The sequence below is a fragment of the Lactuca sativa genome, chromosome 4 (assembly GCF_002870075.4).
Source record: "Lactuca sativa cultivar Salinas chromosome 4, Lsat_Salinas_v11, whole genome shotgun sequence".
NCBI classification, from domain to species: domain Eukaryota; kingdom Viridiplantae; phylum Streptophyta; class Magnoliopsida; order Asterales; family Asteraceae; genus Lactuca; species Lactuca sativa.
In genome coordinates, this window is record NC_056626.2 from 149644806 (window position 1) to 149716894 (window position 72089).

The 72089-nt window shown below is 34.3% G+C and overlaps 3 protein-coding genes and 1 long non-coding RNA gene across 6 annotated transcripts; 1 reads left to right on the top strand and 3 right to left on the bottom strand.

Moving 5' to 3' along the window:
• Positions 1-26925: 26925 nt before the first annotated feature.
• LOC111892301 (ATPase 9, plasma membrane-type) lies at positions 26926-31729 on the top strand. Its single transcript, XM_052770469.1, has 13 exons — positions 26926-27193; positions 27290-27409; positions 27782-27880; positions 27965-28417; positions 28722-29168; positions 29256-29378; positions 29468-29572; positions 29667-29976; positions 30177-30691; positions 30786-30959; positions 31046-31228; positions 31318-31501; positions 31582-31729. The coding sequence occupies exons 1-12, from the start codon at positions 27140-27142 to the stop codon at positions 31465-31467; spliced, it is 2733 nt and encodes a 910-aa protein (XP_052626429.1). The 5' UTR covers positions 26926-27139; the 3' UTR covers positions 31468-31501; positions 31582-31729.
• Positions 27726-29300, bottom strand: LOC111892299 (uncharacterized). The gene is made up of 2 exons (XR_006190703.1): positions 29227-29300; positions 27726-29160 (listed from the first exon to the last, which is right to left on the bottom strand). It is a non-coding gene; the product is annotated as an uncharacterized LOC111892299 (long non-coding RNA).
• Positions 31730-31969: 240 nt separating the features above from the next.
• Positions 31970-32932, bottom strand: LOC111892300 (ribonuclease 3-like protein 1). Its single transcript, XM_023888374.3, has 3 exons — positions 32745-32932; positions 32417-32528; positions 31970-32248 (listed from the first exon to the last, which is right to left on the bottom strand). Exons 1-3 carry the CDS (start codon positions 32866-32868, stop codon positions 32083-32085), a joined length of 402 nt encoding a protein of 133 aa, XP_023744142.1. The 5' UTR covers positions 32869-32932; the 3' UTR covers positions 31970-32082.
• A 4210-nt stretch (positions 32933-37142) lies between these two features.
• On the bottom strand, positions 37143-40512 carry LOC111892273 (probable receptor-like protein kinase At1g80640). 3 transcript variants are annotated; one of them, XR_006190704.2, is made up of 12 exons: positions 40172-40510; positions 39721-39894; positions 39382-39635; positions 39165-39297; positions 38787-38850; positions 38612-38708; positions 38431-38530; positions 38227-38345; positions 38022-38111; positions 37820-37949; positions 37420-37508; positions 37143-37224 (listed from the first exon to the last, which is right to left on the bottom strand). XR_006190704.2 is itself a non-coding variant. In XM_023888348.3 (11 exons), exons 1-10 carry the CDS (start codon positions 40356-40358, stop codon positions 37827-37829), a joined length of 1329 nt encoding a protein of 442 aa, XP_023744116.1. In that variant the 5' UTR covers positions 40359-40512; the 3' UTR covers positions 37271-37508; positions 37820-37826. The 3 variants fall into 3 exon arrangements, 2 of the variants coding, with proteins under 2 accessions (XP_023744116.1, XP_023744115.1); XM_023888348.3 differs by lacking the exon at positions 37143-37224 and having other exon boundaries at positions 37271-37508; positions 39382-39623; positions 40172-40512; XM_023888347.3 differs by lacking the exon at positions 37143-37224 and having other exon boundaries at positions 37271-37508.
• Between the last annotated feature and the right edge of the window lie 31577 nt (positions 40513-72089).

The following is a 72089-nucleotide window of genomic DNA, read 5'->3' on the forward strand; positions in this document are numbered from 1 at the left end:
GTATGTTGTTATTTGTCGGTATATGTTCTTTGTTCGTGTGGTGGTATTTTGGGGGAACTCACTAAGCTCGTGCTTACAGTTTTGGTTTATGGTTTTAGGTACTTCAATGGAGCGTGGCAAGGCGAAAGCTTTACCGTACACATCCTTGGTTTACAACTTACTGGATCCTGGAAGACTCTAATTTTAATTAATGATTTGGAAATAATAGTTTATAAACACTTTTATTAATAAATGGGTTATTTTTGAAAGGTTTAAATTTGTTGAAATTTTTGGGATGTTACAAGTTGGTATCACAGCCTTGGTTTGAGTGAATTGGAGGAACGCCCATGTGAATCCAGTCTTAAACAAAGGAAAAAGGATTTTTAAAATGATTTCAAATTGTTTTCAAAATTAACAAGGAGGATACGATGTGTACAATCAGCCAGAGCCGGTAAGTAGACCCCAAATTACCATACTATTATTTGATATTGTGATATGTTAGAATAACATGCTAGTGATTAGGTAGGGATCTTCAGGAATTGCATAATAGAATTGCCTGATTATATGATGACTGATAGCCTATGATTCTTCCTTATATGAAATTGACATCATTACTGCAGTTGCTTAGTGTGTATATCATAGTTATACATAATTAAGATTCTATAGTCTGAGAATGTTTGGTTTGGCCTAATTTCCTGTTCTTGTTTGATGAAAGGCTTAAGGTAGAATCAGATATTCGACTGTCTATAGGATCCATCGTTATGTATGATTAGCATACACGAGTGGCTGTAGGGTTGGTGAAAGTTTCATGAGTGGGTGCAATATGCATCGGGTCAGCGCGATGAATGATTATCCACTCTTGAGAGAGTGAGTGCAGGTCGAAGGTGTAACAACCCGAAATTTCATGTCACTTCTTGTACCACAACTTGTAATCCAATCCGATCAATCAGACGTCATTTTCAATTTCGTTTCCAATTTCGCCATTTTATTAAGTCATTAATTTATATTGACCTAAAATGACTTAATGGGTGTCTTAATACATTTAGAAATCATTTTAACACCCCACTTTAGTGATCGGAATAATTATAGAATCGGCCATATCGAGTCACAACAATTTTGTCGGGTATGACCAAAAGCCTCACTTAACGTCAGTATCGGGTAGAATTCCGTCGTGTCCAATTCCCGAACACTATAAAAAGTGTTTTAAGACTTCATTTGAAGCCTTTGGCCAATTTCTCACTAAACTCTCACAACCTCTCTCCTCAAGCTAGAATTAAGGTCCAAATCTCAAGTTTAAGGCTTCAAATCTTTAAGGTAACCTCCCTAGCATGTTATTCAACATCTTTAGCCTTCAAATTGATGAGTTAATTGAGTTTTGGGACCAAGAACATGAGTTTATGGCCAAGGAGCAAGCTTGGGCCGTAAACTCCATTAAAAGGGGTTTTTAAGCCAAATTACCCTTCCAAATCAAAGTTGGGACTTAGATATGACTATAAGGCTTGCAAATCTAGACTTAAAACAATTAAAACATGAATTATGAGGGACAAAGGAGAGTTTACGGCCAAGGTATGTTCTTGGGCCGTAAACTCCTCTTAAATGGGGATTTAGTGCCTTTAAACATGTCCAAATGCTTTGAAACTCAACCAATGGCCTTGTGGTAAAATCTAGATGCATCTAAAAATAGTTTAAAGGTTTGAAACATATTAAAAATGTCATTTATAGGAGTTTACGGCCTAGGAACTCACCCTTGGCCGTAAACTCATAAAACCATGTTAATGATGCATCAAATACACTCAAATGGCTTGTATAAATTTCTAGAATCACATGTGATTGTTTTAAGCATCAAAAACTATCTTTTTCATGGGTAAAGGAGAGTTTATGGCCTTAGAACATACCTCTAGGCCGTAAACTCCAATAAGTGTGTTAAATGGTAACCTAAATTCATAACAATGCTTAGAAAATTAGTTAGAATCACATGTGATTGTCCTATATAGTTCAAATTAACCATTCTTGGCCATGGGTGCGTTTATGGCCGTAAACTCTAAGGGTATGGCCGTAAACTCCCTTTTAAATGTTGTAAATTCATTTCCAAGTGTTCCAAGGCATTTTAGATAATCCATTCTAGCAATCCCCATGTCCATTAAAGCCCTTAGACCATCAAAATCACACCAACATGAGTTTACGGCCGTAAACTCATGTGTGGGTGTGTTTTGTAGTTGTAAACTCATTTAAATGTTTACTTATTGAGAGTAAACTCAAGTCCCAAGTCCCTAGTGCCTTTACACGTCCGAAGATGTAACCCGTGTCACTCCAAACGCTCGTTTTGAGGTGTTTAACCTCGTTGGAGTGTAATGTTCCATATGATTAGTGAATGTATCCCTAATAGTATATATATGGACATTATTTCATTTTACATAGGGTCATCGCAAGTAAACAATCCCCGAATCAACGTCTAGTATCCAAAACCGACACATTCTCGAGTCCGGTGAGTTCATACCCCTACCCCTTTTTCACTGTTTTTCACTGTTTTCAGGGGGAACACAAGCAAAGTACAAGGGTTTTCTTGTACTCAAAACTTATTTTCATGTGTGTACTTCACATTTTATATGCTTTTAATATTGATTACACAACTGATAACAAGTTGAATACGCAGATTACTTAAACATTTATTGTGAAATGAGTTTATAAACTGTTATGTTTTATATATTTCACAAATGATTTCCACATTTTATCAGTTAAAAGCATGACTTATAACACATGATTAATATATTTCGTACACTGTCTTGTCCTCGGTAACATTCCATAGAGATATGTGAATGGAGGATTATCCTATTATTACTAGTAAATTTGTTATTCCGTATGATTGGAGACACGTCCTCGGCAAACACTCCTCAGAGATACGCGAGTGGAGGACTACACCCGTAACCAGAATCTCTGGAATTTAGAGAGCATGAATTGAGTGTATAGATCTATACGGGGCTGACTACCCCACACCTGGATGCTAGCTACAGTCGAACCAAAATGGTTCAAGGGTGACGAAAGTCATAAGGATTATGGACTACTTATTGCCACAAGGCTATGGACTACTTATTGCCACAGGTTCAGTCTTTAGTATGGTTATGGAACTCGCAACTAGGATAACAGAGATTTACTTATAGTAATAATGAACCACATACTACATTTTACAGATAACCAGGTCTAACAAAATACATCTTTTACATTGAAAACCAACATACAGGAAAGCATGGGGCATTCCTGGGTAACATTCACATAATCAGAAAAGAGTAACCAACTGAATAACATTACATCTTTTACGATAACCACCCTTCAGGAAAGTATGGGACTTTCCTGGGAATACACTGATACATTAAAGACATAAAACAATGAATTGGATAACTAAACCATACCTTACTTTTATGAAACAACAACCAACTTTAAGAAAATATGGGATTTTCTTGGCGTGTGTTACATTTTCAGAAACAGAAAGGAAACATAAACATTTTCACAAAACTACTTATGAACTCACCAGCGTTATGCTGATTTTCAAACTGCTTGTGTGCTCAGGTCATCGATAGTACAGGTACCCGAAGACTTACTTGGTTCAGGATCGTGTGCGTGCAAGGCTCGTTCATTTTGTTTATATCTATATTATGTATCACAACTGTATAAACTGTGTCTTTTGAAACAAATTGTAAAACTTTTAATATGTAATGTAATGTTTGTTTCACTTTACTTACTATGTACATTGGATTTGATACTCAACGTTGGCGTCAACCCCGAAAATGTTTCCGCCTCCGGTTTTCGGGGTGTGACAGAAGGTCTACCCGAGGTGCTGGGTTTTGGAGATCAGGAATTTCGAATGAGAATCTGTTTGATTTTATTGTGTCTTAGTTCCAGTCAACTCCACTACTCGAATGTTGCTTGCTTTGTTCTTTATAGTACTCACATTGATGTGGGTTGAAAATCAAATGAATACACTAAGTTACATACTATGAAGGTTAAATCACCTTAGAGTGAAGGATTCGGCCCTATTGCGTAGCTCTCGTTTGCATCTAACAGTTGTAGGGTTGGGTCCTTTAGTCGAAATATTATTTAATTTTTATTGCATATAATTGTATTCATGAAGTGGTTGGCTGAAATTGATTGGAGTTCTTTAGCAATTGATGGCAGGGGGCGGGGAAATCATAGGAGAGCCTAGGAAGTATTTTTGTGCGATTGTTTCGCTATTGAGCGGGTATTGGGAGTATTATTATGAGTAGGTCTTAGAGGACCCGAGGTGATCCTTGAGGAAAGTATGGATATGTGTGGAAGGTAGTATTGGGCCCGTACTACTGGAAGCACAGAATCCATACTCGAATCGAGGAAAGTTTCGGGGATTCTAAGGACTGGTCGGGAAAAGATAGCATGGTTGGATACCATGATCCGTGACAGTAGCTTTGTATTTGTTGATCTTGATCGTGGTTGCTCGGGCATGAGGTTGGGTCTAGTAATGGTTCGGCCCCAGCATCGATATTGGTTTGGATTGATTAGTGCAGCCATAGATGAGCTTGTTGGTTTTGAGGTCTCGAGGGTTCTGCTCATGACCATGCATTTGAGTCGTGAGACTCAAGGATGGATCGACCGTTATGATCGGTTTGGGGATTGCAGCTGGAAGTCGAGTGGTTGATTGATGGGTGGTATGTCGCTATCTTTGGTGGGGATTTTGCCCTTTCAGTTTCCGAGTTCATGGAAGCAGTGACTAGGCTTGTGACGTTCAAGGTTGGGATGTAAGCCCAGCTTGGGGTCTGCTGGTCGCAGTGTTTAGAGATAGGATGTCAAGGAGGTAGTGTGTAGATGGGTTGATGTATTATGGATGCTTGTGATGTGATTAAGGGACCGTGTTCTTGGGTTATAACAGGACGGGCACCAGTATGGAGGTTGGAATTGCAGGCAAGGAGTGTATGTTTTGGGATCATAAATTGGTATTGGTTTATGCTCTTGTAAGGGATCCTTAGTGATAAATGGTCATGGTTGGGAAATTTGGGAGATCTTCATCTATAATTCAGGATTCTCTTTGGATTTGTGTGATCCTTATCTGGAAGATCATCCTATGTGTATTATTCATTCTCAGGGTTTGGGGATGATTGTACCCGGTTGAGCCGGGTGTTATTGGTTGGTTTCACCACCAGTAGGTGGTAGTTCAAACCCTAAGTGGGGGAGAATTAGGTATTCTGCTTGGAGGATCTCCGATCTATTCGGTTTCGTGGTATTGAGGAATGGTTTGTAGGGATCCGCGGTGCGAGTATGTGGAATCTCGGTTCAGGAAGTGATCAAGGAGCTCGTTGCAGATATTGATTCCTATTGGGGGTGCCAATGAATAGATAAGAACTATTGGGATTACTCAGCGAGTATCAGTGGAGGAGGGAAAATTGTGAGTTGGGTGTAAGGATTTATAATTATAGTTAAGTTTGGGGTAGGGATCGATCAAGGAATTAGTTTCAGAATTTGGTGCGTTCGGCCCCGCAATGGTTTTGGTTCATTCTATTTAATTTCATGTATTCGCAATTATTGGCCCCGTCGTTTGTCATTCAGCAAAGGGTCTTTGAAGGTCTTGAGTGTGGAAGTTAAATGTCATACCCCGAAACCATGGCGGAAACGTTCCGGGACGGAGGACGTCATGAAGTATCACAACCAATATACATAGTAAGCGTAGTAAACACAACCATACATTACATAGAAGTATTTACATTTGTTTGAAAACAAAGTTATACATGTTTATATATACATCCAAAATGAACAAAAGTAAAGACGATACTGTTAAAATGTTCCGTCTTCTCCAAAAGATCGCGGGGTACCTGTCTAATGTGGACCTGAGAATACAAGCAGTTTTGAAAAATATCAGCATAAAGCTGGTGAGTTCATAAATGGTTTGTTTTCTGAAAATGAACAAGTTTTATTTGGTTTTCTGTAAAAGTTGTTATCCAAGAAAATCCCATATTTTCTTATAAGAAAAGTTTAGTTATCCATTTGTTACACAATCTGGTTAAGAACAGTTTGTTATCCAAGGAAAAACCCTTATTTTCCTTAAAAGTTTGTGGTTGGTTATCGATTCGAAATGCGGTGTACAAGTATCTACCATACTTGTAGCGTTTGTGTGAAGTTTCCTGAAATCCTGGTTATCCTTGAAAAGTATGCTAGTTTTAACACGTATATAAAACTATTAATTAAATAGTAAACTAATTCCTAAGGTTATTAATTTACTAAATTCATTATTACTAACAAGTAAATCTCCGTTATTTAAATTGCGAGTTCCATAACCATACGATAGACTAGATATGGCAATAAGAAGTCCAGTATCATTTTATGACTGTTGTCACCCTTGGACCTTTCGGTCCGACTGTAGCTAGCAGCTACGTGCGGGGTAGTCAATCCCGTATAGATCTATACACTCAAGTCACGCTCTCCGTCCAGGAGATTCTGGTTACAGGGGCGATCCTCCACTCGCGTATCTCTGTGGAGTGTTTCAGAGGACGTGTCTCTAATTTTTTTATGATTAACGAATTTACAAGTAATAATGCGGAAATTCCTGTTTTAGATTCTGGTTATAAAGGCGGTCCTCCACTCGCGTATCTCTGTGGAGTATTTCAGAGGACGTGTCTAAAGTTCTAAGTTAATGCTTTTAACAGAAATGATGTGGAAAAATCATTTGTGAAATATAAAAATATAACATTTTATAACAAGTTTCACAAACAGTTTGAAATCTAACTCTGCAAGTTAAACGGTTGGTTAATACAGTTTTCAATGTTGAAAGCATACGGAATATGAAACATTTCAAATGAAATAATAAGTTTGAGTACAAGATTTCCTTGTACTTTTGCTTGTATTCCCCCCCCCCCCCCTGAAAACATTGAAAAACACAGAAAAAGGTGTAGGGGTATGAACTCACCAGACGAGAAAGGTGCCGGATAGGATGCTAAGTGTCAGTTCGGGGCTTGAATACACGCGAGGTTCCTATGTAATATGAAGATATACATAAATTGTATCTAATTAGACTTTGAACTATTAATTAATTAGGAATATACACTCTGAGGCGCGATAACACTTCATATCAAGTGTTAGGAGTGATCCGGGTAGTATCTAAGGATGTGTAGGGCCTAGATAAGGAGTTTACTCTTCAAGAGTAAGCCCTTAGGGATGTTTACGGTCCAAAGACCATATCCCCATGAGTTTACGGCCGTAAACTCATGGGTGGTGTGTTCTTGGATGCTAATTGGTCTTACAATGCACAAGGGAAGGTTCTAGGGTTGAATAAGGGCTTAGGAAGTGATCGGGACTTGAATTGACCTTGGAAAGGAGTTTACGGTTTATGAAGGTGTTCTTGGTGAGTTTACTGCCGTAAACACATGAGTTTATGGCCATAAACTCATGTTTTTCCATGATTCATGTGCTTTGGTGGTTGTAGGTTAAGCATACAAAGTTCTAGACCCAAATCTAAGCCATACAAGGTGTTAGGGGCACTTTTACACCCTTAAATGGTGTTTATGGTCCATGAATGAGGGTTTACTGTCCAAGAATATTCTTGGGTCGTAAACTCATGTTTACTCTTCAAATGGTAAGATTTTGGTGCTCTAAGTCCATTCATGCAAACCCCTAAGTCATATCTAAGCACTAGAAGTGATTTGGAAGGGTTTTGGGGCTCCAAAACCCCATTTATAGGTGTTCACGGTTTGGGGATGTTCTTGGACCGTAAACACAAGTTTTTTATGTATTTGGATGGTTTAAACACGAATTTGAATGATAAACAAGTTTAGTAACAAGCTAGGATAGATTACTTACCAATTTGAAGCTTGAAAGGGGTGTTTTTGGATCAAACTCGAGTTTTAGAGAGAGAGTAGAGAGAGAAAATTATGAGGTGGTGGTAAAAAGCTAAATTGAAGTTCACTCATCCTTTATATAAGGCTTGAGCTTGTGGCCCGATGGAAATCTACCCGATACTGACGTTAAACGAGGCTTATGGTTGTACCCGATTTAATTGTCGTAATTACGACTTAGTCGTAATTAAAAATTTTCCAAATAAATAACGAGGGTATTTTTACGCGTTTCTAATGGGTTCGAACACTCAGGAGATCATAATAAAGGTCTTAATTTAATTAACTTAACCCAAAAGTTAACGGAAAATTTTGAAATACAAATGGTTTTATTCAACGGGAACGGTTTACAATGACAGAATAAATTACGGGCTGTCACATTAAAGTTCTCTGGATGCGTCATCTTATCATCAGATTTAGTATGTTTTAGGTTCCTTTGGTCTCTGGGTATGCTTACCCTCTCTGGTGGTGAGGAATTTTGGTTCATGGCAATCTTGGGTTGGGTGGCAATTAGAGTCGTTTCAGAAGCCTTCTCAAGTTGGTTGCATGTTGGTGGGACCTGATCAGTCTCAATCAAGTATGGAATCTTGTTTTGATCGATCATGAGGACGTCTTCTGTTAAGATTGAAGTTTGTTGTTTAATAGAACTTTGGTATTTCGGCCCTTTTTGGATGAGGTTATGGGTTCCTTAAGGATTATGGATTGTGGTAACTCATTGTGTGTATGGGGGCTGTACAAGATAGCATTGGGGCTTGGATCAAATTATTCGCTTGGTGGTGATAGCCTTGAAATTGGATCAAGGGTGCACCCGGTTATCCTATTCTTGGATCGGGTGTGACCATGATTTCGTCGAGTTTTGCATGGGTAGCAGCTTGTTATGTGAAGGAATTGGGTGTAGTATATTTATGGCATTGTTATGCTCGGTTAGCGTTGAGAGGGACTTTGCTTAGGTCCCTGCAAGGCAGTGGAAAGAGGTTGAGAGTCTTTTGGCCCGTGATGTGGGTCGCGAGTGCCAGGCAAAATATGTAATGTCGTCAGGATCAGCGTGAGAACAGGAACATTCCAGTCATAGGCTACGGGCCCAGTGATCATGATTGTTGATTTCATCTAAGTATGGTACTTTCGGTATTGATGCATTAATGGAAGTCAGGAGACACAATCAACTGGTTTGGATAAAGGGAACAATTAAAGGTTGTTGGGAGTATCAACCACATATCAAAAAGTCTCTCGGAATGTTTGCATTATATACCCGTTTGCTCGCAAGTTGTTATGAGGGGTTGATTATCAAGGTTAGGAATTGGTTTTGAAGTCTCAAATCAAAGTTCTTTGTTAATGTATCGGGTGCTTTGCTTGATGGTGGTACATCTAAATTGTTATGGATTGGAGGTAAATATGGGATTCCTAGAATTCTCATATTTGCTCGAATAAGCAGTAGTTGGAGTGGCGTGTCAGGGAGTCACGGGTGAATTAAAGGATTTTGGTGCATCGTATGGATTTAAGATTAGTGGAAAATTTGTGATTTGTGTATTTGGGTTCTTTTCAGATAAGGTATTGAATTCTTGGTTTTGAGCTGGGTAGTGATGGTTATCTTTTATCAGGGATCTTGTAGGTGGTCGTGGATTTATGTTCTCAGGTCTCTGTAATTCGTTCAGGCTAGATAGGTTGTTCGATTCGGGTTGTGAAGTTGAGTCCTTATGGGGACAGTTCTTTTGGTGCTGTCAGTCATGGAGTCCGATATTGCTAAGGGTTTTCAGTTTCAGGTATAGCGGCTAGGTATCTTCTATTTTGGTGTCGACATCAGTAAGGTTAGGCGGTCATCATAGCGGGGTGACTTCCCTAGTCATTTTTGGGGTTCAGGGAGTTCAGTCAGGATCGGCAGTTCGGTAGGGGAGATTGTAAGGAATGATTTCGAGGACGAAATCTAATTTAAGTGTGGGAGAGTTGTAACACCCAGAATCTTGAGCAATAATTGTGGAAATAAATCCCCTTTCTAGGGTTAGACACGGTGTGTTGGAGGAACCAAAACGGCGCGTCTAGATTGAAGAAATGCGGCTTTCTTTAAGGTCAACACGACGTGTTTATGGAGCTACACGGCATGTTGGCGGCTACTGGAGAAAACCCTAATTTTAGTGTGTTGTACCATATATATGTTGGGTTTTGAGCATTCCAACACTCCTAAGTGTACATGCAACCCTAAATACCTTGGATCTATGTTTTCTCTATTATACATGCAAATATGAATATTCCAAGGTATTATGATATCTAGCATACAATCCTTGATACTTGGGTAATATAACAAGTTAGAATACATACCTTTTAATGAAGCTTGAATTCTTGAACTTTAAGAGCTTAGCCCTAATAGTGTGGAAGCCTCAAATGGAATCACAAATCACCAAGACACCTTGGAAAACCTTTAGAGAATATGGATACTTGGCTCACACTTATGAAATTGGTTATTGCCCTCTTTAGTGTATCCACACTAGCCACTAGCACAATTTCATGAACCATAGGACCCTTTATATAGTGTGGAGGATTAAGGTTAAACCCTAATACCCATGACCTCTCATTTCCTAGGATCCATGGGTTAAAGCTCCATGGACTATCCATGATATCTTAGCCCAACCTAAATGAACTTGGCCCACTACATATATATATCTAAGAGTCCATATTTAATTAGTTCATTTTGATCACTTAATTAATTATAAATTAATTCTTGATCAATACTCATTAAATAATATGATTCCATATTAATATATTAGAACTTATAATATATTAATATAAATCATAAATATACTATTCTCAAAAGACTAACCATATAAATTGTGTCGGTGAAGTGCAACCCAAATGGACCATGTCGAGTCGATTCAAGTACATACCAAATATAGTTATGGACTTAGACATTAATCCAACCGTCTCCCACTTGGATAAGTCTAAAACTATTATTGAGTATGACTTCAAAACATAACTAGAAATTGTAGCTCTTAAAGCCGCTGTCGAACTCTGACCTTGTCAACAAACTCTGACCTTTGTCAACGACTTGTCCATTAGATAAGGGATCATGTATTCCTCCATTCTAGATATCATATGGACTGAGACATGGATTATAAATCATTCTCTTTGTCCATTTGTTGTTTCCCGATTTCCGATTCATGATGACCGACTAATTGAACAAATCAAATCAGTTCTGGCTAGGCCAAGCACTCACATGTGTCATCATTAAATCATCGAGGGGCCCATATATATCGCTTTTATCCCGAAGGTAAAAGGAATGGATAAACTTCGACTCATATGGCTTGTTCTACTACTTGTTGAATCATACACAAAGGCACGTTTTATAACATCGAGTTACCAATGCGTTTTCGTGCGATCAATGTATAACCAACTCATAGTAACAACTCATATCTCTAGGTTTGAAGAATATAAGATATTATCGTCTCATGGTCACTCGTGATAAAATCCATGAAGTGATTCCAATGAGCGCGGGTTGAATCCAATACTTAGAACTTATGAGCACTCATGAGTGTTGTAGCACAACTTTTTCCACCAACTTGGACCTCCACAAGCCAACCCATGACAGTCTTGATTCATTTCTACTTCCAACATATGACCGACTGTGTATGGTTTGAATAACTTAGTCATTCCGGAAGAATAACCTAGTTATTATGGAAGTCAAAACATGCAAAGTGAAACACAAGAAAAAATGAATCTAATATGGTATCAAAACCTATGAATATAAATAAAACACTTTCTATTTATCACCATACTGATTACTCATTATTCATTGTTTCGGTTTTATCAACTTAAAACACTACGTGTGCCATGCTCCAAGCATGTACACTATGTTTTTCTAAAGAATAGCTTTTCCATACACCAAGTATAAACTCTATGTTTGTCTATGATCCTTTTCTTTGTGAACTTAGATCAATTGAACATAATTTCAATGATTCTCATTTCACACTCCCAATTCCTTACTGCAAATGCAAGAATTCCAAACTCATGCCATTTACTGAAATCTGTTAGATTCTAAACTTATATGCATTGATCCTCTTGTAATGATTACGCACAAAGTCACAAAGACTTGACAACAAACATTACAGAGCATTCCAAAGGAGATCAACTCCTTGGAAACATCCATCTTGCATTAAGTTTCCTAATCTTACACAGATTTATTAAACAACTCCCACCTTCCCATATTCCCATTTTGACTATCACTTATGAACAAGAGTTGCCTCTTTTTAGAATATGTCAATATGGTCCTTCCAAAAATTAACATTATACTTCCAACTGTCCTTGAGCAACCAATCTTCGGTAAACCTTAGATTTTCCTCCAAAATTGCTTAATCATTTTAGTCATATCCAATTCTAGACCTTTTCTCTTCTTAATTCCCCAGGCATTTGGAAAATTTTAGAAAGGATGAATATTATAACACATGCAATCGATCCTATATCTGAAGCATATGGGACACGATTCATGATGTCTCACATAAAAACATGATACTAGACCAGTCCTTTTGCTACAATATTTCTATTTGCCAAGTTCTCATAATTCAGATTATGAAAAGGGATGCCGTAATCATAATCGAATTTTAGAACGCAAATAATAGACCCATATATAGAATTTCCTTATGTTGATCCATTCCAACACAAAATTCATATATATCCTTGACTAAAGATGATTAAAACCTCAATCTAAGCTTATAGATTTGAGACGAAGTATAATTTCCTCTCCCTTAATTATAGCAAAACAACTTTTCAACCCCTGCAACTCCATGAATTGAAACTTTTATTTTCTATAATTAAAATTTCTAACTTGCAACCTTTATCATAATTATCATGCTCCCACTAACATGATGATTATTAGCAATAACACTTATGCTCCCACTAGCTTTGACATGTACTCAGAAATCAGTTGGACTTCTAGAAATCAATACTTTATTGACTTTCTTACCAAAGTTCATATTTATGAGACGAGATTGCCTTGATAAGACTTTATCAAAATCATACACCTTATCTTAGATAGCTCACAGGTGTGTCTAAACAATTTCAGAACTATGAAAACGGATGTCGTAATCATAGTCTCAATTGTTTAGACCTTTGCCATTTCTCATAAGTCCATGTTAGTGTGCCGGTTAACCACGCACGCTCCACTAATGACTTTGAAAACTGCAAATATCACAATTGCTATCTACTTAAAGTCTACATAGTGAAAGAATTTCCTCACCATCATTTCCATGAATCGGAGAGAAACCTTATGACCCTTAGATTTTATGGTATATGTGTTCTTATCCATGTGAATTGTCAAAACCATAGTCACAAGATAAGGATAATGAAAAATCCAAACTCATATGGACTGAACTCGATCTTATTTTCTTGCCACCTGGTAGCTCAAGGGTCTGCCATTGCTTCCAAGTTGTTATGCAACCAATTGAGAACTCTAAGAACTCATATGCAAAGCCAGCTTTAACTGGAATGGGCATAGAAATAGAAATATGTCAACATGATAGGTTATAAACCTTATGTCGTGTTCTAATGTTAAACTACAGGTTTTTATTCTTGATTAGATCTTGAAATTCTTCCAGGATCTTTAAGACTCCCACTATCCTCTTGACACATAAGACTCACTTACCAAATATTCAAGAGATAGTTTGGATTCTTTATCAAGACAAACACTTCACACAATTGGTCTTAGTTGGTCTTTGTTTTATCCAAAATATCACAACTTACCAATTTCAAATGTATAAGAGTAGGATACTTTTACTCTTACATTTGACAAGTGTTATAAACCTTCTTTAAGATGTGTCACTCAAGTTACATTTGTGGTGGGCTTGATCAGTGCACAAGAATGTGTACTTGATCCCTTAGTCCTTTACTTGACTCACACATCCATGTGAACAAGTAATTAGTCTTAATTCTCCAATGCTTGAAAGTTCTCATTCATCATACTATACAACTTGCATGATTCCAAGTTTCGGTCCAACTGAAACTTGGGTGATGAGAAACTTTCTTTATTTGGTAAATTTAGACACTACCACAAATGAAAGAATCAAAACCATTTTCCTATATTACTAGCATTGGAATCATATAAACAATAATTTTTTTCACAAATGCCATTGTAAGGATACTTAAAATAAATAAAATACAAAAATTTCCTTTTATTTTAAAAACTTTGCGGAAAAATGTATCCTTACAATCCATATGAAAACCTTGTTGTTATATATTCCTAAGCAATGTGTCATAACTCCTAAGTAACAGCTTCAAAATTCTGATGCGATCGAAGTCTATCTTTGCGGTCAGAAACAACATATACTTCCTTTAAGATTTCTCTCTTTTCTTTGATTCTTATAGCATCACCATGTGACTCAGTCACATTATGTAATAAGAATCTCCAAATAGGAGCTTAACAGAGTTAGACAATGGACTTTACCTGAAGTAGAGTCAAACTTATTGACTTTAACATCCTTAGGTAAATTTGACAGCTTCGCAAACAATGCCCTTTCCTTTGGCAATTTTAACAAATGGACCCTTTGGTAATGGTACATGGGACTATCACAGAATTAGCTTTTCTCTTTACCATTTGGTCAACCGAGTTGACTATAGCCGATCCCTTTCCATTGGGAAGAGAATTCTTTTTCTGGATTTCCAGTGTCATCATTGTCAATGTTCATAAAGCTTTGGGAAGTCGATCTTCTAATCAAATTTGCTTTACTAGCCTTCCAAATCATTGCTGATTCAGTAGTACCAAGCAAATAGATAAGATCATTAAGGGTCTTGTCATAGTCTGTTTCATAGGAGTCCCAAAGGAACTCACTATGTGACTTAGAAAGTGATTGAACCTCCAACTTTCTCAAGACTTTGACACCCAACTCTCCCGACTTGTCAATATGTGACTTATCTCCAAGATGTGAGCACACATAGACATTGCTTGCCAATAGGGCTTGAGTGACCTTGAACTTGTGGGTTAGGGAGAATAATTGGAGGAGATGGGGGAAGTGAAGTTCCAAGAGATTTGGGAAGATCATTGTTGTCTAAACCAAACATCAACAATGGGAGAAATTCAAGTAAAGTTGATTTAAGTCCTTAATATAACACCCAATATGAAATATTATGGCTAGGACCCAACAAACTATTTTATAACTTGGAAGAGGGATGCCGTAATCCAAGCTATAAAATATTTGAAGGTAGGTGAATGACGATTCACCAATTTCCACCAAGATAAACGAAATGTATTATTAGGTTTTAATTGGTTTTGAAACTCCAAGATTCTTTTGAGATTCATTGAACTTTTCAATGGCATGTTTCAATCTCGAGTGTGCCCTTCAGGTTTTGTGACTGGGATGCCGAGGATCACAAAACAAGGTGTGAAGTAACCATGCAAATATACTTGGTACCCTTAATATTTACCCCTCAATCGATGTGCCAGTTAACCACACACACTCCACCGATCATATGATAAACATTAAGTTACCCTTGCCTACCTTGTTAAGTCCATGTTAGTGTGTCGGTTAACCACACACGCTCCACTAACGGCTTAAACAAAGTGGAAAGTGTAATTTCATGGATTAGCACCTTATTCACATTTTCCTAAGTAACTAAGATTGGGAATTTATAAGTGTTTAGTTACTTAGTATTTATCATTATACTTATAATGAAGGGAGAATTATAGTCCTTTTCCTACCCGTTCGGCTAACGACCCTCCACCAGTCAAGGAAGCGGTGGGTGAGAGTGGACACCCATTAAACTACCATTTTATAGGCAGTAACCTTATTCCCCCCTTATAGACCGTCTTCGTGAATGAGGCCTACTAATGGTAAGACGACTTGCTCTTATACATACATACATATATATATATATATATATATATATATATATATATATATATATATATATATATATATATATACATATATATAATTAACTTATAATATTATAAAGTATAATGGTTGAATTTTAACTTTTAAATTTCTAAGGGCTTAACTTGGAATTAAAGTATTCATTGGAAAACTTTACAAATTCCAAAACTTGAGGGCAAGTTTTGAAACTATTCAAAACTTTTCATTTCATAACTTATGAGTTTAATGGTTCGTTAAAATGAACACTCTTCATTTTTTATGTAACCTCTTATTCTTTAATAACACTTTTAAAAAAGTGATTCTTAAACATCCATAACTTGAGGACAAGTTATGGAATCATAATACTATTTAATGAAAAAAAAACTCTTCATTTTTATGTAACCTATGGCACTTTTATGAGTTTTAAGATTGTGACCTTTTATGAACACATTTTATGAACTACCTCTAGATTAATTAGGATTGAAAACAACTAAAACACAATTTTTTTTTCATTAATCTAAACTAACTCATAATTCAAGGAAACATAAAACTCTTGGTAATCCATAACTTATGGAGTTAAATGCTTGTTTTATGATGAAACTTTTCATGTTCCATAACTTAAGAATAAGTTATGAAATTCTTTAAAACATTAACACCAAATTTTGTAACTCCATAAAAAACTTTGAATCAATTTTTTTTAAAACCTTTTCATATCCATAACTTATGGAGGTTTAAAAAAAACACTCTTTAAATCAAACTTTTAAAACTAATAAAATAATCATATCATTTTATCTTTTACTAAATTTGACCTAATTCAACTCAAATAGCAAATGATTCAAATTTTACAAATAATTAGTTTTTCACAAAAACAATTAATTATCTTAAAATTTGACAAACATCATGTTTTTTTTTCCTTTTTTTCAACTTTGAAAATAAGACATTTGCATCAATATAACAGAAAACAACCCATAGCTCTGATACCACTGTTGGGTTTTGAGCATTCTAACACTCCTAAGTGTACATGCAATCCTAAATACCTTGGATCTATGTTTTCTCTATTATACATGCAAATATGAATATTCCAAGGTATTACGCTATCTAGCATACAATCCTTGATACTTGGGTAATATAACAAGTTAGAATATATACCTTTTAATGAAGCTTGAAGTCTTGAACTTTAAGAGCTTAGCCCTAATAGTGTGGAAGCCTCAAGTGGAATCACAAATCACCAAGACACCTTGGAAAACCTTTAGAGAATATGGATACTTGGCTCACACTTATGAAATTGGTTATTGCCCTCTTTAGTGTATCCACACTAGCCACTAGCACAATTTCATGAACCATAGGACCCTTTATATAGTGTGGAGGATTAAGGTTAAACCCTAATACCCATGACCTCTCATTTCCTAGGATCCATGGGTTAAAGCTCCATGGACTATCCATGATATCTTAGCCCAACCTAAATGAACTTGGCCCACTACATATATATCTAAGAGTCCATATTTAATTAGTTCATTTTGATCACTTAATTAATTATAAATTAATTCTTGATCAATACTAATTAAATAATATGATTCCATATTAATATATTAGAACTTATAATATATTAATATAAATCATAAATATACTATTCTCAAAAGACTAACCATATAAATTGTGTCGGTGAAGTGCAACCCAAATGGACCATGCCGAGTCGGGTCAAGTACATACCAAATATAGTTATGGACTTAGACATTAATCCAACAATATAAAGGCCTTAAATCCTTATGGCTGGCCTCTTTACCAGCTTCCATTGTCGCTAAAACCCTAAAATCGATATTTAAGTCTCTTGATGGTGTTCTTGAGCTAGTAAGAAGTTCTTGGTGCTCAATTTTGGTCTTTGTGAAAGAATAGGAGATCTTGGAGCTGCTTTGCTTGGGGAAAAGGTTTTGGATCCAAAATTATCATCATGCGGAGAAGGTTTCTGAGGTATCAAGTCTACGTCCTTTCTTGTAAATGTTTAGATCTCTTCATAGTTAGTTTGTTGTTCTTTTGGTCCCTTTTGGGTTAATGGATGAGTTACGTCATTTAAGGGCTTGTTCTTTCAGATCTGAGTTTGTTTTGGTATCCTTAAGCATAAAGGTGCAAGATTTATGAGAGTTTTGGTGTTATGCATGCATTAAGTCAATTATTAAGTCCTTTTAAGCTTAAGAGCTTCATGTAGGCATGCATGAACGTAAAGTTGGCAACTTTACATGCTTTTCTAGCTCAAGGAAGTCAGATCTATGTTTTGGGGTTATGTCTTTATGGATTAAGTGCTTATTGGTCAAACCCTTGCACTATTAAGCTTATGGATTGTGTCTTGAACCTTTTTGGGTAGTCCTAATGGATAAAGTTGGAAACTTTATCCTTCTGGACTACATGAGAGGCAAGATCTGAGCTTTGGAGCTCTTAGTATCGGAGAAAACAACTTATTGTATTAAGTTGTTGAATCTCAGGAAAACATAGCGTGTTGGCAAGCTAATACGGTGTGTTGACTAGGTTTTTCCCGATTATCTGGATGACTGAAGAACACAATGTGTCCAAGGGACAACACGGCGTGTTTGGTCAACATGGGTTGTTGACTTTGACTTTGACCAGAAGTTTGATCAGGGTTGATCTTAGGATGTTTTGGGCCATGTTTGGGCCTATTGGATTGTTGATTTAGGCCTTGGCTTTGGGGCTAAGTTATGAAGAGGGTAAAATGGTCTTTTACCCTAGTTTGGACACTTAGTGTGGGACAGATCCGATTATTGATGGATGTTTATCTTGTGATTGATAGCGTGGGGATTCTTGCGAGCGAGCAGCCAATGATTCTTTTTGTGAGATTCGGCAGTGCGAGGTGAGTCTCCCTCACTGTACTTACGGGTCGAAGGCACCAAGGTCGGCCCTTCGGATTGTTATCCTGGTTTATCGTATGTAGGTGTGCTGTAGTGATCTGTTAGATCGGTATCCTGGTATATAGGATCATGTTATGCTTAGTGATCTGTAGATTTGTTTGATTGGATGTAGACTGCTATATGATTATTCATTATATGTGCGCATGTTTGGTCAGTGGTTGAGGCTTCACTGCTTTATGCGTAAGCCAACAGGTCGGGGCATTCCAACCCAATGGTTGAGGGCCGAAGGTATTTCATCCCGAGGATGATTGGACCCATAGTATGTTAGCATTCCAACCCGATGGTTGAGGGCCGAGGGTATTCCATCCTGAGGATGATTGGACCCATAATGTGTTGGCATTCTAACCTGATGGTTGAGGGCCTGGGGTATTCCATCCCGAAGGTTGATTGGGCCCATAGTATGTTGGCATTTTAACCCGATGGTTGAGGGGCCTGGGGTATTCCAACCCAATGGTTGATTGGACCCATAGTATGTTGTTATCTGTTGGTATATGTTATTTGTTCGTGTGGTGATATTTTGGGGGAACTCACTAAGCTTCATGCTTACAGTTTTGGTTTATGGTTCAGGTACTTCAGTGGACCGTGGTAAGGCGAAGGCGTGACCGTACACATCCTTGGTTTACAACTGATTGGATCCTGGAACACTCTGATTTTAATTAATGATTTAGAAATAATAGTTTGTAAACACTTTTATTAATAAATGGGTCGTTTTTGAAAGGTTTAAATTGGTCAAAATTTTTGGATGTTACATGAAACCTCCAAGAACCACTCAGATTGCACTGTTTGCGCACTTGAGGTTGACTAAGAACTTAAGGTTGGCCGGTAGAAGTAATGAGACGTTAGATCTACCGTTTACACTTAAGTGATCATTTACACTCAAGGACGACGATGTCTGAGATGAAGTTCCCAACAAAGGTCCACCGAAGAACGAGGAGATCGAACAGACGATCACACTACACAATAGTCGGAGACGACGAAGCAACACTAGATCGAGATCTACGAACGACAATGAGAGCAACAACAGGAAAGGAACACAATCAACTGACAAACACAATCATATCGCAAAACAACCACGATCTAACCAGAAAGCCCTAACTCGAGCAAAGAAACCCTTACTCTAACTCGAACCAGACAGAACGATGACAGAAACAACACAGGTAGATGGTGGAACTTGGATATCCCAAATTCTAACTCGGTTGTTGATTGGTTGACGTTGACGAACAACTCTAAATGAAATGTGGTGGAATGGAAATGTTTCGACCCAATGATTGTTACTAGTTTTTTGGGTAGGTGCAGGGGTGGTTTTACTATGGTGCCTGTAGTGGTACCGACAGCGCCTAATTTTCGATTTTTTTTTTCTACTATCATGACACTACTAAAATTTCTTGTGATACCCGTACTATGAAATCTTACGTCCGCCCCTAGACAAGTAAAAATTCCATAACAACTTTGTCTTTGTAACAACTATAGCTAGAAAAACATATATTTTTAACGACATTGTTTCGCTTTTCTTCTAGATCTATAACGAACGTAAAAAGTGTAAGATGGACCGGGACACTTGACTTCATAACCAATCTCTAGCTATTATGTCCTCGTAATATGGTTTTTATTAGCTCGTTGTTGTGTTCCAACAAAAATCACAAAATAGGTCCATATGTTTAATATATTTTTCTTTTTGGGTTTAGGCCAAAAGCAAATACTTTTACCATTTTGGTACTTATTAGAGGTTTTAAAATGATTTTGGTCCATGTTGTAATATGATGAATACTTGGCAAACACAAAAATCATAAAGTAGAACACAAGGAATTTAAGTGAAAACCGAAAATCTAAACAGGAAACAACAAAGGCAATAGTACTAAAATTCGATTATAATGAGAGGCTTAAAATTTTCTTTCTTGAACGTAATGTCGACAGGGACAAAAGGATGTGAAAGGAATGATAAAAACTATCACCCGATGACTTAAGGCGTCTTGGCCCAGGCCTTATCCTATTTATTTGGCATTCAACTTCAAAGCTAAGTGGTAAAGGCACGGAATCCGATATCCGATAAACTAGGCCACTTCTCTTACGATCACTGATGACTCAACCGCGAAGAATGAAAGAGTTGGGCACTCGACCGCGCTGTGTCTCTCTCTTGTTGCGGATGACTATACTTCCACTGCCAGACAAAACTAGTAATAAAGATATGGAATCCGCTTTTCCCATAACTGCTTGACTCCCGGGCATCACTTGAAGTTTAAGCATAAGGACTTGGGCCTTACCTTACTTCAGTAAAAAAAATGCAAACCATATTTTAGTTTTCTCTATTAAATTTTTTAAGACAATTACAAAAAATAGTCCTTGTGGATGGCTTGTTATTTTAAATTTTAACCTACATCCCCTAAAAACAATTTGTGTCGCATTTTTGGTCCATACTTCGTCTAAGTTAAGTGCTTATCTATTAACTTTTTCTAGATTATCCCTATTCATCATCTTCTTCCTCACGTTTGTCATCATGTTCAAGAACTATGATTAAAATTAAATTAGGACAAACCAATCTATTTTGTTTGAGGGTTTCATTTTCAATTAAAAAATGAAAACGTTGGCAAAAGAACTTCATTCTTTCAAATCCTTCATTTCCCCATCTAACATGCTACCGGTAAAAAAGTTTTTTTTTTTTTTGGTTATTTAGAGGTCATCTGGTAAACCGAAATCATTTGTGTTGAACTCGAGGTCTGAACAAGTAGGACAATTTTTTGATGAATGATGTGAGCTCTAAATGAATCACATTCGGAATGTTTGATACAAAACAACATATGTGCAAATCAAATTCTCTACATTCTCCAAATATTAATGGATTTGAATCATTGAATACTAAGGTTATGTTTGGCATAATATGTATTAGTTGAAAAACTAATACATATTTTGTTTGAGGGTTTCATTTTCAATTAAAAAATGAAAACGTTGGCAAAAGAACTTCATTCTTTCAAATCCTTCATTTCCCCATCTAACATGCTACCGGTAAAAAAGTTTTTTTTTTTTTTTTGGTTATTTAGAGGTCATCTGGTAAACCGAAATCATTTGTGTTGAACTCGAGGTCTGAACAAGTAGGACAATTTTTTGATGAATGATGTGAGCTCTAAATGAATCACATTCGGAATGTTTGATACAAAACAACATATGTGCAAATCAAATTCTCTACATTCTCCAAATATTAATGGATTTGAATCATTGAATACTAAGGTTATGTTTGGCATAATATGTATTAGTTGAAAAACTAGCTAATAACTAAAAGTGTTAGTACAAAAAGTTAGCTAATAAAAAATAACGTTTGGTAAAACTAGTTAAAAGATATAAAATGACATTTAAAAGAATATGTTTTCTATAATTAATTAAATGGTATATTAGACATTTTATAAAAAATCTCTTAAAAAGCTAGTCGGAGTAATTTTTAAAAAACTAGTTTATAAGCTACTTTTTTATTCGTCAAACATGACAACTTAAAAAAAAAACACTATTTGTGGCGTGTTAAACACAACCTAAGTAGTTCAATTTTATCAAACAAACATTTATCTTATTTTTATTTGAGTGAGCTTTAATTATGGATTTGCTTTTAATTTGGGGTTGCTATAATGTTTAATTTTAAGCTTTAGGGTTTAAAGAGGGGATCAAATAGGAAGATGATAAGGCACATGGACCGAAGAGTGTTCCTAAATAGTTTTTTCAAAAAGCTAGCTTATAAGCCTCTTTTTTATTTGTCAAACATGACAACTTAAAAATAAAAAATAAATAATAAGTAAATAAAAGGATAAATTTGTCTTAGCCCGCTAAACACAACCTAAATAGTTCTAAACAAACATTTATCTTATTTTTATTTGAGCGAGTTTTAATTATGGATTTGCTTTTAATTTGGGGTTGCTGTAATATTTAATTTTAAGCTTTAGGGTTTAAAGAGAGGTTTAAATAGGAAGATGGTAAGGAACATTGACTAAAGAGTGTTCCTATTAAACGAAATATCGATCAAAAGGTGATAAACAAACTTTTTCAAAGACGAGGGCATCTAAAATTGAAAAAAAAAATAATAATAATAAACTTGATTAAAAAAATTTCTTAACCATATTAATGAAAATTGTAATTTTCACTATTATAAATATTGAATTACAATAATTTTATATTTATATTTATTATTTAATAAATCTTATGTCTTCTATATTAAAAAAATTTATATTAAAAGTTTAAGAAATTGTAGAAAAGTCTCAATATTTTCAAGAAAATTACATTTTAGTCCCAAGATTTTTTTTTAACATAAAAATCCTGATTATTTACAAAAACACGATAATATGTCATTTCTTGTTAAAAAAAAATGATTTTTTTGTAAACTTAAGCCAAAATGAAATAAGCAAGACTTTTATGTTACAAAAATTTTAAGACTATAATGTAACTTTTCCGAAAATATTGGAACTTTTCTAACGATTTCCCTAAAAGTTTCAAATGAATTAGAAATTTAGCTCATGTAATGTACTAGAAGTGAACAAAAACCGCACCGCAACTAAAATTAACCGCATAAACCGTAACCGATAAACCACAACCGCAATAAAAACCGACAGGTGAGGGGTTTTCTATTTTTCAAAAACCGCAAATTTGCAGTGCGGTGTGGTTATTAGTTTTCAAAAACCGCAAAAAAATCACACCGCACCGCATATATTATATACAATTTTTTATTAATTATTAATATATTAAATATTAAAAAGAAGACAGTTTCATGGATAAAAGATGGATAAAATACTAAAAGACAAAAACGGGGTGATTTTTTTTTGTTATGTTTAACTTAGAAAATGGTGAAATTAGACAACTTTAAGATATTTATTGTTAATTAGTATTGATTTGACGTTTTTAGGATATTAATTGTTTGTGATTTAAGTTAATTGTCTTATACCTTTTTTATTATTACAACTAATATGTTTGAACTCTTAAAACCGTTTGAGCTATAAACTGCGGTTAAAACCACACAAAATAATCGCACCAAATTCATGCAGTTAATAACCGCAACACAGAAAAAACAAAACCGCACCGCAAAAATAACCGCACCAAGCGGTTTTAAAAATGGATTAACCACATTTGCGGTTAGAGGTGAGGTTTTGGCTAATAACCGCACCGAACCGCACCGCGCTCAATGTACTATCTTTTCCAATTCGTGCAAAGACACTACTTAAAATTTTCTGAAAAATAACTTGTTAGATCTGAGGATAAAGTGATAAACCGATCAATGACATTATTAAATCCTGTAAAAAGATTTTTTTTTTTAATTTAAACAAAAAAGCTAAATAAAAGGACCAAATGTGTAAATTCGACTTAAGTTGAATAGTTTTTGTTTATGGTGAAATTTTTTATAAGTATATTACATCGACTCCTCGGTTTTTGGAAACAAAGAGAACTTTAAGTAGGCAAAACAAGAAGATTCCAAAGAATGGTGGGTCTTGAAGCTAACCAATTCGATAGTTTAAAGTTTAATTTTAGTGCTCCTATTAAACAATCAAAAATAGGATTGTGACATTATAAAATCAATCATAATGATTTTTTTTTTTTTTTTTGGGTTTTCTAGTCCTAAAAATGTTCTACAAATCGTTTTTTTTTTTTTTTTGAACTTCCAAATTACCCAACACTGTACCAAAATATTTATTGCAAGAATACAAAAAAACATGTGATCCAAATTCTCATCGGACCACCGACATACAGTGCATAAATATCCCCAATTGTAACATCTCATATGGCACGTACCCATTATAGGGTTCAATGTCCCCGTCTAACACACTGACCGGTGCCCCAGCTTTGATACCATCTGTAACATCCCTCTTGCACGTATCACAATATTGTCCGCTTTGGGCCACTCAGCACGAGGACTTCCCAGGGGTCACCCATCCCAGTACTACTCCCGCCTGAGCACGCTTAACTGCAGAGTTTTTATGGGACCTGCTACCCTCACGGCTTTAAAACGCCTTGTGACAAAGAAGGTATCCACACCCTTTAAAAAGAATGATTCGTTCTCCTTCCAAGTACTTCCTTATTTTTTTGGATTTGCGATCTCTAGGCCCACTTTGGATGACCAGCACCTCGGCCTGAGGTGGGTCTCTTCCTACCACCATATCTAGGAATCCATATGTCGCGGCCTTGGCTCGCTTTGCCCGAGCCACAAACCCTTCCCATAACTTAGTGATAGTGGGTTTCCTTAGCCCCAACACTTCCTGTTCTAACCTTCGTATCTTGCGCTTATTTTTCTCAGCAGCCTCAACCTGTATTTGGTTCTCCAGTATGATCCTTAACCTATGCTCATCAAGCTCTTCAATTTTCCTTTTCAAAGTGTGAATCTCACGTTGTGCCTGTGTCATTTCATCTTTATAAAGCCGCTCCCAATAGGAACCGGGACAAGTTGGCGTATACTCCACATAGGGCATATGGAACGTTTCGTATCTTTGTTCCACATGGTGCTCCACGTGATTCCCCTCCGGTTCCTCTTCGGGGTCTTCATCGAGTTCCTCATCAGGGTCTTCATCGGGCTCCTCCTCAGGATCCTCGTCAGGTTCCACCTCAGATTCCACATCCTCGTCTTCTTCATCCTGCTCAGAGAGGTTAAGTGGAGTCGTTGGTTCCAGACTGCCTTTCGAATCAGAGAGCTCTAACTCAGCCTTCAACTTCTCGTGAGGAAGTAACCCACTAGTACCCTCACTTGACACCCTACTATCGACGATTGCCTTTCCACGATCCATAGTACCTACAAACAAGACGCAGTCCAGATTAGGCGATGTACTGCTCCTCCCGTTTAAGCTTAGGCGTTTAAACAACGACTAATCTGCTTAAACATCTCTCTGATACCAACTTGTAATGCCCCAAATTTTCAAATAACAATATTAACTTAACATGGTCTCAAAACTTCTAAAATTCGAAAATTCAAATACTAATGTCATTAATAATAATAATAATAATAATAATAATAGTGGAAGCAAATAGAAATTTAAGTAAACACTTTGTGCGTTAAGTCTTCCTCAAATCTTGTCGCATTCTTCAAGTCTGAGTTTTATCCTTTCCATTCTCGCTGCCACTTGCTATGTTATTTCCTGGATTGCGTGAATTTAATACAGGTTGAGGCTACTGAGAAAAGTAAGCGCAAGATACGAAGGTTAGAACAGGAAGTGTTGGGGCTAAGGAAACCCACTATCACTAAGTTATGGGAAGGGTTTGTGGCTCGGGCAAAGCAAGCCAAGGCCGCGACATATGGATTCCTAGATATGGTGGTAAGAAGAGACCCACCTCAGGCCGAGGTGCTGGTCATCCAGAGTGGGTCTGGAGATCGCAAATCCAAAAAAATAAGGAAGTATTTGGAAGGAGAACGAATCATTCTTTTTATAGGGTGTGGATACCTTCTTTGTCACAAGGCGTTTTAAAGCCGTGAAGGCATCCCATAAAAACTCTGCAGTTAAGTGTGTTCGGACAGGAGTAATACTGGGATGGATGACCCCCTGGGAAGTCCTCGTGTCGAGTGGCCCAAAACGGACAATATTGTGATACGTGTCAGAAGGGGATGTTACACCAATCAATGAAAATTAGCCTTTTCAAAAGTTTATTTTACTTCAATCTCCAAGTCAAAACATTCATCTTAATGGACACAAAATTGTTCCATCAAATAGGAGATCCTTCCACAATTAAAATATACTATCTATTAAACGCTTTGCAAAAGTAGTTGTGTACTTCCCAATAGCTTCTAAATCCTATCTCTATCTGTCACATTGTTAGGATAACACTTGCTCGAAGTAATTTTTCTTTCACCCAACTCGACACACACACACACACACACACACACAAAAAAAAAAAAAAAAAAAAAAAAAAAAAAAAAAAAAACTGATTTCAAAGTGCTTCTAAACAATTGATGATTGTTTAGGGACACAAAACTAAATTGACTAGTAACTATTAGTGTCTTATTGTTTGGTGTACCGATAAATTGTAGATTACAATGGGTTAATTGTTAACTCAAAAAATTGCACAATATGAAAATAGTTCAAGCAATATTCTGTTTTTTACACTACTTTATTAAATGTAGCAATCATATCATTTATGTACCATTCTTTTCTTTTTTTACAATTTTACATGAAAGAAAGTCGGTTGCATGTAAGAACATGTATTAGCGCTAGAATACTAAAATAATGTAACTAATTATGTTACTATAAAACATGAAGCGAATATAATGTAGAAAAACACGGAAACTAATTAAAGAAAAAGAAAAAACTAGTGAAGATGCGATAGTAAGTAAGTCTGTATGATTGTATGGTTAAAGTAATAACATAGGCGTAAATGTAGACTCCTAACCTAATGGGTCTTCTCTAAATCGCATCCACTAGTTTGAAAAAGTAAACAAGTATAATGTACATACACACATATATATACATCTTTGAATGTAAATTCTCATAATCACTACTACGTAAATTGCTCTTTTAACTTCTTTCTCTATTCTGACATCTCTTTTCTATATATCATACATTTACTTATATTACTTTCTACCCCTATAAGCTTACCCAGAGCTTCTTGAGACTCAACAATGGCAGACGGTGGCATCACCTGGGATGACATCATGAAGGAGACTGTCGATCTTGTACAAATGACCTTTCTACCCTTCACCTCTATTCTTTTTTCTTTTTGGGAAAACTAATCACTAATGACGTTTTTTTATTTTTTATTGTTATTACAGGAGCATATGCCAATGGATGAGCTGTTCGACCAATTGAAATGCACGAAACAGGGATTAACCGGTGATGAAGGAAGGCGAAGGCTCGGCATTTTTGGTCCAAATAAATTGGAGGAGAAAAAGGTAATTTCATTACCCAAATTTAAAACCAAAAAATATAAATCAGTCTATTTTACACCATCTTTCTCTAAACTTTAAAACCAACACCCTCTTTTGCACCATGTTCATTTTGCTTAAACTTTAATATGTTTTGATTTTAAGTACTTATAATAATCGAAATATATATACGAATATTTATTTATTTGGTTATAAGTATAATTTAAACAAATATTGTAAAAAAAAAAAAAAAAAAGATGTTAGACAAATTTTTTAAAAAGCCAATAAACATAATGGTAATTTTAAATATATTTGAAATATTCTTTTTGGTGCAAAAAAATGGTGATAAAAATTGGAGATTATCTTAAGAATAATATTTAATTTACAACATTAATTCAGGAAAACAAACTCCTCAAGTTCCTTGGATTTATGTGGAATCCTCTCTCATGGGTCATGGAGGCTGCAGCTGTCATGGCAATTGTCTTGGCTAATGGAGGGGTATGTATTATATGTATATGTATATGTATCGGTATCAGTATATGTATCTGTATGTATGTTGATGGTGAAATAACGATCGTGCAGGGGAAGCCACCAGACTGGCAAGATTTTGTTGGAATCACAACACTGCTAATTATAAACTCGACCATAAGTTTCATAGAAGAAAACAACGCAGGCAATGCAGCAGCGGCGTTAATGGCGGGTCTTGCTCCAAAAACGAAACTTTTACGCGATGGAAAATGGTCAGAAGAGGAAGCTGCGGATCTTGTCCCTGGAGACATTATTAGCATCAAGCTCGGAGATATTGTTCCGGCTGATGCACGTCTTCTAGAAGGAGACCCGTTAAAAATTGACCAGGCGGCGTTGACTGGTGAGTCGTTGCCGGTTACTAAGAAGCCTGGAGACAGTGTGTTTTCCGGTTCCACGTGTAAACAGGGTGAGATTGAAGCGGTTGTGATTGCTACTGGGGTACACACGTTCTTTGGCAAGGCTGCTCACTTAGTCGATAGCACAAATCAAGTTGGCCATTTCCAAAAGGTATAATAGTTTAAAGATACTCATCGGGCAACAACCAGCCCGGTGAAAGATAATAGAGAAAACTGGACACAAGAATATATGTGGAAACTCCAAAACCAGTAGATGAAAAACATAATATAGTTTAAAAAGAGCAAAAAAACAAAGAAAATGAAAATAATGATTAAGGTTCTTCTGAAGTCGAGACAAAAATTTATTGCACCTCAAGAAAAATTCACTATATGAGAAATTGTTACAATCACATACACTGATCTCCAAAAAAATGTGTTATATCTACAACAATTGTGATGATTTTTTTTTTGGTTAGGTGTTGACAGCGATTGGAAACTTTTGTATATGCTCGATTGCGGTTGGACTGGTGATAGAAATAGTGATAATGTACCCAATTCAGAAACGAACCTACAGGAATGGAATTGACAATCTATTGGTTCTACTGATTGGTGGAATCCCAATCGCAATGCCGACAGTGTTGTCAGTGACAATGGCTATCGGGTCCCACAAGCTATCACAACAAGGAGCTATCACGAAAAGAATGACAGCCATTGAAGAAATGGCGGGAATGGATATTTTGTGTAGTGACAAAACTGGAACACTTACACTCAACAAGCTCACAGTCGATAAAACTCTTATTGAGGTTTTCGTAAAGGATATGGATAAAGATACGGTAGTTTTAATGGGTGCAAGGGCTTCAAGAGTTGAAAATCAAGATGCAATTGATGCTTGTATTGTGGGAATGCTTGGTAATCCTAAAGAGGTAATTAACTATTATATTATATAGAAATTAATTAATATAGTAAATGATAATGTTTTACCTAATAGAGTCATGGTTTCGTTGATGTAGGCAAGAGCAGGGGTGACTGAGGTACATTTTTTGCCATTTAATCCTGTGGACAAAAGGACAGCAATGACATATATCGATCAAAGTGGAAACTGGCATAGAGTCAGTAAAGGTGCACCTGAACAGGTATATATAATAAATAATTAACTGAACATAAAAAAAAAAAAAAAAACAAATTCTCTTTTACTAAAATAGTAGCTTGCTATTTTTCAAAGATTGTGGAGCTTTGCAACTTAAAGGATGAACCTAGAAACAGAGTTTTCAACATCATTGATAAGTTTGCTGAACGTGGGCTTCGTTCTCTAGCTGTTTGTACACAGGTGAGTTTTCGTATTTCTAGGTAACAGACGATTCCCAATCCTAGTCTTAGAATTGGGTGATTTTGAAGTGTTTTTGGTGGTTAATTGTATGCAGACGGTGCCCGAAAAATCCAAGGAGAGTTCCGGAGGCCCATGGGTGTTCGTTGGTCTCCTCCCTCTCTTTGACCCACCAAGGCACGACAGTGCCGAAACCATCCGGCGGGCCCTCCACCTTGGTGTCAACGTGAAAATGATCACCGGTGACCAGTTGGCAATCGGGAAAGAAACCGGTAGGAGGCTTGGAATGGGGACAAACATGTACCCCTCTTCCTCACTCCTTGGTCAAAACAAAGATTCGGCTATTGCTAATATCCCTATTGAAGAGCTAATCGAGAAAGCCGATGGCTTTGCTGGAGTCTTCCCTGGTAAAGACACATTCTCACATTCAGATGTGATTTCACATCTGAATGTGTAAGCATACAACCTCTAAACGGTTAAGGGACCCTACCTTCTTTTAACCGTTTAGAGGTTGTTTTAGCTTTCCTTGGTTCTAGTTATAACTTATAAGTTATAACTAACCGTATTTATACATAATAACTCACTCTAAAAAATGGGTTGAATGCAGAGCACAAGTACGAGATTGTTAGGAAGCTACAAGAAAGAGACCATATTGTAGGGATGACGGGAGACGGTGTGAACGATGCACCAGCACTAAAGCGGGCCGACATAGGAATAGCGGTTGCAGATGCAACCGACGCGGCCCGTGGTGCATCAGACATAGTCCTGACAGAGCCAGGACTAAGTGTGATTGTGAGTGCAGTCCTTACTAGCAGAGCCATTTTTCAAAGAATGAAAAACTACACCATCTACGCTGTCTCGATCACCATCCGTGTTGTTCTTGGTTTCATGTTGATTGCTCTTATTTGGAAGTTTGATTTCTCGCCTTTCATGGTTCTCATCATTGCCATTCTTAATGATGGAACCATCATGACCATATCAAAGGATAAAGTCAAGCCTTCACCTATGCCCGATTCATGGAAATTGAAGGAAATTTTTATTACCGGAATTGTTTACGGTACTTATTTAGCTGTCATGACTGTAATCTTCTTTTGGTTGGCTCAAGAATCCGACTTTTTCACCGTAAGATATTACTTCCTTCTATCTCCCAACACGTTATATTTTCGGTTGTTTCGTAAATTGCGCCTAATTAATGAAATTAATGTTTATTTTTCAGGAGAAATTTGGTGTTCATTCAATCAAAAACAATGATTATGAGCTTACAGCAGCTCTTTATCTTCAAGTTAGCATTGTTAGTCAAGCACTTATTTTTGTTACAAGGTCAAGAAGTTGGTCATACACGGAACGCCCTGGTCTTCTACTTCTGACAGCCTTTTTCATAGCACAGTTGGTAAGCTTTTATATGTTTCTAAAACTTTATAAAATGATTATTGTATTTGTAATGTAATAATTAATTATTGTTTAATGAAATTGAAGATTGCTACACTTATTGCTGTGTACGCAAACTGGGATTTTGCAAAAATCCATGGAATAGGTTGGGGATGGGCTGGTGTGATTTGGCTTTACAGTATCATCTTCTATTTCCCTCTAGACTTGTTCAAATTTATCATCCGCTTTTCATTGAGTGGAAAAGCATGGAACCATATGCTCCAAAACAAGGTAAAAAAAAAAAATTGTTCGAATTTACTTTTAAGTGCTAATTAACTCTATAAGTTGATTGATTGAATGATTTTCCATGACAAAACTAGACCGCTTTCACAACCAAAAAGGACTATGGTAAAGGAGAAAGGGAAGCCCAATGGGCCGTGGCCCAACGGACTTTACACGGGCTCCAACAGCCAGAGCAAGCAGGGCCTTTTAGCGATAAAGATGCCTTCAGGGCTGACGTGGCTAGGTGAAGTCAACCTAATCACACTACAGTCTACACACAAGGTTAGGGTTTAACATTTTTTTCACATTACAAAAGAAACCATATTTTCTTGTGTGTTAATAATATTCACTTTTGTTTGTAGACTAAGGGAGCTTCATACACTAAAGGGGAATGTGGAATCAGTAGTGAAGCTGAAAGGTCTTGACATAGACACTATTCAACAACATTAGAGGGTGAAGGTGGAAATAGTTTAGTTCTTTCTCACATGAGGAAAGATTTTGGCAAAGAGAAATAAGGGTATAGGAACGTTGTTTTTTCATGAATGAGATGTTGGAATAAAAGATATTAATAAAAATGGGTCTAAAAGAAGCCTTTGTAGGCATGATTTTTCATATTTCCTTGCTAAAATCATTGTATTTTCAACTCGGTTTTACTTATAGAAATCTATGTTACTGTTTACTTTGTCTCTCTATCTCTATGCGTTCATTCTTCAATGTGTATATCATGATAGCATAATGTTGGATGATGGATGGATTTCACATAGATGCACATTACTAGATAAATATGATTTTGGAATAAATAACAGCAAGATAGTGGAAATTATCTAACCTAAACTACTAATCACCTTAATTTCTTGAGCGAATCATGCTTTTTTGGGGTAACCTAGATGCACAAGGTACCATAAAACTCCTTCAGCAGCTGAATCTGCTGCATTTTTCTTGTTGAATTGAGGCTTTCCAATACACTCCACTAATATCCATGACTTTGAGTCTTCTTCTTTCATCTCAACAACTGCCTTGTAGGTGAACCTGTTTCATGTATTACATCATCTCTAGGGTTAACATAGAATTGAAAACAGTTTATTCAAATCAAAATATATGAATGTGTTAAGTGAAGTATAAATTGGAAATTGACGATTGTGTTGAAAATTTTGATCCTTTCTGTAATGGAATAACAATTAGAGTGTATGAACTTACGATCTGAGATTAGTCGGACCATTTTCGTTGCAACAAGTGAATACCGGACGTTTCCACCGACTTTTCGCACATATCTCGTACAAGCATGATCTCGCCGTTAACTTCACCGGATCTTATTCCGGGAGAAAATCGATACCAAAAAAAGTAAGTAAATGAAAACACAGTAACAAGAGATTTATAGTAAAACCTAAAAATGAGCAAAGGGGGGTTTTTTGGAACTTAAAGTCTTAAAGCCTGCAGTTTATGAGCAAAAAAGCGTCTAAATGATTCAAAAACAGGGAAATTGGAGTGAAATAAGTGAGACTAACTGTTTTACAGTAGCATATACCTCGGGGAATAGGGGAGGAGGGCGAATTAATTGGTAGAGAATCGCGTGACAGCGGCGGAGTTTTGGCGGAGGGAGTACTGCTCCGGTTATCATCTCCGCCGCTTGGGAACGGCACCAGGCTCATGGTTTCTAATTCTTCCGGTAGACTTGTGAAATTCACAGTAGCACCGCAGCAGTGTAGAGCATATTATATTGTTATTACTGTTATAGAAACTTGGTACCTGATTAATTACTAACGGAAATACTAAAAATAACACACACACACGTCCTTAACATTGTTATTAACTAAAATAAATTTTGGTAATTTTTCTTAATTTCTTTAAATTTACTAAAATAGTCGATTTTCTTTAATGATTTAGCTAAAAATTAATGTTTGTCTAAATTAGTCAACGAAACCATAGATTTGGCACACTCGCCTTCGAATCATCAAATAGGTTTGTGGTTTCATGGTCGACCTATGGTTTCAAAGTCTATTAGCCAATTATATTTAACCCTTAAAAAAATTTCCAGATACAATATTTGTAATGATCCAAGACGAAATTCTCTTTGTAATCTTATATATAGATTTTTTTTTATCATATACGAAAATAACACATATTATTTCGGCTAGTTAAACATGATGCATGATTGAGGTATTATTGTTCATTCTTGTCTTCGAAAAATAGTTGGAGATTGAAGTCATCGAGGCTAGGTAATGCTAAGGTGGGTTCTTGACCCATCTAAATTTTAAAATTTTACAATAAGTTATATTTAAAAAATATTTAGGACCTATCTTAAATATTTTGAAAGATCCATTTTAATATGTTTGACAAAAAAATGAAAGAAAAAAGGTGATATAAACCGTAGACAATCAAAAACATATCATATTTTTTGGCATTAAAAAATCACACACACATCGACTCCATAAAGAAATTGTGAAGATTTTTCATTATAAATAGTTGTTTCCTCTTTCACACTTCTAACTTATTATGTGAGTATAAATTGGTTTTAATAAATAAATAAATGAAATACCGATTTGGATCTGTTCTTTCACCACCTTTCACCACCAACTTTTATACATGTTGCATTTGTTGTCACCATCTTAGGGTGATTTGGAGATTTAGAAACGGAGTTTTATTTAGAGATACACCTCCCATTAAAAACTTGTTTTTTGACAGTATAGTTGTTTTTTCTTAATTGATTTATGTATAGAAACAATTATGTTAATGTTGGTTGGGTTGAGTAGTTTCAAAACCCAATTTTAGTTATTCATGTAATTTTTTTAACTCATTGTTAGTTTCATTATAAAATTTTCAAAGAAAAAGTTTAAGCGACATAATCACGACCAATACTCATCATTGGGATGCAATTGTCATCAGTGTCAAAAGGAACCTATTTATCTCATATTCTCATTAGACATTACGCAATGCAAAAGCACATACAAGAGAAAATTAAAACCATATACTCTCTCTATGTGGAGGAAATTATGAAGCATTCATTACATATCCGAGAATTAGCATGCGTTCTTGTTCTTAGTCCTTAATATAATTTTACTTCGTATTCTATCTATGTAGTTTATTTGGAAGTCATTTTTTTTATTAAACTATGCATGTTGCAAAAGTACCAAATTGTCTGTTTTATTTCTTAAGTACTTATGTGAAAGGTTCAGAAAGAGCCACGAGTATTCGCGTAAGGTGGCCAAATATAAGCCCGATTAACTGATAAAGTAGTGGGTGCATTGAATGTTCGCATTTTTTTTCTCTCAATGTCTATAGTAGAGAGTGGCAGAATTTCAAAGAAAGTGATTTAAAAGTGTTAGAATTTAATGAAAGTTGGAAAAGAGGGATTCATGGGAATTAAAGTCGTAGAGCTTATCAAGTGAAACAACTTTTGTGATGTTGCGTTGCATTTGATGAAAGGTTGGAAAAGAGGGATTCATGGAATCATGGATATTTACTTATTTACCTATTTTAAGCATTTAACATACATTAATGTAAAATAGATAGTATTTTTTAAGGAAGATTGTTATGATCCGAATTTTATGGTAGGATCATTTTTGGCGTTACAAGATCGTGATCGTAAGATCATATTTGATTCCTAAGAACTTACAAAAAAAAAAAATTACATACTTATAGTATTTAAAACATGAAAAATACATCTTCATCCATCATTTGACTGTTAAGAAGTTATAAAAAATCCAAACATTAGTGATGACAAATATTATATAATATATTTTAAAATAATAAATGGTAATGTCTTGCACCAACATCTAGCGACTACTGGTCCAATATGTTCATCATGGTACTTTACGTACAACTGACCATGTGGAACTGGTGAATAGATAGCAGAGCACAATCTAACTTTTTTATGTTCAATATCTTCAATCTTGATGGTAGCTTCTCAATCTTTCGTTCGATTAGAGTTGCTTCCTGATTCTTTTCTTGAGTTTTGCTTTGATTTTGGGGCGTGACTAGTTTCTTGAATGGATAAAGGAAAAAAAATCTATGGTTTTTACCTTACCCTATAGTCCTTTATGGTTCAAAAAAGTGAAGAAATAGATGGTAAATGAGTACGAACATATTCAGTATTCAGATTTTGCTGGATTGGTAGGATCAGATGGATCCTGATCCCATGGTCCCAAATGTAATCTTATGGCAAACTCGGTTCTATTAGTGATAGATCAGCGAAATTTTTTTGTTTTGATTTGAAGAAGTGTGATTTATTGTTGATCAGGTTGTATTATAATTTGACCTAGATATCAAATGACCATTATATTGTGTTAGGTGAATGAAACAATGACCATTATATTGTGTCAGGTGAATGAAACAACACTTGAAACATAATTTTCGATTGATGTGTGTATGTGTAATTAAGTGAGAGTGTTTGTGTGTATGTGCATTCTTTAATGAAGTATTATGAACCTTCCATTAGGCAAATAAGGTGGATGCAGGTCTTCATTCACTAGGTGAAGTGAAGAATGTGGATTTGGATTTCCATGGATCGTATGATTTGTATCAAGTAAATAATGCAAATGTGAGATATTGTACTGATATATAACTAGATGTTTATTCAAAACACCAGGTGTCCATGATTCTGGATACATGGATATTCACAATTTCATTGAAAATTCGTAGATATGGAAAATTGTAGGTGTAGTGTCCATAGTCCCATAAATAACATTTTGGGTGACTCGGTAGTGTTATATGTATGTTTTTAATATTCAATTCTTTTAATTTTTTCTATCCTAATATTTGCAAGAACCATATTTATTCTAGATAAGAAGAGATCAGATGAAAATGAAATTAATATGTCGGAATTCAAAAAACACTGTGTAAATAAATTGTACAATTTTTATTAAAAAAAATTATTAGGTCCAAACAGAAAATGCATGATAAACATAATGATTTTTAAGCAATTAATCGAAAAAAAAAAAAAAAAAAAAAAAAAAAAAAAAAAAAAAAAAAAAACCATCAATCTATATTATTTGAGACTTTCATAATAACTGAATTAGAGGATATATTCTTCATTTGATTTTGCTAGCCTACATGTTTACAAAATGAAACAAAGCTCCTTCTACTTATGGCTATGATTTACATATGTATGCTTACACATACAATATTAGATAAAATTTGTTATATTTAAGTCTCTAATATGTAATTTGAAAAATGGTGAACTGCATCATCTGAATAGTCCATGTAAACAAATACAAAGGCTCGTATCTCATATAAAATGTCATTTACGAAACACTTACAATATTTTGAACGTGCTAGGGTTTGAACCATAAACTTTCTATGTGGAATTTCGAACTTTGTTAGGCTCCCATAATTTGTGTCCATTTAAGCGGTTTTCAACTTTACATAAGTATACACGAAATAAAAACTAGTTAACTAAATTATTTGAGCTTTTATTTTAGAACAAAAAAAAAAAATATAACTCAAAAATTATTTCAAGTAATGTTTAAAAGAACTCATATCTATTATAACAAAATTACTAGGTTACACATCTATTATTTAGATGTACTTTTATCTAATTTTATAATTTCCAAAAACTTACCCTTACTTTTGCCAAACATACTCAAAGCATCTAAGCAAAGTCGTTGGCACATTACTTGAATGTATAAAAAAAAATAAAAAATTAAAAAAAATTAAAAAAAGAACATACTCACCATCACTACATAAATTTTTATGTTTTAGACACATGAAATGTATGTCTCAAAAAACACCAAAAACATGTTACTTCAAACCACATGAAACTAAACACCATCCAAACGAAAGTAACTCAAACCGGTCAAGTTACAACTTGTTGAAAGTACAATAACAGAATCTCAAACCATTATTACATCCGGTTCGAGTTTGACCCGAAGTGACCCATAACAAAAACCACACAAAATCCAAATCAAATCATTTGACACAAAATCCAACGTGATAACATGGAGCTTTCAATCCATTAATTCAAAACAAAAACCCACTGAAAAGTCGCATAATGAGGATGTTTTGTTGGCCTGTACATAAAATAAAATAAAAAACACAAAAGAGCCCATGTACTACTTCTTCTACTCTTCTTCTATTACATTAAATGTTAACTCATGTACATCGTACTCTCTTGTTCCAAAAAAATTATTACTATGACGTATGACCCCTCTCTTCACAACTTTAGATCAGATTTTTTGACACGTGTACAAAAGGTACACTCGTACCTCATAACACACAGCTATTGTAGCACCCACAAAAACATCATTAGATACCCAAAATGATAAATGAGATGGAGCCAACGTTCACGAGTTTCCTACACAAATATTTTAATAAAATTCATTTAGATAATGTATGAGATCGTTAAATTCTATTGGAAAATGTAAAAAGTTATTTGTCATTCTTCTCGTGTTAAAATTTAACATTGTGAAATTTGTTTTTTTGTAATGTAAAAGGTAAAATGTTATTTAGTTTCATTTAAAAACGTTTATTTAATTTAGAAAAGAAAACATCGATATCCTTACTCTTTTATACAGATACACATCATTACTCATTCAGTCACCCTAAGTCAAAAAGGATATACCCATAAATAATTTTATCAAACAGAAGGGTAAAACAGTCATTTACTTAGTTTTTAAGCTCTTAGTGATCCTCCAAGCTCAACAGGTACCAATGGAATGAATGAATGCAATACATCTGTTATCAATGGCCTGTAACTCGGTTCAGGTTGAACACAAAGCACAGCTACAGCAGCAACCTATAATTTCATTAAAATGTTAAATAAATTAAAAAATAAATCTACTTTAACTTTTTTTTTTTAAAAACTAACTTGATATAAATGCTTCAAGTCCATTGTATCTCTAATCACAGGATCAACAATGTTTGGAAGCTTTGATCTGTCTGTTAGCTGAGGAACAGCCTGTTTATCAAATTAATTGTTTTTTAATTAATATCTTGTGATTTTTTATTTAATAAAAATAAGTTATGTTAACATTAACATTAACATGAACATTAACATAAAATAAAATCGTTACCCATGTGACAATAGATTGAAATAAAGAAGGTGACATTTTCTCCACAGGTCTTTTCCCTATTAAAAGCTCAAGAAGGATAACTCCAAATGCATACACATCACTTTTATCAGTGAGTTTACCTATAACAACAACATTTAATAATCTTAAAAAAGAATAATTTAATTAAAGGGTTACGATTTTATATTATTAAATCATAATTCATACCATCTGATAAATATTCAGGGGCCACGTAACCTGAAGCTCCCGAAAGCTTTACTTTGTTTTTGACATGAAACTCAGTGGTAGCGAGTCCAAAATCAGATATCTGAATTTTTATTAAATCCAATTAGATAAAGAAATTAAATTATAATAGATTCTTGATAAATATTTATATAAAGGATCTTACTTTAGCATTGAAGTTGGAATCTAGCAAAATGTTTGATGATTTGAGATCTCTGTGAATTACAGGTGGGTTGCATCGTTCATGAAGATACTCTAATCCTCTGTTTAAATTTTTTTTTTTTTGAATTATTAATTTAGATTTAAAAATAAACGTAATCTAGAAAAATAAATGTGGATACCTTGCGATATCAAGTGCAACTTTCATTCTACGATGCCATGTTAAAGCCGATCCATGAGAAGGTCCTAATGGTATTGAATAAGAAAAAGGTTAAAATTGTAATTTTACAAATTACTAGTTGCGTTTTCCCATAATGTTTAATAAACTTGTTTGTATACACCTTGTGTCATTTTAGATAATCACTACCTTTAACAAGAACAAACAATAATGGAATGATGGCAAAATTGTAAAATGTAATAAAAAAAAAACATTCTTACAAATAGTCCAAAAGTTATTCATTTTTAAAAAAAGTAGTTTTTTTTTTTATTCTTTTTGTTTATGCCTTTATGGCTTATGCTCTCTTTAACATGAAAAGCAAAAGTAGTAAAAGAAACTTTACCATGCAATTGGGATTCTAAAGAGCCTTGATGCATCATTTCATACACCAAAAATCTATTCTCATCATGAATGCAATAACCCAAAAGATTGATGATATTTTGATGCTTCAATTTGCCTAACCAATCTACAGCATTCTGTAAACAGATCCCAATGAATTACAGTAAATTCAAAAAGGGTATAATTGTAATTTCATGAGGATTAAAAGTGTAAAGTGTTACCTCAAATCCTCTTTGGGTATCTGGACCTCTACCATGGAGTCTTTTCACAGCTGCAACAAAATGATCATTGAATCGAGCTTTATAAATATGTCCAGATGAATCTACACGAACGATATGATCTTCATGAAAATCGTTTGTTGCAGAAATCAACCATTCGTAGTCGATAACAGTTGCAGAGCCCTTTCTACCGGTTGTGATTCTTGTAGGGGTAAATTTGTCCAAGATTGGACCCAATGATAACCCTTTTGAAGAATCTATATGAATATGATGTGATAATAATATTAGAAAAAGGTAAGTTTTTTTTGGAATGTTTTAGTCAGTAAAAAAGATTAAAGATACCTTGGCCTTTTGGGGGTTTGTTGATATTGAGGGGTTCTGTATTCTTTTGTTTAAAGATCCAGAAACAGAATAAGAACAGCAAGATTGCAGCAAGGAGAGTTGAAGCGATGATGAGTGCGATAAGAATCGTCGTGTTCAAATCCTCATGGTGAACGACTTTGATTTCTGATACTCCTGTTTAAACATAATCGTTTAGCTAAAGCGAGTGTCACTGTGATTGCGAACCCATTTTGATGAAATTATACGTAAAACATATCATCGAGAGGTGATGATACAAGCGTATTACAGGTGAGTCATATCATCGAACAGATGGAGTGCATTTTACTCGAGATTAACAAGGGACTCATCAGTTCAAAACTAGAGTGTGATTTACAGTGACGAATCACAAACGTAAAAGAAGATTCGATTTTTTTTTAATTTATGGAAAACTAATGATTTTAGTGAGATTTACCTGGAGAGTGAGCTTCATTGTCCGTGGGTATGCGAGAAAATGGAGGCTTTTTCTCGGTAGGAAGAACAGGATCAGCAATGGAGGAGAGAGGAGGGTACGTCCTTATAGCTTCAGTTGGCTCTAAAACTACGATTAAAGAGGACAAAATCCAAATGGGAATCATCCAATTCTTCGAAAGAAAATTCATTCCCAAAATTTGCTAACAGTTTTCAAGAATCTTTTAGGAACATGAAGGAAGTAACAGTTGTGGAGAGACAATAGAAGGGAAGGTGAACATTTAGGATATCTTGTGTTTGGTCTTGATTTTAAATCGGAAACCCACTCTAAATAGTAAATCCTGTTAAATCTCCATCTTCTCTTTCCTGTATTTGTCTCCATCTATTATAGATCTCTATATAAAATTCTTTGTTTTCTTTAAACCTTAATAAATAAAATAAAGGATACAAATACAATCAGGGATAAGCATTTGGACAAAGAACCCGTCGGAACCGGATAAAACCGATCGGATCGGGATCGAGATCGGGACAATATTCTTATGGATTTTTGGAACCGGGAATCGGTAGGGACCGGTCATTGGACCGGGTCCAAAACCAGGAATCGAACCGGACCAGCTTTTTTTTTCAGCAATATCTTACGAATTTGAAGTGTGATTGACATTATTATTTTTCCTACATGTTATTTAGGTTTTGAAAATAATTTTAGACTATAAAATCTTTTGATTTGGTTAAAAACTGAATGAGTTACAAGCCCTACAAGGAAGCATATGAAATCAGACTTTTTATTTTCTATTTCAGTACTAAAACATAATCTGATTTTTTCTTAAAATGTTCATATCTCACTCAGTTGAAGTGGAATTGAGATGATTCTTTTTTCTACATGCTATTTAGGTTTTGTAGATAATTTTAGTCTATAAAAACGTTTGATTTAGTTAAAAATTAAATGAGTTACAAGCCCAGCAAAGAAACATATCAAAACAATTTTTTTTTCTGTTTCAGCATTAAAATGTAATCTCACTTTTTTGTTAAATGTGCATATCTCACTTATTTTAAGTTGTATTGATCTGACTATAAAAACGCTTTATTCGGTTAAAAATCGAATGAATTACAAGCCCCACAAGGAAGCATATCAAATTAGACTTTTTTTCTGTTTCAGCACTTAAACGTAATCTGATTTTTTTTGTTAAAATTTGCATATCTCACTCATTTTACGTTGTATTCACCTGATTTTTTTCCTAAATGTTATTTAGGTTTTGTAGTTAATTTTAGACTATAAAAGCTCTTAATTTTTTTAAAAACTGAATGAGTTACATGCCTTGGAATATAGCATACCAAATCTATTTTTTTTTTTAGCAACATACAAGAAAGTTTGATTGTATTTTCTTTGTTCTTTTTGATAGATCCGGAAAAACCCGAAACCGTAGCTGAAATATTTTTTAAAATACGCTGTTATTTCTCAATGGTTGGTTCTCATATTGAAGACCCGGCAAGAACCGGTGATCCGGTTCGGTTCCTATTTACCACCAAGTTTTGTTCCAGTTCGGGTCGGGCCGGTTCCGATGTTTATTCCTAGATACATTATGGTTCTTAAAGTACTTGATTAAGTAATCTAACAAGTATGAGTGAGACTGAGCATTTTAAATAAAATAATTTGTTTTTATTTTTTTTAAATAATCATCTTTTTCCGAATGCTCCATTTTGGACTACTGTTTTCACTTCGAAAGCTCCATGTTTGATTTTCAAATTCCAAAATTATTTTTTGGTTTTTTTCCAATTTTTATTTTTGAAAAAATATCGTCACTTATGTTTGAAATGTTTATTTCGAAGCGTTTTAATGTCATTGTTTTCCAATAAAATGGTTGATTTTATGTACTAATATCGTATATAGTTAACATTTGTTTGTTTAACTCTTTTGTTAGATTTAAGTAAAAAGAAATTTTTTTTTCTTGAAATTTCAAAATTGTTTATCGGCTTTCATAGTTGCAGTAGAAACAAACACAAAAACAAAGTTTATTAATTCAAACATGTTTAATTCCTAAGTCTAAGTGGTAGAATTAACCTAATTGCTTGAATTCTTCCAACTCTTGAAGCTTAGGGTTCCTTAGCGCCTTCTGAACCTTTTAGTCGCAGCTAATCCTTCAAAAATCGCCAGGAATGCCTTCCCATGGGATAAGGATTCGTCTTTTATAGATATCCCAAAACAGAGGGTACTCGGCGAGTAGCAGAATCAACTCGCCGAGTAGGTCCATACTTATCCGTCTTGAATTAGCAGTCCTATTTATCTTCTGGCATATCGTCGTGCACTCGCCGAGTAGGGTCGATCTACTCGCCGAGTAGAACTCCTTCTTTCACTCTTTAATCTTCACTTGCTTTCCTTTTCTCCTTTTTGCCTCCAAGCATATCTTTTGGACTGAAAACACAATTCACAACATTTTAAGTACCTTTTGTCCACATTATTCTCATAATTAATCAAAAATAACTAAGAATATATGTTAAATAATTAACTAATTATGCACATATCAAAATACCCCACACTTGACTTTTGCTTGCCCCCAAGCAAAACTAAATTTTAAACACATTAAAATCACATTAATAACTCCAATCCAACCCAGCCATTATGCCAAGACCGCAACGCATGCATTTGTGTCTAAAATTCCTAACCCCCCCCCCCCCCCCATACTTCAAATACTCACAATCCTCATAAACATTCGCCCACTCACCCCGAACTATGCTCATTTTATGCAACCCTCCGAATCCATCCTCAGAAAATCTCTTTACCCTCAAGGTATTTTTAATTGAGCAACCCAAGCATACATATTCTAGAATTACAACTTTTCGATACCACTATGGAATTCTTTGAATTCTTCACTTTCTTGATAATTTGATCTTTGATATCTTTGAATTCACCAACTTGTATTGACTTTTGGTATCTTCAACTTTTTGGATTTCTTGGAATTTTGATCTTCAGATCTTCACTTCATCTGCTCCAAAATTCCTATAACTTTTCTAGCAATTCTTTTTTTTTTTCATGTATTTCTCAATATTTTTTTTCACTCAAATCCCTACATGCTTAAGCAGGGGCGCTCAATCTCAACCTTTATTGGCTAATGATAAAAACTTTCCTGGATACATTTCAGGTTTAGGCTGCTAAACATATTGCATCCCTCAGGCTGAGCAAGGTCGTGTTTTTGTCTCATGATTTCACTGAAATAAGGAAGCCACAAATGCACTAGAACGTGTATAGGCTCAACTAAACATTTGGGTTCTCATGCAATTATTAACACAATTCTAATATGGAATCCTGATTTTTACCAAAATTTTCTAATTTAAGACCTAAGCATTTTTTATATGCAAAAAAAATTTTAAAAATTAGCCTAAATTAAGATTCTAAGTGTTCTAAGATGTGACTAACCCCCTACCCCACACTTATTTTATGCAATGCCCTCATTGCATATTATAACAACTAAAAATGCAAATAGAGAGAAAGTTGGAACAAACTCCCCTGGGGTAGCAGTCGCTAGGTTGACACTCTCTTCTTCAACTCCTTCTTCTAGTGACTTTAACCATGGGAACAGCTCATCCATGGCACGGGCGTCATACGTCTCGTGTGGTTGATAGCTCGAAAACTCCAAGGAAAAAGGGTTGTTGCACAATCCTCAGTAGTAATTCATAAAGAGTGTATGAATGGCGCAGAAAAACTAGCCAGAACAAATCAGAAACTCCTCTTGCAGCAGGCTACTCGGCAAGTAGGTGATCAAACTCGGCGAGTAGAACTCGATTGGCAAAGTAGTTCGTGCAAAAGCAGATGTACTCGCCGAGTAGTATTAGTGCACTCGGCGAGTAGAGCTTATATTTCCAGAGTTTTATGAACCGCTGTCTCTCTTTACGCTAGTGTTGACATGGAAACATAAATGTACTCTCCCGTGAACTTCCTAAGCAGCAACACTTCAGTAAACTCTCGATATTCGTGCAAAAGCAGATGTACTCGCCGAGTAGTATTAGTGCACTCGGCGAGTAGAGCTTATATTTTCATGTATTTCTCAATATATTTTTTTCACTCAAATCCCTACATGCTTAAGCAGGGGTGCTCAATCTCAACCTTTATTGGCTAATGATAAAAACTTTCCTGGATACATTTCAGGTTTAGGCTGCTAAACATATTGCATCCCTCAGGCTGAGCAAGGTCGTGTTTTTGTCTCATGATTTCACTGAAATAAGGAAGCCACAAATGCACTAGAACGTGTATAGGCTCAACTAAACATTTGGGTTCTCATGCAATTATTAACACATTTCTAATATGGAATCCTAATTTTTACCAAAATTTTCTAATTTAAGACCTAAGCATTTTTGATATGCAAAAAAATTTTTAAAAATTAGCCTAAATTAAGATTCTAAGTGTTCTAAGATGTGACTAACCCCCTACCCCACACTTATTTTATGCAATGCCCTCATTGCATATTATAACAACTAAAAATGCAAATAGAGAGAAAGTTGGAACAAACTCCCCTGGGGTAGCAGTCGCTAGGTTGACACTCTCTTCTTCAACTCCTTCTTCTAGTGACTTTAACCATGGGAACAGCTCATCCATGGCACGGGCGTCATACGTCTCGTGTGGTTGATAGCTCGAAAACTCCAAGGAAAAAGGGTTGTTGCACAATCCTCAGTAGTAATTCATAAAGAGTGTATGAATGGCGCAGAAAAACTAGCCAGAACAAATCAGAAACTCCTCTTGCAGCAGGCTACTCGGCGAGTAGGTGATCAAACTCGGCGAGTAGAACTCGATTGGCAAAGTAGTTCGTGCAAAAGCAGATGTACTCGTCGAGTAGTATTAGTGCACTCGGCGAGTAGAGCTTATATTTCCAGAGTTTTATGAACCGCTGTCTCTCTTTACGCTAGTGTTGACATGGAAACATAAATGTACTCTCCCGTGAACTTCCTAAGCAGCAACACTTCAATAAACTCTTGATTCGTACGGACTCAATCCTAGGAACAAGACTCCATAATCACTCATAAAGACTCTCATTCCTCTCTTGACCCTTCCTAAATAGCATGCTTCCTAGCTTCAATACCTGAAAAGAAAACTAAAAGTAACACTAATATTCCAACCACATAGCCAAATTCAACATGTCCACAATTGTCTTAAAACAAACATCAAAAATAAATTCCTAAATTACCCTAATAAACTAGAAGTTTAGAAAGAAAAAGAAAAGACAACTCTAATGACGGGTTGCCTCCCGCAAGCGCTTCTTTTTGTGCGAGTCTTTAGCTGGACTCTCAACTTAATAAACTTCCAATGAACTCAAGGCCAATCCATCCGTTGCATTGAATATCTTCTTTGGTGGACCAATTTGTAAAATTTGGCTATTTGCTTCAAAAATTGGCCAAACGAGCTTCAATTCATATAACCCAAGAATCTTGATAAGGGTTGGAACCGGTTGGATACTAATCAAAAATGGATCGTGCTTCAGAACATTCTCCAAAGTTGGAGTCGTCACCCCATGATTTGAAACACAAACCGGAAGAACAGGGGGCCACGTCGTGGTAATGGTCAAACCACAACTTGGTTCCTGCAATTCAGCTTGTTCTTGTTCTTCGTCCAACCTCTCTGCTAACAACCTTTCCAGCTCCTCCAAATCTCTTTCTGGATTAAATTCTTCATCTTGTAACTTTAGCTCTTGTGACTCAAATTGTTCTTGATCGTTAGACAAGATGTTAACTAACCATCTATCAAATTTCTTCAAATCTTCATCCGAGTCATATTCCTCATCTTCCTGCTCAATTTCCTGCACTACTTCCTCAAGAAAAGCATCAAAAGCATCGAGATTTGGAAAATACATACTAAATAAAAATAAAAATAAAAATAAAAAAATAAACTAAATAAAAAAATTAATCAACAAAAAAAAATAATAATAATAACAATTAGCAAATAAAATTAACTATTTAGAACCGTTCCCCGGCAACGGCGCCAAAAACTTGATGTGTGTAAAACCAACTAGTTTTAATCCTACTAACTTCAACACAAAGAAAAACACACGAAAGGCAGTGTACCTATCGATTAGCAGTTTAGTTCAGGTAAGTAGGGTATCGAACACAGGGAACGGTAAACAATTAAAATAGATGCTAATATTATCTAAATAAAACAAGTAATAGAAAGGGGGTTTTCTCTAGTTTTGCAAGACTAGAAACTTAAACAAACTAAATTAACTAATTAACTAAAGCAACAACTATTCACCAAATTTGATAAAGATGTTTCTATTTAGGTTCAACCAATTCACTCTTATGGTTATTTAAGTTAAGGTGGATTAATTGCTATTGGTTACCAATTATAATAGTTAGGTTCATATTCATTACTCCTAACCCTTAGACAATTAACTAATTTAAGCGTTGATCAAGTGTTTAAACTAATTAATTCCCTAGATTAATTATTTGGATTAAATAAGATTTGTAATGGTTAATTAAGTTATTAATTCAATTAACCTCTTGTTGATGGTTTCTCAAACAAGCTCACACATTAATCTTCCTATTTTCTTATTAATCTTAGTTTCATAATCATTACTTCTAAGCATATGTTTTAGCATTCACATAGACATATGAGGTTAACAATTAAGTGATGTTCATGCAACCTAGTTGCCTTCCAATTAACAGAAAATAGTAGTGATTAATACATAAGGTTCTTTAACAAACTTAATTTAATAAATCACCAATAGACAATTAAGCAAAAATTAATAATTAAACCATAGGAGTTCTTTGGTATTCCCCAAACAGAAACAAAAACGAATTTAGCTCATAGTTGCAGTAGAAACAAACACAAAAACAAAGTTTATTAATGCAAACATGTTTAATTCCTAAGTCTAAGTGGTAGAATTAACCTAATTGCTTGAATTCTTCCAACTCTTGAAGCTTAGGGTTCCTTAGCGCCTTCTGAACCTTTTAGTCGCAGCTAATCCTTCAAAAATCGCCAGGAATGCCTTCCCATGGGATAAGGATTCGTCTTTTATAGATATCCCAAAACAGAGGGTACTCGGCGAGTAGCAGAATCAACTCGCCGAGTAGGTCCATACTTATCCGTCTTGAATTAGCAGTCGTATTTATCTTCTGGCATATCGCCGTGCACTCGCCGAGTAGGGTCGATCTACTCGCCGAGTAGAACTCCTTCTTTCACTCTTTAATCTTCACTTGCTTTCCTTTTCTCCTTTTTGCCTCCAAGCATATCTTTTGGACTGAAAACACAATTCACAACATTTTAAGTACCTTTTGTCCACATTATTCTCATAATTAATCAAAAATAACTAAGAATATATGTTAAATAATTAACTAATTATGCACATATCAATACCCCTTTTTGACCTTCCCAAAATCGGAAACTATAGTCGCCTGGCCCGCCGCCAAACTGCCCACTCATGATATCACCATGATAGTCGCCCCTTGAACCTCAAACTCTGATAACTCACTGCTCCTCTGTTTTCACAAGACAAAATTCAACAATCGGCTATTGATGACTCATACCAATGTACCAAACAATCTGGATCACGCCCTAAGGAACGGAAGGGTTCACATCCCACCAGGGCTCATTTACTGAACTGCTATACTAACCCATCTGAACAGTGAATTCTCAATACTCTGCCCTCAGACACAAGAGAATAATCATGCTCGCTCAGAAGTGTCCTCGGACATAAAAATAACCATAAGCCTCAGCTCCATTTCACATACCCCTTTTTAACATTGTGCACCAGGTCTGAACTCGACCCAACCGTTGAACCCCCAAGGTCCATTGCATTATTTCAACCGTCCCAATGGTTCCCTTCTCATAATAACTACCTCGGCCCATTGTGACACACAAGTCATGAAATTCGCCTTACCCCAAGCGGATGCTACACTCCCAACTGAAGGTCGACTCAGCCCCGACCTATGTCGTTCACTGCTCATAGTTCCATGCATCTCGCGGTACTTCCTGTACTCGAGTACTGACCTACACAGGTCTAAGACATCAGATGATAAACATTACCCCTCAATATGGAATCCATCTCTGAATCCGCCATCTCATTCCACCTACTCAATACACCACTAGAATCAAAATCAACTCGAGAGTCTGGTCTGGCACAAAATTGGAACCACTCGTCCCAACGAACACTCAACTCATGACTCATGACCCGCAACCCACGCGTACCTCACTGATCCACTTCCCTTTGGTCACGAAAACCACCATTCAAATCAGAATATAATGACTTCCGACAATCATGGAGCCCCCAGTCTCACCCCTGATTCGACCCCAGGCTTCCACAACTCAAATATTAGGGCTACCCAAGCCTAAAACTCTTCTGTGTCAAGCTCTGATTAGAGAGTATTCTATCACAACATTCTTTTGCTGACCAGTGGGCACTATGGCTCCCGGCAGTATCACGACGACCTCTCACTGAATAGTGACTACTACGGCTCCCCGTAGCATCACCACAACCTCTCACTGAATAGTGAGTACTACGGCTCCCCGTAGCATCACCACAACCTCATTATATAATCCAATATCTAGTTACCGTAGAATATGTTCCGATATAATTCAATAAGTGACTTATTTTGTTGAAATAGTGTTCATAAATCAATGAGTATTCTTTGGTGTGCGTTAATAACTCATTATATAAATACGACATGATTTTATTGCCAATTATTTTCCAAATAATAGAGGGAAATAATTAATGTCCAAAATCTATAATTTATTAGATAGAAATTGACAAAGTTAATCCCATACACCTCATCATACAACTTCTAAAAACATAGAGCCCAATCAAAATTTTAAAGATTAGACTTAAAAGTATAAATAGATGTAAACCATAATGACCAGAAGTCTAATCTACCATAATAATAATAATAATAATAATAATAATAATAATAATAATAAATAAATAAATAAATATTAGAAAAAAACAACACAAGATAAAAGTAACAACAAAAATACAAAATGTCAAATAAGATGTTACAATAAATAATAAGTGGTGCAATAAGTAATATCAAATATAAAAATATTAGAAAAAGTTAATTTGATAGAATTCGAATTGATTTGACTAGTTTCAGGGTGGATAGAGTTGTTCAAAAACGTTGGTGGGTTAGGGTCGGTACCGACTACATTGTCTCATGAACGGGAGGTACCCAAATAGAAGAAAATGTTGGTTAGGGAAACCGCTTGAAATCTCTCTCTCTCTCTCTCTCTCAATCTATCTTTCTTTCTCTCTCTCTCTCTATGCGTGTGTGTGTGTGTGTGTGTGTAAAACTCGTATTTTAGATTGGTTAAACTTACTTGTAACAAGGACCTAAGATGGAGTTTTGGGGGAAACTATGTGCCATGACGTGGCAATGATTAATTGGTCGCGTGATTTTTTGGATTGGCGCGGCATGGCCAAGGAAGGCTAGAGCGTGGCAGCTGTTCAGGCCCAAGCCCATGACTCTTTTAAGGTTCCCTTCGTATTTAAACCACTCTAAGCCATTGTTAGGGTTCCTTATCACCCTCAAGTTTTAGAAACCCTAACCCTAACCCTTCTTGAAAGTGTGAGATCATTTTGGGAGTCTTTGGTTACTTTTGAAGGAAGAAGAAGCATTAGGAAGGATTGTGGTGCGTCTTGGCCATCGTAAAGATCTATTTTGGGCATTTCTGGACCTTTGTAAGTGTCCATGTTCCTAGCTTTTATGGATTTTGGTGCTTAGATCTTGAATATTATCCCATGTTCCTTATGTTTGAGCAAGTTTGGAGGGAAGAAACTCATAAAGTTGGCAACTTTTTGACTCTCCTGAGTCCCAAGAGCATCTTATGTTGTGGATCTAGTCTTTGGTAGAATTTTTTGTCATATGCTTAAGTTTTTGGTCTTTAGAGCTCATTTTGACCTAAAATGGATCTTAGACATGTATTGGACCATAGTAAATGGAAATTGTATCCATTTCGACCACAGTATGGACCTGATCTTAGCTTTGGAGCTCTTGGAATCGAAGAAAACAGCTTAATCCATTAAGTTGCTAAAAACCTAGTACCCACAACGTATCCATAGGTCGCCATGATGTGGCAACTGGGAATTGCCCGTATGTTTGGTTGGGTGAAGGCCACGGTGTGGCCAAGGAAGGCTACGACGTGGCGGTTGGCTAAAGTCAACCCTAGTCGTTTGACTTTGACTTTTGACGTTTAACATGGGTTGACTTTTGGTTGATCTCTATTTTTAGAAGGTAGACTTAGGTTTTGCCTTGTGTGGATTGCTAGGAGGTGTTTACCACCAATATTTTGGCGGTGAGAGTTGTTGGTTGTGATCGGTGCGATGTCGTGCCAGGTTCTAGTCAGCATTGTGATTCAGGCGAGCCTCCTCACTGTACTTATGGGTCGAAGGCACCAATGTCGGCCCACTGGGTTATGTTGTATGATAGTAGTGGTCATTGTGACAATTTCTAATATGCATGTATTTGCTTGATGTCTTTGTGACTCATGCTGGTTTGATTGTATGCTTAGTTGTAGGGGTGAAATAGACCCGTACTAGTTTAAAGATACCGAAGGAGTCAGAAGGGACTCAAGGATTCGGAGAGGACCCAGAGAGTCGAAAAGGACTCAGGGGTGAAACAGACCTGTTACAGCTTCAGGCTGATATATATATATATATATATATATATATATATATATATATATATATATATATATATATATATGTATAATTTGCATGTTTGATGTGTATGTATGGTATGTGGTATTTTGGAGAACTCACTAAGCTTTGTGCTTACGGTTTAAGTTTATGTTTTAGGTAGCTCCGGTTCCAAAGGGAAGGGCTCAGCCTGATCGCAATGCATCCACTCGTGTCTCTGCATTTTTATGATTTTGAGATTATACTCTGATAACTATTTTCACATTGACATACTTTTGGATGGTTTGATATGAATACTTGATGGCTTTTGGTTGACTTAAAATTGAATTTTTTACTTATAATTCTTGGGATGTTACACACACACACTCTCTCTCTCCCTCCCTCTCTCTCTCTCTCTCTCTCTCTCTCTCTTGTCGTCCAACGATTAGTTTTTTATTTTTTTATTATAACTCAACTATATAAATGAAAATCATCTACTACCACCAACTCACTCTAATTCCTTCTAATAATCTCTAATTTCTTTCCAACTTTTCTAATCTCATTTAACTATTTAAAAAAATATAACCGTGAGGTTATATGTAACGGAAGAAAAATCTTATTATTCATGTTCATCTAACGATGAACCCACTGATCTTCATTGTTTCTCTACATTATATCAAACTGCACAACCGCTTGTTCATAATAATGCAAGTACATAATCAGGCTGTCAAGAATTATGGTCCAAAAAGATCATGAAGAGGCAAAACAGTTGTTAATACGGCATTACCTATTCAAATAATACAACATTTGGTGATGAGCAATTCTACAAGAGGTTACAAATGATCAAACATTTATTTATACATATTCTTGGTGATATGGAGATGAATTAGCTATATTTTCAAACAACATGAGATGTAAGGCATCATAGAAGTTTCGTGTGTGCTATAGAAATGCACCTCAATAATACATCAACTAACATGTGGGAACACGTTAGACGAGTATTTGTATATGTAGGAAAGAATTTCACGTGAAGTTATTTAAAACTTATGTTATTGTGCTGTCCAACTATATAAAGTCTAGTGTTTGTGCCAACCAACATCTATCGATATTCAACTTTGTTATAATGCACACGAAGTTGGGCATGCATTTCCATGAATGCTTGGTAGCATTCATTGCACACAATATAACTAAAGGAATTGCCCAATGGAATTACGATGCTAGTACATGAAGGGTGATCACCGGTATTCAATAATGATACTCAAATCAGTGGTGTCACAAGATTTATTGCTTTGACATACATTATATGATGTAGCTGATTCAAACAATGATCTTAACGTCTTCTACCAATCACTACTATTCGACGGAAAATATCACGGAAAAAGCTCCCCATTGCTCAGTAGTTTGAATGGCGAAGAATACAAGCATGACTACTATCTTGTAGGTGAGATATATCTAGCTGTGCGATACTTGTAAAATCATATCTATATCCAGTAACTGATAAAAAAAGAAAATGTTCAAGGCGACACAAGAAAGGAAGTTGAATGTGCTTTTGAGGTCCAAAAACCACGTTGCAACATAATACAACAACCGACACTGTCAATATCGTCGAAGAGAACAAAAGATATAATGTATATTTGCATTATACTACACAATATGTTACTGCAAAATGAAAGTGTTACGATATCTTATGTTCATCATACGATATCTCATGTTCATCATTCTGATCCTCCGTTGACGAAAAAGTGGACCAAGAAAGAAATATTGAATGGATTGTGTAACGATGAAAACCTACAATCAACTTCGTTCATATCTTAGTTATTACATTGAACATCCCTAGATATCATCTTTAGATAACTAGTTTATTTTAATTGTTGTTTTTCTATTTAAATTGTAATTTATCATTTTAATTCATATTTCGTTGTAGTATGTTTTTTTAGTTAAATGCTATGTTTTTTTTTTTTTTTTAATTTAGTAAATTTTAAATTTTAAAAATGGGAAAATAAAAATTGATTGGATTGAAAAGTATGAGGAAGATGAGTTTTCTAACTTTCCATGATGAGAATAGTGAAAGTAAGAATTGAGAAAAAAAAATGGTGATAAGAAAAATAAATAGCCTTTCCTTTCCTTTAGAGATAGAACTAGAAATGAAGCACCCCATAATATAATGTTGCAGGAAAAGTAGGAGGACGGTGGACTGGTAACAGCAATCGCTTTATTCAGTGGCAAGGGTGAATCATGTGGCGGTTATCAAAAGAAGGATATGTAAGGGCGGGGAAAAGCAGAGTGGCTTTGTTCGTGGCCTATGAAATGACGGATTTGCCCTTCTGACTTTTCAAACCTTGCAGGGCACACCGGCTATAGTTCCTTATTTGACGGTACATTATTTGTCCGAACCATAAACACCAATAATGAAGCAATCTTTGCCTTTTAAGTTATTAATTCATGGATAACTTAAAAAGAATATTAGATAAAGAGTATGGAATTATGGATTATATTATACATATATATGCTTTTTAGTTTTTAATATAACTATTAATGAATAGAAAGTAATAAGAAATTGAACTTTAGTTTTATTATAACAATCATCTGATAAAACTTTATTTTGCAATATATGATTGTTGTGACATAAATATTCATGTTTTAAATATATATGATGGTCTATTTTTATAGTCTGTTTGAACTATTTTCTTTAATGTTTATACTCATGTTATAAATACCACGATGTATGTTTATTGTATAGTATTTTTTTTAGTAGAAGTCCAAAGTATTTAAAATTGTATTAAAATTGAGTAAAACCATCTTGAAATTGGTGTCAAGACTTTTAGTTAAAATTACAAATTAAATAGTTATTACTATACAAAAGATTGATTAAAAAATAGGAAATGCGAAGTGGAACAAAAAAGGAGATCCTTCTTTTTCTGAAAATGTGAGCCATTATTCTCCTCCACCATTATTACACATATAATTACATCCCAACTTCCACCATTATTCTTCTGAAAATGTAATAAGTTTTTAACCTAAAAGGTTATCACTGAGATTTTCTTTTTGAAGTAATCGAAATAGGGTCAACATTTATAGAAAAATTAAATACATTTCTGTCTTTTGTTAGCACCAATTCATATAATCAAGATACTTGTCTATATTTTATTGTTTTATTTGACTGAGTCTTAATTGTATAAAATAAATACACAAATATAAACAAAAAATATTATGATATTTAATTGAAAAGTTAAATATCTTTCTATCTTTTATTTTTATTCATTTTTTTACTTGTATAGAATTAATGACATAGAGGCATTACTAATTATTTTTTTAATCTTTTTTCTTTAATTTTTACACTTGTTTTTGAATGCTAGAACTTAAACTATGATGTTTTTAAGTTCATACTATTGTTTTGCTAGCTGTTTGTTAGTTTTTGCCTCTTTAATATATTTTTTGGCCTTTCTAACAAAAAAGTTATCACATCAACAAATTAAAGTACATCTATACTCGTATAATTGTTCTATAAATATAATACATATAATATTGATGTTAAAAATTCAAATCATAAACTACAAATTGTCTCAAATATTTACACTGTCTATGCATAAAACGTGTACACATTTCAAGATAGTTTTAAGGACTTATCCTTTTAAAAACAATTATATAAACGTTTGATCTTATGTGATTAAATTTAAATTAATTGTTTTTTAAAAGTATAATCCTTAAAAATGTGAATTGACCAAAAAGCCAAGAGCACATAGTCCCAGTGGACAGACAGACAGGCATGCCTACGAGGCGCAGAGGCTGTGTTCAGCTTTGTTTTATTTATTTATTTTTTAAAATAAAAAATTAAAAATAAAGGAATGCTGGAGCGCAGCTTTCATTTTTCTGGTTGACAATTGCTTCCAATTTCACGTGTGTTTTGTGTGTTGTCTATTTTATATATATGCAAACAAACATTTCTCATTTTGTCATTACTTCTTATTAATTCTTTATTTTGTTATGGTATCTCAATTCTTCAGGGCTTATTTAAAATATCATTTTATCAATCTATGTATGTAAAAACAAATATTTTGTTCATAGAAAATGATAACTCAATCACAAATATTATATCCACGACAAACAGTCGACATGTAACGAATTTGCGGTTTATACTTATTTATATACTCATTTCCTCTAGGAATGTTTTTGGGATGATCATTTTTTAAATTTATTTCTAGTAATTTCACCATCTTTATATTGCAAAGTTGGTTGTGAATTGTATTATAAATTTCGGACTTTATTATTACGTCGAGTCTCTTATATGCATTCACATCGAAATTTTCTCATAAGCTACAAACAAAATCTCACCTTTTTTATTTTATTTGGCAACTTCTTATTATGACAAAAAGGTATATATTTAAAGCTTTAAACTGAATTCTTCTTAATAAATGAAAGTTTTTTTTTTTGGCACATGTCAATCTCTCATGAATTTTGAGACTTATCATTTTATAGTATTTTTGAAATAAATATTATCCACTTGTCAATTTTTTGTTTGTTTCATTTTTAAAATTAAAGTCATATACTTATTTATATAAAGTATTATATGATATTAAATTGCAATAAATACGGTTCTTTTTTTTTTTTATTTTAAAGTTTACATTAAAAAATATTTTTGTTTGCACTTTAATATTTAATCTTTTTTTAAATCAACCTGTGTAATACACCAATTTCGCACATAATATGTTAATAAAAAACAAGAAGAAGATGATCATAAGATCACCTTATGATCTTGCTCAAAATAAGAGGGTCAATATATGAGCCAGTATTTACGAGAAGTAGCTTTTAAACAACATTTGAGCAATAACGTATTAAACGCTGCTCATGCTTTCAACTAACTTAATTGTCATCAAACCAATAAAAATGTAAACTAAGTCAAAAGATCATTTAAATCAACATCAGATGAACAAACAAACAATCATTCTTATTAGCCAAAAATAATTTTTGCAATGAAGTTGTGCATGCCCACAAACACCATGTCATTCAATAGTTTTTTTTTTCAAACGACAAAAGATATTAAAGAAATTCAATAGTTTTTTTTTTCAAACGACAAAAGATATTAAAGAAATCTAGAAAAGAGTTAGAAAAATTACAATTACATAGAACTAAAAGCGAAAATAGGGTCTTTAATCCACTTAAACCAATCAACCTTATTCTACGGAATCTACTCAAAAACCAAAGAAAAACTAGAAGACAAATTTATTAAATAATTCATTTCTCCTCGGTTTGGTGGTATTAAAAATAGACAAATTACCAAAACAATCAAATCGACCAAAAGCACGTAAAAATAGCGGTATCGAAGGCCTTTTTTTTTTTTTTTTTTTTTTTTTTTTTTTTTTTTCTTTAAAGAAATTTACAAACCCAAATTGTCTCCCAAATGTAACCATTCGATAGCCATGTAATAACTTGTAAAGGTAACACTCCATCATTAACCGATTTGTTGCCAAACATGAATCACCATGGGATAAGTGGCAAAAACTTGATCTACATTTTCTTAATTGTCATCAAATAAAGGACAAATAGTAAAATTCAACATCAATATATCTTGCACCCAAATTAACTCACCTAGATCATGTTTAAGGCTAATACGCTATCCCAATAGATTAACAATTATAGGAACCAAAATATTTCAACGTGTTGGTTGATAACCCGTATAAAGTAGTAATATCAATAAAATATCTCATAGATGAAACGTAAACTTTCCCGATTCATCTTTCTTCCAAGACCTTGTGTCGTTATCAAGAGAATCCATAACACCCATTCATGGCCTCATGCCAAGTTGTCAACTAGGAAGTAGGAAACATCGATACCTCTCGGTTCAAATCTTCAACCCCATATCCCTATACCATTTGAAATCCGATCACTAACAAAACTCTTTTTATTTTATTCACTTCAAGAGCATACCTTCTAGGAAAGCAATTGTGAAATGAGGAGTCGAAATATATTCCCAAAACATTGTTGTTTTACCATTACCAATCTTTCTTTGGAAGTGCAGCTTCATATTAATATGGAGTCGAAATATATTCCCAAAAACATTGTAGTTTTACCATTACCAATCTTTAGTTTCGTATTAATATATTTTAGACAGGGCGACCCAAGACAAGTTCAAGAGGTGCTCATAAACACGGCCCATCCTCTACCAGGGGCCCAATATTTTTAGCTTTAAATAGTAGTATACCGGTAGATATGGCCCAATTTCTTGTTTAGGTCTAAAACCAGAATACATTTTCTTCCAAATCGAAAAGATTGAAAACAAAATTGAAAGCGGGAACTGAAATCGATTTTGCTCCTGCCTCGTTTTCAATCATAATCATTGATGGCAAGCAACGATTCAAGTCTTGGTAAAGATATCATAATCCCTATGATATCTTTGAATTTAAAAATCCACATCCTTCAAGATTTAAAAAAGACAACAATTTCTCCCATCTAGGCTCTTCTGTTCTTAAAAAATCATAGTATTCAATGCCATTTTTGTTCATGGAACACAACATGTAACTACGACAACACCTCTCTCTTCAACAATTGTGGCCTTCGACCTTGAACTTAGACTTTCGACCTTGAATCGCGGCCTTCAAGTAACTGTGTATGCTTTGATTTTCTTTCCAAATAATAGAGCATGTTTCTGATTCAGATTTTTAGAGTAATACATTTGGTTTCTCAAGAGTTCAAAATTTCAGATATTCTTTCCAAATAATAGAGGTATTATACGTTTTTAATCGTTCATCCTTTCTGATTTTGGTTTCTCAAGAGATAAACATTGTATATGATGATGATTTTATCATCTCCTTTGATTTTGATTTTTATAGAATATTAGTTTTAGTCGGACAGTCATCAACAATCCAAACAACAAGTAAGGTTAATAGATCTAGATTTTACAATTTTGAAAAGGTAATTAACAATTCTGATATAAAGACTATCAAATAATCGGTTTTGGATTTTAAATTTCAATCATCCATATTTTTATTTTCTTGTCTTTCTGTTTTATAATTTTACATTTCAGTTTTTAGATTGATTTTTCAAGAGCATGAAAAGAAAATTGCAGTAAGGTTTTTCTTAATACATCTATGATTTATTATAACGAAATAGTGAAATTGGGTTCAAATATTAAATGGATGACAATTTTTAAGTAGAAATGAATTTAGTTTTTTGAATACTATTTTGAATGAAATTTTGTTTTTTACAACTATATTAAAAGGATGATATTTAGAATATTTTTGAGGCCATTTTTTTATTAAATTGCACAGGGCCTACAATTTCTCGGGGATGCCCCTGATTTTAGATTAAGTTTAGGACAAATACCATAAAAGTCATAACATTTTTACGCGTAATTGAGAAAAATCATATTTTTTTTTGTTGGCTCTGACCATAAATGAGACGTAGAATTATCACTCTAACCATTTAATGATTTTCATGGTTAACTCTTGTTAATTATTTTTGCAAAATCAGCCCTAAAAGTTCAAATTTAGTCCCTGTAGTTTGCAAAAAATTACACCACATGTCCAAAACTCGGTTTTATGTTTTTTAACTTCTTTATTTTCATTAATTTTATATTTTTTTCATCAAAACTAAACTTGTTTTTATACTTTTTTTTGGTTTTTTTTATATTTTTGTTTTTATATATTTTTTAGTTTTTTTTTGTTTTTTTATATTCATTTATTTTTATATTTTTTTGTTTTTTCTTTTTTTTTGTTTTTTCTTTTTTTTTTGTTTCTTTTTTTAAGAAAACCAAAAAAAAAAAAAAAAAAACTCAAACACCAAAAATATAGTATACTCTAATATATTCATACACTTTACACTTTTTAAAAAAAATATCAAAAGAAATCATTTCTTTTTTGTAGTATGGTAACTTGTAGAATCAATATCTACCTTGAGCAAGGTACAAGTAGGTGTGGAAGGTTGTATTGGGCCTGTACTACTGAAACTACATGACTTGTACTTGATGTCTTGCAAGTATTTGGGGCAACTCTTCTTCCAATGACCCTTATCATTGCAAGTGTAACAACTGGCCTCTTTGGGGTCACTAACAACTGGATTGTATGAGTTGGACTTCGCCTTTGGCCCATTGCTTGATGACCCCAACTTGTGTCCTGTTCTTCTAGCTAGCTTTAGGAGCAACCTTCCTTTTCTTCCCTTTGCCTTTATCAATGGTGAGAACGGGAGCATTAGTAGGAGGGGCCGAATTCTTCCCCTTCAATCCCGACTTAGTAGTTTGTAGCAAGTTGTGGAGTTGGTCCGATGTGGTTTCTATGTTGTTCAAATGATAATCTAATATAAATTGATCATAACAACTTAGCATGGAGTGTAAGACCATGTCAATGGCCAACTCCTCATCAAAGGCGCTCCATTAATCTTTGCATTCTCTGCATGTGGTTGTAGACAGACTCTCCCTCTTTTATTTTGCAAGCCATGAGGGACTTGACCACTTCAAATTTCTCTTGACTAGCTCTCTTGTGTTCCTTTTCCACAAGGTCATTGTTCATATCAAAAGGCCATTAGTCCTCATAAAACCTCTGTAATTTAGGATTCATTGTGGTGACCATGATGCAAGCAACTTTTGTTGCATCGTCGTAGTGTTTTCTATATGAGACTAGTTGTTCAGGAGTAGCAGTGTTTTCATCGACTTCAACGAGTTTCTCTTCAAGGACATATTCTTTTCCATCGAATTGAAGAGCCATTCTGATGTTACGCATCCAATCATTATAGTTGGATCCATCAAAAGTCATTTTGGAGACGATAGAGAGTAGGGGGGAAACCCGAGCGATCGATGGGTACATGATGATGGAGCAGAAGCATCAAAAATAGTAGACATCTTTAGAGAAAAAAAGTAGTTTTAGTTAGATGTCAATTATCCTTAATATTTTAACCCATAATAAATTATTAAGGCTAAGATCCAAAATAACAATTCACAACTAAGAAGAGGGATGTCGTAATCTTATTGCGAATTTATGAAGGTAGGTAAAAGCAATTTACCTATTTCGAACTATGAAATTCCTAGATCTTTTGAGATTCATTGAGGCTATCGATGACATGTTTAATCTCAAATTATGCTCTACTATTTGTGACTGTGATATCGAGGATCACAAACTAGATGTGAATAACCATGCAAATATGTTTGACACTCCCGATGTCATTTATCATCTCATTTTAATGTGTCGGTTAACAACACATGCTCCATTAATCAATGATATTTTTCAAGATGCCCATTATTACTCTTTATAGTCACTGTTAGCGTGCCGGTTAACCACACTCGCCCAACTAACTACTATAAAGTATAATGTGCAATTTTTTGGATTAACATACTTTTTACATTTTCCTAAAGTAACTAAGAGCGGGATTTTATAAAAGTGTTTTAGTTACTTTAATAGCATTATACTTTTAATGAAGTTAATGTCTTATCAGAGTCGTTCTGCTAACGACTCTCCACAAAACAAGAAAACGGTGGGTGAGAATGGACACCCATTCAACTACAATTTTATAGACAGTTTCTTTAGACCCCTTTATAGTTCAACTTCGTGAATGAGGCATACTAGAGATCCGACTGACATAGTCTTATACATATAGTAATTAACTTTTAATATTATATATAAGGTGTCTTTTAAAAGTTTTTCAAAAATACTAGGTTTAATTTAGAAATTTAGAAATTAATAAAATTAATTCAATTTAAATTAAACCAATAAGGATTAAACAATTTATTTACTATTAGTCAATTAATCAAATAAATTTTAATCCTAATCCAATACCCTCTAATTTCGAAATTAGGGATTGGGATTTACCAAATTTATAATTATACAATTTTAAGGCACTTAAAACTAATAATTATAAAAAAAAACAAGGAAACTCTAAGGAACCCTATCAGTTTCGAAAAGAAACAAGAAGGAGGATAGGGTTTCTAAAAGCCTTGCCCAAATCGAAAATCACCACAAAAGGGTTTTTGACCTTATTCAACTTTGTGCAAGATCACAGAGAATAATGGCTCTGATACCACTGATAGGTTTTATACATAACAAAATCATATTTTTGGAAGGAAAATAAAACCCTAAGTTTGCATACACCCTAAAGAATCTATGTTTTCACTATGATTTGAAAACAACAATTTGAATTCAAGAAACCCTAAAGTACATTGCTATTTTTGAAATTAAGAAGGGTTGTTAGAAAAAACATACCTTTAAGTTTATTGTTGTAACTAAACTTGAATTCATTCTTTGTAGAACTTTATATGCCAACACCAGAAATCTCATACCTCTAATGGCTCACACCCAAACACTAGAAGTTGGTGGTTATTGAAGAGAGAGGGGAGAGGAGGGAGTTTTCGGTTTTCCTTGGAGAAATGTAATGATCGAGAATAAGATCCTTAGGACCCTATATATAGGTGACTAGAAGGGGTTAGGATAAGGCATGTTTCCTTGGATAAGCCTTATCCCTTTTCTTCCCCCCTCGCCCTAATTTTCCTTAGCGCCTGAGAAAGGCTTTAGAAACCATCTAGAACACCTCCTAGATTTCGTCCAGCCCTAGGAGGTTCCAAAATTCGTCCAATGCTCAACTTTTGAACATTGTCACATTTAGTCTTTCCACTTTTAATTATTCTAGTTAATCCCAAAATTAATTGCAATTAATTTGTGATTAATTTATAATTAAACAATCTAATTTTGAATTAATATATTTTTCTAAAAACATATTAATAAATTATTTATCTTGATTTCTAATTAATTTACTAATCATGTAATAAATTAATAAATCAATCTCTCTTTCTCTCTCTCTCTCTCTCTCTCTCTCTCTCTCTCTCTCCCTCTCTCTCTCCCGCTCTCCAAATAGCAGTCTCTTATCAGGTTTGAGGGCAACCCAAAAACTTTGCTAATAATTTATGTTTATAATAATTTAGTTAATGGCTTAGATACCTAATCCAACATGAAAACCCCTAGTACGATAATTGTGTCTTAATAATCTTCATTAGTCAAAAACGTTTGAGGATGCATAATGCTCACTTTAAGGTACTAACCCTAAAGGATATGAGGAGAGATGTCAAATTCATCGTGCATTGAAACATATATGATAGGGTGTAACTCCTCTGTTCAAAAAATTACATTAGATGTGATGCTCGAGATGGAGTGGACTTATAATATATTCTCATAATTCGACATATGATATGAAAATTTCACATCATCACCACTATGATTTAATACAATGGTTTTATGGTCTTACATAACTGATCTTATACTTTATTCTTGGAATGTACCATCCAAAGTTTCTTATTCATACCCAAACAATTTATATTCAAGCATATGTAATGCCTGAGGTTTTCTTATCCTATACATGATTCTACATGACTTGCATGCATCGGTATGTAATGGAGGAGGTTTACCTTTCCGTATACATGATTTGCATGAACAAAGTGACTTTTGATTCAGTCGATTTCAAAATCCATTTCGAATAGGATATTCATGTCCTTTGTTAATGTGTTCAAGTCTATAATGGATTTCAATTCATACTTGAAAACTTTTGGCATCATCAATATGATTAAAAAAATATAATATATATCAATTTCATAAAGATTATGCAGATGGATAACAATGATAAAGAGATATTCTTTGGAAGAGGGACATCCATCGAAAAAGGACAAGCATGGTAACATAATCTTCACAAAAGATTCCATAATATAAAATGGTTTCTAAGACTATTTTGTTTCCATCATAAAAATTTAATAATTCTAAGGTATAGGACAAATCAACTTGAATGTCTAATATGTAGCCATCAAGTTTCTTGATGCAAATGTTGGTATTACATTCTTAGTAATTTAAAGAAAATGAACACTTATAGATGTTGGACATTCCATATCAGGTAAATGAGGTGAAGATAATATTTTTACTCCAAAACCTTACTTGGTATCATATATTGAGTTTTCCCTCTTATTTTTAGGTTGTACAACATATTTGCTTCTTTCCTTCGAATGTCATAATCTTTCTTGACCATCTGATTTCTAAAAATGTAAACAATCATCTAGTTTAGAACTATAACTTTTGGATTACGCCCTACTAGGGCCACAAAAACTTGGGGATATATGTGCCTTAGTCTGACCAATAAGAAAAGATTACATCTGCAAGTGTCCTAAACATTGTATGATGTTGTTTAAAAGAAAACTTTATGATACAATACACATTCTCGTGTTTACAAACGATTTTCAAGGCTATGATACCATTTGGGAAGAGTTGCCTTATTCATTTAATATTTTACAAGAAAAATTGAATGATTGATTTTTTACGGATCTTATGGTTATTTACGCAAGATAAAAAGTTCGATCTAAGTATTTTTGATATTTAATTCTTAATAAATTAATCATCCTTTTGTTATCTATAAAATTAATTATATAAATAGTTTTTTTTAGGTATGTAACAATTACACAATTGCAATCTTATGAAATTCTTAGTTACTTATGGGAATTTAGATCAACTATCCATGACATGTTTTGTCTAATCTCGTGCTTAGAGTTTTTTTGGATCAATTATATAAAGAGGCTTTTTTTTTAGTATGTAACTATTACATAATTGTAATCTTATGAAATTCTTACTTATTTATGGGACTTTGGTAAAAATTAATGTTATAAATAAATTCTACGCCTACAATTATTTGTTAACACTTCAAATTATTTTTAAATCTTAAAATTTTTTATTTTAAGTTTTAAATAACCCTTTTAACTTGAAACTTAATTTATACTGTTTTATTAAAAACGTTGTTACAAATATATTTATGCATACAATACATTTGTTAACGCTCTATTAAATTCCAAAACACTTCTAAATTTTTTTAACAAATTTGGTATGGATTTACTTAAAAAGTTATTAAAGCATGTGTTGCACAAGCCCGATCTTAACTAATTGTTTCTTGAGAGGTTAAGAAATAATCTCTAAATATTATTAAAAGAGAACCTTTAATTCATCAATGAAGCAATCAGATCTCTTGATTATGTTTTAATCATATGTTTTCCACCCTTAGATCAAATTGCTGACATCATTTTTCACAAATAAAATTCAAATATAATTACATTTAATTATAAAATCTATAATAATTATAGAATCTTTAAATTCGGTAATTATTTTATCAACTGAAACATATCATTTTATTTATATACATGATATCAGTTTCTCTAATTAATATTGTTCCTAATTTAACTAACTTATTTATAGCTTTTGATTTCAAAATTCAAACCCGTTTATATTTTATATTGTATTTTTTTTAAAAACTTATTAAACAAGCATATCAATAATTAAGTTATTAACCTATAAAATCTAATCTAATCCCATTAAATCAACAAAATATTTAAGAGTAAAAATTTAAATCAATATTATTCATAATATCTCCCGGTATATCTCACATAAAATGAACTAATTTGAGATAATTGTTTGAATTTTAAAAATGATTAAATAAAAAAATCAATTAACTTGAAGTTTTGAATTAATATAGCTGATATCTTTTTTTTCCAGATAAATAGCTAAAAATCTCTAAGATGATATCTTAGGATCCCAAAATTTTTAGAAGATAACGAGTTCCTTATTAAAAAACACTTTATATATACGATTACACTGAAGTGGTTATTGTTACGATTTTGGATTGAGTCCTATGATTTACAGTGTTCTTCCTGAACAATCTTCTTCTCCAATTCTTTTTTTCCTAGCTCTTACTTTACTCTGTTCTCCTTATTCTTCTTCTTCTTCAATTTCTTGCATTTACTATATTCTTATTATTTGTTATTACTGTGTTATTGTTGAGAGGTCATGAAAAAAATTAATCAATCTACTTGAAACATATTGGTTGTATTCATTAAGTTACAGAAACAAAATTATACCCTTTATATCGATTTTTTAATGTGTTGACCTATGTTTGTCAAGAAAAAGCCATAAAAGTCATTTTAATGCATGATGACAAAGCTAGTGGCACAGACCAAAAGCAGGATAAAAGAAGTTTTTTTATTGTTACACTTCAACTTGCATGAACAAAGACGTATCTGTTGTTCCAAGGGTTTTCAATAACTTTTTTATACATATTATTATAATCTCCAATTAAATTTTTCTAATTTTGTATCATTGAATTTGTTTATATCAATGGTTTTAGTTTCAAAATCACCATTATAGTATAAGACTTTACCGGTGTGGTGTCACTTACGTTATTTGATCGTGACGCAAAGAAACTTCTGGGAAAAAACACACAAGAGTTGCTTCAAAAGTTTAATGAGGTTATTGATATTAACTTCATTTACATAAAACTAATTTTTACTTTTTGTTTGACTATTTTTATAACTGCTAATTTTTTCATTTTTAGGAGGATAATATGAAGATTTATTAATCTGCTTTGAAATTACTTTTGGATAAAAAGTTGCGTTCAAAATTTAAATTTCTCATTATAATTTGAAGAACAATGTTGATGGTTATGAATCTCAAACTTCAATGTTGATAATAAAATCACTGTTGAATTGGAAAATAAAATTAACATCGAACAAGTAACATTTTTTTACGAAACATATTACAAACACTACACTTGTTAGATTCGTTTTTTATATGTTAGTTGATCAACTAACATATTTATATGTACTACAAATATAGGAGTCGTAATCTGATTCGTTTAACGTTTTATCGGCGAAATTCGAATGTCAAGACACATTAAATTTAAAGGTTTTAAATACAATATAATTAAATCTAATATTTTAAATACTTTAAAATATTATTAACTTTTAGATTGACATATGAATTTATTTTTTATATTTAGGATGCAGTTTCTTTTACTGGTGAAAACGTCACACCCGCTTCGAATCTTGATAAAAATATTGCAACAAGTCCACTAACTAAATGGACATCCTTTAAAAAAGTGTTAAGACATGAAGAATTAAAACACAACTTGGAAGATGTTTACAATTTTGATAATCTGGAAACAATGTCCTCAACCAAACGATCATTAACATCAATGACAGATCGTACTTCTGGAGAAGGCAAACCAAAACTATTAATTCCGAAGAAAGAAAAATAATATATGATTTTCATGATTTTGTATGAGTAGTTGGGTGATTTGAGTACGGTTAATTTCATATTATGTTTAGATACTATTTGGTATTTGGGTTTGGTTTTTGATTACTTTGTTTCATACTATTCGTTTTTTGGATTAGAATTTTGATCATTTAAATACATTTTGGGTTTTATGAATTGTTGAATTATTCATCTATTTGTCTTTTGGGTTTAAACTCATATGAATTTGGAATTTTGATAATTTTTTACTCTATTATTCTATTTGAATGTGAATTTGTCAGCATTGTTACAATGTTATTCATTACAACTTCAATATAAATATTAGCAAACTACAACTTTTTATGAAATTATAAACTTTTATAAATCTTTTAACCGTTTTAAAACAATTATTTATAGTTCCTTGTGAATTTATTGATAAATTTATTAGTAAACATCTACCATTGAATTTGAGCAATCGTTTAAATTTCATATTCTATAATGTAATTTATGCACTAATTAATCAAATAATAGTACATATCCAAGTTGTCGGGTACCTCCAAGACAATAAGCAAACATGTAAATTATATGTAATTTCACAATATTGTAATTTTTTTTACTGGATTTAAATGAACAATTACTTCTTTCACTTGATTTAGATTCTTGATTACTCATATAAGGTTTTAATAAAATAAAATTTTGATAAATTGAAAAAATTGTTCAGCTAAACCGTAAAATTTTGAAATTTGTTGGAAATTTTGTTATGCTTCTTTTTGTGGTGTCATGTTTGCTGATTTGACTATGTAGGGTTCATTTGAAGTTTCATTTCTCTATAAGAATGTTAATGTTCACATCCAAGTGGAAACAGTCACAACTGGTAAGCATTCTAAATGATTTTTTCAATTACATTAATCAAAACTGTTATTTTAAATGGTGCGTTCTAATGGATGCCACACCGATTGTCACTATATAGACCTTCTAGCGGTCTATAGAAGAATCTTAGCGGCTTTATGAAGAATATTGCTGCGTTTTCAATGAAGTATCACTTTGTCAACATTCTTCTCTATAGTTATTTCTTTTATTTTTGATATAGATGTGTGTCACAACAATAAGACAGAAAGAGGTTAGTGACCATTAAAGATGAAAAGGTAATATATAATTTAAGAATAATATATAAAGTGTAAATTGTAGATTTATGATATTAATTTCAATGAAAAATTTGATTTTGACAAGTTTGATCTAAATTTGATAATTGAAGCAGATAGGAAAGATATGTGCTAACAATTTTGAATTTACATTGCCCTATAGAAACCAACTGTAGCCTCGCAGACCATTCCATCATATCTTAGTATGTCTTAACATTTACCAATATTCAGCTACAGGAAGTCATGGATGCACTTCTTGAGTCAATCCTCTAAACCGAATTTCATTTGTTAGTTGGATGTAGTGCCCAAAATGCAAGATTTGTGAAAGTTCATTATTATTTATTAGTGTTAACCTTTAGCAAATTATGAAACTAATATTATATTTTTGTTCATAACATGTTTTTTTTTGTAATAATTTATTTGATCGGAAGATATGTATATGTGATTGGGTGTAGCCTAAAAAATCATATTTTAATTTTTATAAGGAAAAAATACTTTGAAATCGACCAAATTACAATATCTGAATTTGCTGTTTATGGTTATGACAATTCACTTTATTTGTAATGTTTATTGAATTTCTTTGAAGAATTTAATGTTGCTGGTACATATAACAACTTAGTGTTGCTTTTGGTTTTACAGAGCTAATATAAAAAGAGTCTTATGAGCCTCAATGAGGGTTGATACACCGAACAAAGTCAATTTATAAAACTACTACACAACATGTTTTAATCAAGAAGTCAGCATTATTTTGTAATAAAACAAAGATCACATAGATCATTTATGTTAAAAATTACTATATTAAAAAACCAAATTGCTCTAATATAAATATTAAATATTTTTATCTAATAAGTTTGGTTAAAAAAAGTCTAAATATGAATCTAACATTTTGTTATTAAAATTCAACCTAAAACAAAGCCACCTATTAATGTGATATGTATTTAATTTATGTCGCCGCGTTTAACGCAGGTCATAATCTAGTTAAATAAAAAACAATAAACAATTTTTACCATATATATATATATATATATATATATATATATATATATATATATATATATATAGGGAGAGAGAGAAAGAGAAAGGTTCACGTGTTTAAAGTAAGTATTTGTGTTATTGTATACATATCAGATATGGGCCAATCATTTCAAAAACTTAAATAAGGATATATAATCTTACCTATTAATTAATTTTGTTAATTAAATAAAAATTTAATTAATCACTAAAATATTGGATTGTTTTCCTTTAAATCCCTTGAAATCGTTACTACTTTTTTTATCACCGATCCATCCCTTCTTTTTCAACCCAACCGATGTCGATGATTGAAGAAGATAAGAGGCTGGAACTTGCCTGTTCGCCGACCAACACCATCAGCCACCACCGAACATCATCAACCACCATCGTTCATCTTCAATAGGTAACATACTCGTGTTTTTTCCTTTTATTTGGGGATCGACGTTTCTCTCTAGCGTCAGTCGCTGCCTTTCCGCCAACGCCGCCCCTCCTCCAGAAAATTAGTAAGTTTCTCTGCTCAATCTATGAAATCGATTTTTCTGAAATTGAAGTTGAAATCTGAAATCGATTTTCAATGCTTCGCCACTTTTTCTCAAAGAAAAAAAGTGCTTGCCCACCTACCTTACAATGGAAAGTAGAATTCGCTTTGAATATTCAGTTCTACAAACGCCTTTATTTACTTTATTGATGGGGTTCACGTGGGACGCCTTTGCAGGTGGTGTTGATTACAATCTTCTATCACTTTAAGATTTTCAATTTTGCTCATGGAATTGTGATCAACTGGATAGCGATTTGCAATTGGAAACGGACTCACTGAACCTGGAATCCAATTCAAGGCGGATGTTGATTTCTGTAACAGCCCGGAATTCCAGGTATCGTTATATTTATGATTTTGGGTGTTTTAAGAGGGGACTCGGCGAGTTGGAGCTCAGACTCGCCGAGTAGGATCGCGGATCTGGTCGCGGGTTCGCGACTGGACTCGACGAGTCAGGATATGGACTCGGCGAGTCCGTGCTGTTTAGCGAAACCCTAACCGTCCAGGTTTGGGACATATATAAGGGGCCTTATGGCCGTCATTGTTCACCCTAGTCCTGTGAGTGAAACCCTATTTCGATTGAGAGCATCTGGAGCAAGGTAGAAGGCCATTATTGATCTTGGAAGTGTTATTTTGCAAAAAAGAGGAGGCTTGGTTAAGGGAACAACAGGAGAAGCCATATTATGAGAGTTGGGGACACAGAGCAACGTTATTCAGGTAATATTTCGAGTTGATCCCTTCTATGTTGATGTGTATATGGATTTAGGGTTTATTGAACCCTTTTGTGGCTAGATTGATTGTCTCCTTAGTCCCCCAAGCGATTGGAACCTTTTATTGGGACCTTTGGAAGTCCAGAGTGTCCCATGCCTGAGCATTTCGGGAATCAATGGAGGTTTTGGATTGGAATCCTTATGCCTTAGGTCCAAACGTAAATTAGGAGTCATGGGGTGTATTATGAGCACCAAAATGAGGACTTTACGTGAGGAACCAGTCTAGGAAGGCCAGACCTATGAATTGTCGGAGCAGATCTGACCTTAGAAAGCAGTTTGAGCGGTTGCATGGCATGGACTCGCCGAGTCCGATGAACAGACTCGGCGAGTAGCTTGAAGATTAACTGGGACTCGCCGAGTTGTTCTTCAGACTCGGCGAGTTGAGTCGGGGTGGCCCCGCGATTCTTCCGGGAGGAACTCGTCGAGTCAAGGGGGATACTCGACGTGTAGAAAGGGAATCTTAGAGAATTGGTGAGGACGTCTAGACTCGCCGAGTCGCCCTAGCATTCGCCGAGTCCGGTCAAGTTGACCGTTGACCGTTGACCAGAGTTGACCTATGTTTGACTTCTTAGGGATAGTCAAGCTTAGAAGATAAAAGTGTTAATAAGAGATGTATGATGTGATAGGGAGATTGTAGCTCGGCGGAGCGAGCACGAGTGACTTCGGGATTTGCTAGCTTTCGATATTCGCGAGGTGAGTCTTCTCACTATACCGTACCCGGAAGGGTTTGACTGTGTGGCCGGAAGGTCGGATATGATATGTGATATATGTGTTATATGTGATAAGTTAATTGTTATGCGTGCTATGTATGTTTATGTGGGCCGGAAGGCATTATGATATGGGCCGGAAGGCGTGTAATATGGACCGTAAGGTTGGCGTGGGTAGGACCGGAAGGTTTACCCAGCAGGGACGGAAGTCCCCTGATACACATGGACCGGAAGGTCAGGGCCTGGAAAGGCGTATGTGCGTAAGTTGTATTTTGGGGAACTCACTAAGCATTTATGCTTACAGTTGTTGTGTATGTGTTTCAGGTACTAGCGAGGACCGTGGGAAGGCGCCGACGTGATCCGTACACACTGATAGATGTTTTGTGATCTTGGGATTCTTATGATTTGTATTTTGACATGACACTTGGAATTTTTATGCCTTGTTTTGAATGAAAATACTTTATTTTGAAATGAAAATTTTGTTTGAAAATTTACGTTGTTACAATTTCGCTTTGGAAAATCAGTTAATTACAAAAAAAAATATTACAATGAATTGATTCAAATAGTACTAAAGTGTGAAGTAGCAAACAAATGCGGTAATTTCATTATTTAAGCTTGTTATATTTTCGTTAATGTTGTATATATATCCTACAATCATAACTGGAAGTGTAATTCAAATGTAATAGAAACACTTGTTGTATAACAGCCTTATGATTTGAGGAGGCAAAGATGTGATGACTTGTCAAAGTTAGATGAATTCTTGAACTTGAAATCAGTGAAAAAGGCATTAGGGGTACCAGAGGAAGTACACTTTGGGACGTCTAATGGTGAGGTGTATCGAGCAATGAAGGAAGACATTATGAGAAACCTTGAAGTTGGGATTCCAATGCTTTAGGAAGATGGTATTCAGATGCTTGTTTATGCTGGGGAATATGATTTTATTTGCAATTGGTTAGGTAAGATACGGATTCCAATTATGTTGGAATGGAATCACGAATTCCAATTCTGTTGGAACCACAAAAGTTGATGCTTGAAGAACGGACCAAAAAATTGAAAATGACCACATTATTCTTTTAGAATATATTAGTCGTTGTTAGATTTTGATGTTTTCTTTCCCGATTTGAAAGTTTTTATAGTTTTATTCTTTAACAATAAATGTAATTCTTAGTAATTGTTACCCGTATTCTATAAGAATTAATGTAATGTTTGTTTTTATTCTTCAATTGATGGTTCAAGAATTTGTTATTCGACAAGTTGTTTTTAAAATTATTTTTAAACTGATGGTTCAAAACTATTGTTTGTTTTCAAAATATTCATTCATTCAAAACATTTATTTTGTCAGATGTAACATCCGGTTTCAGATTATCCATGATTAAGGTTCATGGGCCACGAGTCGGGGGCTAGGAGGTCTCGGGTTGAGGCGAGTTGCTAGAAACGTAGGGAATCTCATTAGCTTTCTGTAGGTATGAGGATTTTTAGAATTCGAGTCATTTTGAAGATGCTATGGAAGTTTGGAGAGTTGGCAAGATAAGTCCCTAAAGTTGAGAATTTTCGCAGCGAAGTACGTTGGGCGTATGTATGCGTACGCTTAGCGTACAGATGCGCACGTTCCTTAATCAAGAACCACCTAGTACGTTGGGCGTACCAGGGGGTACGCTGGGCGTACTAGGCAAAGAAGGAAACCCTAATTAAGTGAAGTGTCCTTATATAAAGAAAGAGATGGTCTCATTTATGGCCACCTTCCTCAGTTAATAAACCCTCTCAAACCCTAATATCTGTTCTTGAGCTTGTGTGTGGCCATGATGAGCTTGTTTGTGCTCTTGTGGGCTTTTGGGAGTTAAGAAGGAGCATGGAAGGGAGTGAAGTTGAAGAACATGCTATGGATTTGAGCTTTCTTGGAGCTAGAGCACCATTTGAAGGTATAAATCTCCAAGCCTTCCCACTCTTTTTGTTTTGTGCATATTAGGGTCCATTTTAGGGTTTTTGGTCCCAATCTTGAGGCTTTATGTAGCACCTGGTTCCTGGTACGTAAATCTTATTCGAGTATTCTCCTTCTTTTTGCCTTGGACTCGGCAATTCATAGGTCCGACTCGCCGAGTAAGGACGGGACCCGGGACATGTTTAAGTTGGCGACTCGGCGAGTCCATATTATGGACTCGGCGA

Bases quoted from the DNA above. Each gene is read 5' to 3' on its own strand.
- LOC111892301 (XM_052770469.1), top strand. From the start codon at position 27,140: ATGGCAGACGGTGGCATCACCTGGGATGACATCATGAAGGAGACTGTC. The intron at 29,379-29,467 runs GTATATATAATA...TATTTTTCAAAG, and splicing joins GTAAAGGTGCACCTGAACAG to ATTGTGGAGCTTTGCAACTT. The intron at 30,692-30,785 runs GTAAGATATTAC...TTTATTTTTCAG, and splicing joins AAGAATCCGACTTTTTCACC to GAGAAATTTGGTGTTCATTC.
- LOC111892300 (XM_023888374.3), bottom strand. From the start codon at position 32,868: ATGAGCCTGGTGCCGTTCCCAAGCGGCGGAGATGATAACCGGAGCAGT. The intron at 32,529-32,744 runs GTATATGCTACT...TCCCGGAATAAG, and splicing joins CTCCTCCCCTATTCCCCGAG to ATCCGGTGAAGTTAACGGCG. The intron at 32,249-32,416 runs GTAAGTTCATAC...TACATGAAACAG, and splicing joins GGTCCGACTAATCTCAGATC to GTTCACCTACAAGGCAGTTG.
- LOC111892273 (XM_023888347.3), bottom strand. From the start codon at position 40,358: ATGAATTTTCTTTCGAAGAATTGGATGATTCCCATTTGGATTTTGTCC. The intron at 38,709-38,786 runs GTATCCACATTT...AAATTTAAACAG, and splicing joins GTTGCACTTGATATCGCAAG to AGGATTAGAGTATCTTCATG. The intron at 37,950-38,021 runs GTTAGTTTTTAA...ATGAAATTATAG, and splicing joins ACTTGAAGCATTTATATCAA to GTTGCTGCTGTAGCTGTGCT.